Source organism: Schistocerca serialis, chromosome 5, assembly GCF_023864345.2.
Source record: "Schistocerca serialis cubense isolate TAMUIC-IGC-003099 chromosome 5, iqSchSeri2.2, whole genome shotgun sequence".
NCBI classification, from domain to species: Eukaryota; Metazoa; Arthropoda; class Insecta; order Orthoptera; family Acrididae; genus Schistocerca; species Schistocerca serialis.
The window spans coordinates 311,795,191-311,867,279 of NC_064642.1; the positions used below are offsets into that span (position 1 = coordinate 311,795,191).

Below are 72,089 nucleotides of genomic sequence, written 5' to 3' on the forward strand. Positions count from 1 at the left end.
TGTAGTCCCTCATCTGCTAATAGGCACAAATGCAGTATTGTCTGTTGCTGCCATGGCATTGTTCAAATTACGGTACATGATTATACTTTGGATATGTTTGTGCAACTGGTTCTGACATTGGCAGTACGTGTTGCATTTTGTAATTAATTCCTTTCTTCTCTGTCTGAGAGGCTGGTAGCAAATGGCTGATATTACTGCTCTATTCCACCTGGATGCACCCGATTGGTTGCTACTGGCGTGTCTCTTGTGACAACTGCAACATTAGATTGCTCTTCCACAGCCTATAAGCATAGCTGAATTTTAACAATCCCTTTCCTTTACTACCTCTTCAACTGCTTTGACATAGGTCTTATGCTCTTGTACGACCTTCTGTGTGATGGTTGTACCTTTAACTAGCATTTCCGCTTCAGCTTTGTCCTTTAAATTTTTTACCCCTTTTTCGATTTTTCTTGTGCATTTTTTATGAACTTAGTGCCTAAATATAAATTAATTTTACTGACAGCTACTGTACTACTACTGGCAGATCTTTGCATAAAGACTGCAACTCATTAATAGTATCCATCTTCGTTTCTACATTTTTGCAAATTTCGAACTGAGCCTCTTGCATCCGAGTTTACCTGTCATTTCCTGTTGTGCCTCATCTATAAATGACTTATGTAGGTTGTTATCTCATGAAACAAATCAGTGAATAATTCCACTTCTTCCCCAAGTTTGCATGTTAAATCATTGGGAAGGTCAGTGCGTAGATTTTGACTTACATTATCAAACCTCTTATAAGTCATTCTTGATGATGATGATGATGATGATGATGATGATGATGATGACCCATACTCCGAGGAGCATAGGGGATGAGGCGGGAGACCCGCGCCGCTGAACTAGGCAAGGTCCTAGTGGAGGTGGTTTGCCATTGACTTCCTCCAACCGTGATGGGGATGGATGGATGGAAGGATGATGATGATGATGATGATGATGATGATGATGATGATGATGACGACGACGACAACACAACACCCAGTCATCACGAGGCAGGAAAAATCCCTGACCCCACCGGGAATCGAACCTGGGACACCATGCGCGGGAAGCGAGAACGCTACCACAAGACCACAAGCTGGTTAAGTCATTCTTAATACCGTCAAATTTTTAACTTTTGTTCATTTTTAAAAACACGAAATTTTGAATCAATATTACGCTTTGTTGTGTAGAAAAATTATTTAATAAGATTTCAAGACAAAGTTTCATAGTGGATACTACCGTAAGCACCTCGCATTGAAGCCTGCACCAATTTTCGAGCTTCTGTAAAAGATCACCAATCTTGGAGATGTAGCATCCGTTTAAAATCGGCATGATTTTTTTCGTCGTTTCTGCAACACTGTTCTGACCCGTTTTGTGTACCAAGGAAGATCAGCCCTCCGTCATTTGTTAATTTATTTGGTATGAATCTCTCAATTGCTGCTGATACAATTTTTTTTAACTCGTGCCATATCTGAACTACACTTACATCGTTAATTTGGAAGGAGTGGAGATTGTCGCTTAGGAAGGTGTCAGGGTGAATTTTTATCTGCTTTTTTGAATAGATATATTTTTTGTTTATTTTTGGAGGATTTGGAGGTTACAAAATTCAATCTCACAACGACAACCCTGTGTTCACTAATCCCTGCATCTGTTTTCATACTTGTTATTAGCTCAGGATTATTGGCTGCTAAGAGGTCAAGTGTGTTTTCACAACTATTTACTATTCATGTGGCCCATGAACTAACTGCTCGAAATAATTTTCATAGAATGCCTTTAGCACAATTTCGGATGATGTTTTATGTGTACCTCTGGATTTAAGCATGTATTTTCACCAAAATATCGAAGGTAAATTAAAGTCACCACCACCTGTAATTTGTGAGTCAGGTACACGATTGAAATTAAACTCAAGTTTACTTTAAACCCATCAGCAATTTTATCATCTGAACTGGGAGGTCGGTAAAATAATCCAATTATTATGTTATTCCGGTTGCCAAGAATGACCTCTGCCCATATTAACTCACAGGAAGTATCAACTTCAATTTAGCAACAAGGTAAACTACTTCTAACAGCAAAAAACATGCCACAGCCAACTGTGTTTAACCTATCCTTTCTGAACACAGTTAGGTTCTTCACAAAATTTTTGGCTGAACTTATCCCCGGATTTAGACAGCTTTCAGTGCCTATAACGATTTGAGCATCGATGCTTTCTATTAGTGCATGGAACACTGGTACTTTCCCAACACAGCTACAACAATTTACATCTATTATATACCAATGGTTCCTGTATCTACATCCTTCCTGTGTTTGGCCTGCACTGAAGTCCTTTGTGTGTTTTCCCAAGACCCTCTCACCTAAAAAACTGTCCAATTCATTCTGCATAGCCCCTGCTATCCATGTAGCCACCTCCTGTGTGTAGTGGACTCCTGACCTATTTAGCAGAACCCGAAATCCAACCACCCCATGGCACAAGTAGAGGAATCTACAGCCTACACCATCGCAGAACCGTCTGAGCCTCTTATTCTGATGCTCCACTCGGCCGGAGATCTGCAATCGGTCCTGACGACTATGCTGCAAATGGTGAGCTGTGCTTTCATATCGCAAGCAAGACTGACAGCCTCTCTTCCGATCCAAAGCAACACACATCATTGGTATCAACGTGAGTCACCACCTGCAGTTGGCTGCACCTTGTGCTCCTCATGGCATCCGGAAGGACCCATTCCACATTTGGAATAACTCCACTCGCTATGAACGCAGAATAAACATTAGCTTTCTTCCCCTTCTTTGCAGCCATGTCCCTAAGGGGCCACATAATCCGCCTAACAATAGTGATGCCCCATCCACTGTAGCTTCAAGCTGTGTAACCGAAGCCATCACAGCATGGATCTGAGAGCAAAGTATCACCAACTCGACTGATCCACACACAACAGTCACAGACCCTACCCATACTAAAGACCAAGGAAAACTACTAAGACAAACAGACTATCGACATGTGCTGCAGAACTCTACAGGAGACCCTGATGAAGATGCAAGAACTGTGTCTAATATCCCAGAGATTCATAAACTTAACTACCAAAGCACTAAGATGAGAATTAATTTAAATGCAGAAACTCGAGAAACTAAACTAGCTGAGCACACAGATGAAATTATACAATTTTCTCACAGTTAGGAATTCGTAAAAGTCACAAAATCAGTTACTTCCCTGTTTCGGCTGGCTGCTGCCCGACTGGTTGATTAATGCCAACAAGTGGTCACTAGCTTTTAAAACAAATGACTAATGGCTTTGCACTACAGAACTCTACTGTAGCCCTTAACAAAAACATGTACGTAATAAATGCTTACGCAATATTTTATTTTCACTGTGTGTCAATGAACGATGACTACAACCTTCTCCAAGTAAGGAGAATCAATCCTGTACATGAGATGTACATAAATTAATGTAGGATGTATATTTCCTGCATTTTTCTTCACTTTGTATATCAAACACTATGCAATTAAAACTGCCGTGAGTGCCCCTATCATTAAGTGGGTGATCTATTATTACTTCCCCAGGGTTGGCAAGCCAGTGTCCATGTCAGATAATGCATCAAATATCACTAGTAAACGCTGAAAAACATTCCTTTACAATAAGCACATCCAGCACACTGATATCAAAATTTCATCATGAGGTGAACCCTGTTGGATGTACTTTTAGGGAGCTAAACAGCTTCATTTGCACTTACTGTGCTAATAAGCAGGCACACTGGGTTGAGAACTGAGCGCCTTTTGAAGAAGCGGTAAACAATCTGCCACATTCATCTACAAAATATACACCTGCTGAAGTAGGGTTAAGAAAAGGAATGAGTGGAGAGACCCCTCTTCCTTGTTTTCCCAAGGAAATTACCTTGTGGGAAGAGAAAGTGACGCAAGCTCATAAACCTTACATAAGGGGCCCCATCAAAGGAAAAGTAGTTTGAAGATCTTTCACATGGATGAAAAAGTTCTCATAAGAAACCATATCACGTGCTCACTTATAAACAAAATGAACAAGAAATGGCAACTCAAGTTTATAGGACCATTTGAAATCGTCTGTATCCCACATCTAGGGATTTATTTGCTGACATATCCAAGAGCGCATGAAATAAAATGGTCATCCCCACATCAAGATTTATTAAAATATGTCCAATAAGATAACTACACATTTATTTAGGATATTCTCTATATAAGATAATTAAGAAATTTTGCTGCAGTGTATACATGTAAATATTTTCCACCTGATTTAAATATAGTATAGGATTTAAGTATGCCTGCGGACAGCTAAATATGCATACACTTAAGGCTGTACATAATATATGCTTATGCAATATTTTATTTTCATGTCGTGCAGTTTTTCTTCCTTGGTAAATGTCTTGTATATATGTGTATAGTTTTATATTAATAAGTGGCGTAAGAGCAGTTTCTAATCAGAAACTATATGTTTAACAGGCCTGATGAGGTAAAATATGGAAATTGTTTTCTTTTCTACACAAAGTAGCGTGCTTTTTAAGGAGCTTATGCACAGAGTTATTAATGCATGCGTGCATTAAATTTAACTGTAGCCTAGCCATAGTAACAGTTAAAAAAGGAACATAGGTACAGATCAATTGCTGTGATCACTATCTTAAATAACAAAGTAAATGTCATTCCTATGAATGTTGACTGACTTCACTTCGGAGTGAATATGGTAAATATGTTTACATATTCAGGGTCCAAGGTATAAGGAAACTATGCCTGAGTAGTCTGAACAGTCTAGGAGAGCATGGCTACCATTAGGAAATATTCCAATCTTGTTAGTTTGATTCTCTCAGCTCTCCTGATCATTAAAACGAGCAGAAATGGCCACTATCAAGAGTGTGAGAATCGACATCTGTCAAAATTATGATAACACCTATGGTAAACAAGCCAGCGTGACACAGAGTAATCCAATGAGAAAAATTCTCCACTGTACATAGAATATAATCGTCATGTGGCTCACTTCATACTGGATAACGATGGTCAGATACATTTAAGTGTGATGACATGAACAGAACTGTCCACACCAAATACACTGTATATACAAAGCCTGAAACTAGTCACCCAGGGAGAAAATAGCAGTCTCAGTACAAAGAATAAAAAATGTCTTCTTCGAGAATAACAATAATAAATAGTTCCTAACGGAAGTACACTTAGTGCATTAAAGTGTGTATTCTTAGATGCAATACATACAAGAACACCAACAATCTTGCTTTAAGACACTAAATATTTAGTAAGAGAGGGTAGACCAAAAGCAAAACTTTGTGGAATCAAAATGTGTTGTGTTAATATAACTGTGCAACAACAGTTGTTTGCATGCAGTACACACGAGATGATCTGAATTCGAAATGATGGTGAACCGATTGTCCATGGCCACAAATAAGATTGTTTCACAAATGTTTAGAACTGATTTCTGTCACTTACCCTTATGTGTAACCAATGAGTTGTGAAATGGAATCCATGTGTAGGTGTAGTACTCATTTATTCACGGACATGCATCTCAATGGTTCATGTGAACTACATTCAAAGGAGGCACGCATACTACTGTTGGATCAGGGTATGGCACACACGACAGACTGATACACAGCTGTTAACAACATGAAATTGGACAGCCAAGGGACTTTACCTATAAAAGCAAATGTGCTTCAAGTCATTGTGACAGTGTTTCGCTTTAACACATTGTTCGCCATACATTCAGTGATGGATGTTACACCAAAAGGCACACAGCGTTAGGCAAGAGGCCACACTAGTGTGCGGTTCTGCTGCTGCTACTGCCAGCCACATGAAAGTCAATGTATTAAATTACAGATCTCTTGTCACCTGACTATCAGTAAGATAAGGTTTTTCTTCCCCAATGGATCCATTTAACGTGTGTTATATATGAAATTTATTTCTCAAGTATTTTTTGAAACTGTGACCTCTGTTCCCACATACTAATAATGATTATGGTCCAGATAGTCTTAGTTATGTATCACACAGAAATGTGTCTCATATCTGATGAGACGATCAGCAGTCACTCCAGCCACTGTTAAGATGTCCAGAATATTTTAATGGTGACATCATCTGACATTCTTGACAATCAACTAATCTCTCCCACTGTTTCTGACTGCACTTCAATGACCACTGTATAAAATGAAAGAATTTGTGTGTGTGTGTGTGTGTGTTTTACGTAATGTGGTTCAGTCAATGGCAGCTGTTATTAATAACAGCTGTAATAATAAATCACCTATGCACCAACAAACAACCATTTTTTTGTCCCTTTACAACAAAGCAAGTTATGAAACTCCCTGGCAGATTAAAACTGTGGGCCAGACCGAGACTCGAACTCAGGACCTTTGCCTTTTGCAGGCAAGTGTTCTACTGGCGGAATTAAAGCTGTGCGAATGGGTTGAGAGTCGTGCTTGGGTAGCTCAGATGGTAGAGCACTTGCCCGCGAAAGGCAAGTCTAGGTCTAGCACACAGTTTTAATTTGCCAGGAAGTTTCATATCAGTGCACACACTGCTGCAGAGTGAAAAATTTCATTCTGGAAAGCGAGGTATGGTACAGGTCATGTAATTGGAACATTGAAAAAATTTGAATGATACCTTGTCACCAATTTCTTGTACTTTGGGGAAATCTGAAGATTTTGATGTAATTTTACATGAACTAATTGTGTAGTAAACGGAACTGTTCTGTTGAAACAAGTACTACAAGAGGTTGAAGATCCTATGTGTCACTCTTCTTTGTCTTCCATACACCACTGCCCAATGGTGGTGGTGGTGGTGGTGGTAGTGGTAGTAGTAGTAATAATAATAATAATAATAATAATAATGTAAAATGATCCAAAGTTGAGCAAAATCAATTCAACCTCTGGCAACAAACCATGAGTATAGTCAAGTGTGTAAAATCAACAAAGTGTGTAACTGTTGGACCCACATTAAGTTATCTACCAACTGAACATTAATGTAGTAATGTGAACACTAGCTTCTTAAAACAAAATTCAACAGATGTACATTGTGGAATGTACAAAGAAAACAGTGAATATAAGCTTTTGATTTGTACTAATTCTGGTGTGTGAAATATAAACGAAGAAGAATTCTTTGTGTGTGTCTTGGGAACAAGCGATAATTTGCTACGGGACAATGACGTTGCTAACTCCAATGTATCTCATCTGATATCAAGCTTCATTGTGTTTCACTCATTGTAATCAGATAATTTTAAATAATCGTGATGCCAACTTTACAGTGTCTTTTCTCATGGAGAAATCATGTAAGTTTGATTTGTGCATGCTCAAGTCTTACAGTGGTTTACATTGTACCATCATTCGTAACTTCAGTGTTCATAGATTTGCCTTCCTTATCTGTAACTGTTGGTTCATTTCACCATCTGCTTTGATTTAAAATATGATTTGCAGTTTACTGATGTGTTAATAACTCATTTGTTGATTTATCAGATGATGCAGTGATTGAGTGATGGTCACACTATTGCAAATGAAATCAAATCAAATCAATTTAGTATTAAAATCGGACCTGCACCTTTTGTAACGTCTGACTTTAATATTAATGCAAATAGTACATTTGGCTCAGAAAGTTAATTTTCATATTTTTAATCATTGGAAAGGTCATCTAAACAAGACTGATCAGGAATAATGATTTCACTTTCTGCATTGCAATGGCTGTAGCTTTAGACATATATGATTTTAACAAAGAATTTAAATGCTAATGCCAGACTGGCATAAGTTCAGAGTTCTGTGTTAAAAATCAATCTCTAAACACGTTTTATCAGTAAGAATCAACATGTTTTGGCAATATTACATTCTCCTGTCCAGTTAATGTTATGAGCATCACAGTTTCACTGACCATTTTTTGCTATTGTTCCTAACCCGTAAGTCGCCAGTCAATATGATGAACTAAACTTAAGGTTTATGCTGCGTCATCTGATACACCATGGATATGTTCAGTCATAGGTTACAGCGAAACACAACTGTCTCACTGATACACATAAATGCAAAACTTTGTCCATCCACAAAAGTAGTAGCAGCAGCATCAAGGTCTGCAAAGTTGACAATATGGCCAGGAGAGTGGTATGCTGACCATCTGCGTAATGTCGAATGGCTGAGGATGACATGGCGGCTGTTTGGTATTCCTTGCACCTTCACTAGCTGGACAAGGAGTTTGTCAGTGGCTATTTGTAATTCCTATGGTGATGTTCACTGGAAATCCAAGTGGACTGAACAGAATGACATTTGTCTAATTTCGAGGTAAATTGGTTTAAATCATGTTCCTTCAACCACAGAAACATTCTGACACTGGGCATTGTCATCTGTCCAGCTGGTAAAATAAACAATTTCTCATTACAGGCTTAGGTAACATGATTTACACTAGGTGGCTGTCTATTACAAGAAACAAAGAAAAAGTAATGCAAACTTTCACGGTTATGTACAGATGATCGACATCTTTTGGCTGCTACTGTTTTCAGCATTAGTCTTCTTTAGATAGGTTCAAGTAACAGCAATAAGTGAAGATCAGTTTAGCCTTGTCCATTCCTTGTTATTTTTTGTCAACTGCTTGGTCATCGAAACATACTGTTTGCCAAGGTCACTAACATATTCTCTTCTTACTCATTCTCTTTGCATCATTAAGTATGTTTTTCTCTTTCAGATTGTTTCACATGATGCAATTAAGTTCGATTCTCGTGATGGGTGGTTTCAATTTGTGTGTCGATGAATTAATGTTTCTACTGCAGAAGGATGTTTAGTGGGAAAGGACAAATTATTAAGTCCTTACTAACCAGGCCCCAAGACAATACATTAAGCAACTACAAGAGACACACAAGAAATTAAAACCAAAATATTTACCAGTTGAGAGAAATCCTTTATTTTTAAAAAATTCTTCAAAATTAATAACAATTTTCGAGGAGGAAAAGCTTTCCTAAGAAAGGGCATGATCTCCACCAACTTCGTTTACTTCCATTTCTGCTGAAGCTTCACTTGGAATATGGCGAAATACCTGCTTATCCCATCCACAGGTATAAAATGATGTGTCCCTTTGATGCCATGCAATACCACGAACAAAGTCCTTGTGACGGTCATCAGAATAGCTGAAATACAAATTAAGTCTTAATATATATTAAACAAAATTTGTGGACCAAATGAGAAGTGTGATAATCAACTGAACCTAGATTATGGAGGAAGAGGGGGGGGGGGGGGGGGGGGGAAAGCTGGCAACAAGAGGGATATGGAACAGGCAGTAAGACAGAAGGCACATCACTCAGACGCCAGGCCAAGAGGATGAGGGGAGACAAAGTTGAAAGGGGAGCAGTGATATGTAACTGATCTGCATGTCCAACCACAGCTATCTGAGAGCTGGAAAAAGAACCTCAAGCTTCAGTTTTTGCCTAACTATAAATGGCAGCCAAACAGTGTCACTATAATGCAAAGAAATTCTCCAACACATCTATAACACCAGAATTTACAGATTCTCTCCTCCTAAAGGTAATTACCAGACATTCATTGTGTCTCCTTGTAATTTTAATTTAAGATTCTACAGGTGTGGAGTAGCCATGTGAACTTACACCAAATACAAGACTAATGTAATTTACAGTGATTAAAATTGTGAACTGTGTCATTAAAACTTAGTTGTGGATCATTAAAATTACAACACGCGTGTTTAAAATAGACACACAGCTTCATCTGGGAAAAGCAAAGCCTTTCTTCACTACTCACTCCAGAAGTCTCTGAAGCATCCACTTTAATGGCAGAGCTGAAGCTAGGGAGTTGATAGATCAGTAAATCATATAGTCATTCAAAATAATCTACAATGTTATCCTCACTGTGTCAATTAGACTTAATATTGACTATGGAGAAAGGAACATTTAAATCATTCTCTTCCAAGCCCTTACTGTCATGGACCTAAGGGCTGGAGTGTTCCCTTCTGGTGATACAGACTAACTTTCAATTTGTCAATTACCCCTGATTGCACAGTAACAAGTCACTCCACTGGGAATGAGGTAGCCTCTTACAGATTTCTGTTGTCTTTTGATACAGTGTATTAGTGACATGAATAATACCCCCCAATGAACCACGGACCTTACCGTTGGTGGGGAGGCTTGCGTGCCTCAGCGATACAGATAGCCATACTGTAGGTGCAACCACAATGGAGGGGTATCTGTTAGGAGGCCAGACAAATTTGTGTTTCCTGAAGAGGGCAGCAGTCTTTTTCAGTAGTTGCAGGGGCAACAGCCTGTATGATTGACTGACCTGGCCTTGTAACACTAACCAAAATTGTGATTTGAGACTTTCTCGGCGTATTCCATTCGTGAAATCTTCTCGGGTGATCAGCCGAGTAAAGGCGTCGTCTTCTCGCAACGTTGATCTTGATGGGTACGAAACCCTTCGATACGTTGCGAGAAGACGACGCCTTTACTCGGCTGATCACCCGAGAAGATTTCACGAACTAACCAAAATTGTCTTGCTGTGCTAGTACTGCGAATGGCTGAAAGCAAGGGGAAACTACAGCCATAATTTTTCCCGAGGGCATGCAGCTTTACTGTATGGTTAAATGATGATGGCGTCCTCTTGGGTAAAATATTCCGGAGGTAAAATAGTCCCCGATTTCGATCTCCGGGTGGGGACTGCTCAGGAGGACGTCATTACCAGGAGAAAGAAAACTGGCATTCTACGGATTGGAGCGAGGAATGTCAGATCCCTTAATCGGGCAGGTAGGTTAGAAAATTTAAAAAGGGAAATGGATAGGTTAAAGTTAGGTACAGTGGGAATTAGTGAAGTTTGGTGGCAGGAAGAACAAGACTTCTGGTCAGGTGAATACAGAGTTACAAATACAAAATCAAATAGGGGTAATGGAGGAGTAGGTTTAATAATTAATAAAAAAAGTAGGAATGCGGGTAAGCTACTACAAACAGCATAGTGAACGCATTATTGTGGCCAAGAAATACGAAGCCCATGCCTACCACAGTAGTACAAGTTTATGTGTCAACTATCAAAGCTAACACTTGGTTCAAGAACCATGCAAGAAGCTTGTATTTATGGAAGAAGCCTGAGATAGGTCTCAGACAGATTATATAATGGCAAGACAGATTCAGGAACCAGGTTTTAAATTGTAAGACATTTCCAGGGACAGATGTGGAATCTGACCACAATCTAACATGAACTTTAGATTAAAACTGAAGAAACTGCAAAAAGGTGGGAATTTAAGGAGATGGGACCTGGATAAACTGACTAAACCAGAGGTTGTACAGAGTTTCAAGCAGAGCATTAGGGAACAATTAACAATAATGGGGGAAAGAAACACAGTAGAAGAGGAATGGGTAGCTTTGAGAGATGAAATAGTGAAGGCAGCAGAGGATCAAGTAGGTAGAGAGACATATTTAATTTAATTGATGAAAGGAGAAAATATAAAAATGCAGTAAATGAAGCAGGAAGAAAGGAATACTAATGTCTCAAAAATGAGATCAACAGGAAGTGCAAAATGGCTAAGCAGGGATGGCTAGAGGACAAATGTAAGGATGTAGAGGCATATATCACTAGGGGTAAGATAGATACTACCTACAGGAAAATTAGAGAGACCTTTGGAGAAAAGAGAACCACTTGTACGGATATCAAGAGCACAGATGGAAACCCAGTTGTAACCAAAGAAGGGAAAACAGAAAGGTGGAAGGAGTACATAGAGGGTCTATACAAGGGCGATGTACTTGAGGACAATATTATGGAAATGGAAGAGGATATAGATGAAGATGAAATGGGAGATATAATACTGAGTGAAGAGTGTGACAGAGCACTGAAAGACCTAAGTCAAAAGAAGGCCCCAGCAGTAGACAACATTCCATTAAAACTACTGATAGCCTTGGGAGAGCCAGCCCTGACAAAACTCTACCATCTAGTGGGCAAGATGTATGAGACAGATGAAATACCCTCAGACTTCAAGAAGAATATAATAATTCCAATCCCAAAGAAAGCAGGTGTTTAAAGATGTGAAAATTACCGAACTATCAGTTTAATAAGCCACAGCTGCAAAATACTAACACAAATTCTTTACAGACAATTGGAAAAACTGGTAGAAGCTGACCTCGAGGAAGATCAGTTTGGATTACATAGAAATATTGGAACACGTGAGGCAATATTGACCCTACAACTTATTTTAGAAGATGGATTAAGGAAAGGCAAACCTACGTTTATAGTATTTGTAGACTTAGAGAAAGCTTTTGACAATGTTGACTGGAATACTCTCTTTCAAATTCTTAAGGCGGCAGGGGTAAAATATAGAGAGCGAAAGGCAGAAACCAGATGGCAGTTATACGAGTTGAGGGGCATGAAAGGGAAGCAGAGGTTGAGAAGGGAGTGAGACAGGGTTGTAGCCTATCCCCGATGCTATTCAATCTGTATATTGAGCTAGAGTAAAGGAAACAAAAAAAAAATGGAGTAGGAATTAAAATCCATGGAGAATAAATAAAAATTTTGAGGTTTGCCAATGACACTGTAATTCTGTCAGAGACAGCAAAGGACCTGGAAGAGCAGCTGAACAGAATGGACAGTGTCTTGAAAGGAGGATATAAGATGAACATCAACAAAAGCAAAACGAGGTTAATGGAATGTAGTCGAATTAAGTCTGGTGATGCTGAGGGAATTAGATTAGGAAATGAGACACTTAAAGTAGTAAAGGAGTTTTGCTATCTGGGGAGCAAAATAACTGATGATGGTCGAAGTAAAGAGGATATAAAATGTAGACTAGCAATGGCAAGGAAAGCGTTTCTGAAGAAGAGAAGTTTGTTAATATAGAGTAGAGTGTTAAGTGTCACTAAGTCGTTTCTGAAAGTATTTGTATGGAGTGTAGCCATCTATGGAAGTGAAACATGGACGATAAATAGTTTAGACAAGAAGAGAATAGAAGCTTTCGAAATGTGGTGATACAGAAGAGTGCTGAAGATTAGATGGGTGGATCACATAACTAATGACGAGGTACTGAATAGAATTGGGGAGAAGAGAAACTCGTGGCACAACTTGAGTAGAAGAAGGGAACTGTTGGTAGGACATGTTCTGAGGCATCAAGGGATCACCAATTTAGTACTGGAGGGCAGCATGGAAGGTCAAAATCGTAGAGGGAGACCAAGAGATGAATACACTTAGTATATTCAGAAGGATGTAGGTTGCAGTAGGTGCTGGGAGATGAAGACCACAACAACAACAATGATTAATCATGTCAGAGATTGTGTTTGTGATCAAATCTAGCTAATTGGTAGTAATGTGTCCAGTTCACTCTGAAGCACCTATTCCGAATGCTCTCTTTCAGGTTATCTACCTAGTGAAAAATTTATCAACGCAGTACTATCAGCAGGGGCAGCAGGTGATATCAATGGCCACGAATGGCTCTGTACCTTCTTCAAAATGTATTGCTTGACCTCTGGAAGGTAGATTTCTTCAGACACTATGACCCCTGTGGCATTTCGTGCTACAACCTCAAAGCACAATGTGCGTATTAAAATTCCAATAAAGTACGAATGGCAGAGTGTTGCTTAATGAGGTCTTACAAAATCCTCCTCATTAAATAGATGATGATATGGGGAAAAAAACCAGTCATACAGTGATATTCAGTGAGCTATAGGTGACATCCGTACGGGTAACTTTATCCTAGTTGACAGTGAATGGAATGGAATAGGCAAGAGGCACATGTTACTTATGAGTAACATCATACAACACTTAACCTGTCACCACCAAGGTGATCTTTCCTGTTGAGTGCACCGTCTCTTAGGCCAGTTGTGTTGGTGGTTTTCCAAGTCTCCTGTAAACTCAAGCAAAGTGCTTTTAGTGTACTCAGATTTGAAGTTCCTACCTGTGAGTTCTGAACCCGTTCATGTCCCACTGAAATACACTTTCTTTTCCTCTTTCTCTCAGTCTGCGAGATGCAGCAAGTGATTGGACAAACAATGTTTCCTTCACAACCAGACAAAGAACATGCTGAGCTATCTGGGTTGTATTTTGATTCTTAGGTCTTGGTCAGATTTTTGATGAACTTTTCTCTTCACTTTTTACTGTGACAAAGATTTGTAAGAAGTCAATTACAACTTAAGAAAACCCATAAAGACTGGAGTGAACAGCATGAGGTCAAATAGTGGAGTGCCAAATATGAAGAAGACAAACAAGAGGAAAACTAACAACGGAGATGGCACAGCTTTGTCACAGCACAACTAGCTTTATAGCATGACCAAGAGCACTTGCTGTCCAGCAAGATTGGCAAGGTACTGTGGCACAGTGAGGCCATCATTGCATCACAGAGCAACACTGGCGTTTGTAGGTGCAGCAGTGCTGTCTAGTGGATGGATCAAGTTCCATACCCTCCAGCAGGCTTTCAGTATCATCGTGCTTTGATACCACCTCTGTAATGGACATGTAGGGTCGAAAGTGTCCTCCATGATGCATGGGAGAATGAACTGGTGGCATGGTTGGTATTCCATCACATTGGCCCACTGACTGGTATGAGGAACTGGGAGCTGTGGTTCCTGGGACTGTGGGACCAGGAGACTGAGAAGTTTGCAGTTGTCTCCCATGATGGAGACGTTTGCTGCTTGAACATCTGCATAATATGCTTTGCTTTGTAATTAGAGGAATGGGTGAAATGGCAACCCAAAAAGGTATTTCATGTTGTTAGAGGCATAGAATTGTTTGAAAGCTGTCACCATGAATGGTTCGGGGAAGCCCTTCAATGGACAGAACCAGGGTGCTCGAATAACTGAGCATCTGCCTTGACGCCTGTAAGAACATCAGACCGTGGGAGAGGCATGCCCAGGTCCAGATCTGTGGACTGGTGTTCTTTGAAAAGCACACAGCCCAACTGTGGAATGTGCAGTGCACGACTTGCCACAAGAGACTGTCACACACACACACACACACACACACACACACACACACACACACACACACACACACACACAGAGAGAGAGAGAGGGAGAGAGAGGGAGAGGGAGAGAGAGGGAGAGGGAGAGAGAGTGTGCGTGTGCAGTGCGATTCATGGAGCCGAAATTAGAAACCAGTACAAAGTCAGTTTATTCTGTGTCTGAATGTCAAAGGTGTATACGTGGACGAGGAAAAAAATTCCACATTTTTCCCAGTTCAAAATGCACTTTTTCTATGTTAAGTGACAGTATACTTTCCCTCAGAACTGTAAAACATATAAATGCTTCGAATGGTTAAGGTTTTATACACTAGTGTAGAACTTTCCGGTGCTGAAAAGAATGTTTTGGAAAAATTTTTGATGTACAGCAAGAGGTACACTGGATATTTTCATATTATGAAAATATAAATTCGAATCACTACTGACAGCCTTGGGAGAGCCAGTCCTGACAAAAATATACCATCTGGTGAGCAAGATGTATGAGACAGGCGAAATGCCCTCAGACTTCAAGAAGAATATAATAATATCAATCCCAAAGAAAGCAGGTGTTGACAGATGTGAAAATTACCACACTATCAGTTTAATAAGTCACAGCTGCAAAATACAAATGCAAATTCTTTACAGACGAATGGAAAAACTGGTAGAAGCTGACCTCGGGAAAGATCAGTTTGGATTCCGTAGAAATATTGGAACATGTGAGGCAATACTGACCCTACGACTTATCTTAGAAAATAGATTAAGGAAAGGCAAACCTATGTTTCTAGCATTTGTAGACATAGAGAAAGTTTTTGACAATGTTGACTGGAACACTCTCTTTCAAATACTGAAGGTGGCAGGGGCAAAATACAGGGAGCGAAAGGCTATTTACAATTTGTACAGAAAGCAGATGGCAGTTATAAGAGTCGAGGGGTATGAAAGGGAAGCATTGGTTGGGAAGGGAGTGAGACAGGGTTGTAGCCTATCCCCTATGTTATTCAATCTGTATATTGCGCAAGCAATAAAGGAAACAAAAGAAAAGTTCGGAGTAGGTATTAAAGTCCATGGAGAAGAAATAAAAACTTTGAGGTTTGCCGATGACATTCTAATTCTGTCAGAGACAGCAAAGGACTTTGAAGAGCAGTTGAACGGAATGGACAATGTCTTGAAAGGAGGATATAAGATGAACATCAACAAAAGCAAAATGAGGTTAATGGAATGTAGTTTAATTAAGTTGGGTGATGCTGTGATTTCACCAACCGACGATAGCACATATTCAGAGCACATGATGTAGTCAGCCAATAGCAACATCATTGTTAAGTCGTGCAAACACAGAGATAGGAAAAGTTAATGGTTGAAATTAATACACATAGTGTAGCTACAAGAAAAGCTAAGCTTTCTTATATAATATTGGTCTTTTTGAAGGTTTTACACTTTACGATATATCACACAGATGTGCCAGTAAAATTTTAAATAATAACATATATGTATGATCTGATCTGGTTTCTGAATTATTCTAAGTGGCTGGTCCTCAAAGCGTTAAGTTTTAAACGAGAGTCAAAACTGTGCAAATTAGGAAATTCATTGTACATTCTCACAGGTAACGCAATTCATCTTGCGTAAAAGGAAATTTATTTTTAAAGTAATGCGCTTTGAACCACCATTCACAATATTTTGTTTCAGCAGTTGCCAGAGTGTGCCAGAAAACGGGCACTACAGCACATGTGTAGCTACAATGATGCAGGAAGCCCATGTGTTTGTACATATGTACATATGTATGTATGTATGTATGTATGTATGTTGCATGAAGAGCTCTTACATTATGGTGTAACAGAAATGAAACACCAGAGCATACGCCAAGATCATTGGAATTTTATAAACCATATTAAAATACGAATTGCACTTTAAGCTGAATTACGCATGTCCAGATTCACAATGAAGTAGGCCCCAACCTGATACTAAGCTTTTCAGTGTGGTTTTTTGGATGCAAATTTTCTTGGAGTACCACTACTATATTATCTCAGGTTTAGTTCTTTACTATGGCATAATGCCATGCGTGCGAGAAGATGAAAACATGCACTTTAAATTCAGCAGACAATTGAAACCAGCCAATAGCGTGGAATGAAATACTTTGTTTCAAATAGATTAACTGTCTCTGCAGAAGAAATTAATAAAAGCTAAATTTCTTTAGCAAACTGAGAAAATATCTTCTTTGTTCTGCAAAGAGATTAATGCTAGACTCCCAAAAACACAGAAACACAATAAAATCCAAAAACTGAAACTAAAAACATGTTTTAACCTTCTGTAATTAGGTGACTATTTTATTCACTTAATAGCCCACAGCCACAGAAATCTCTTTTGTTTTCATTTGTCATGAAAGCTGTAAACGAAGAGGTAACAGCAAAAACACTAAATGTAAACACAGGCCACGTGGAGACTACTCCCCTTCTCATTACAACTCAGATTGTTCTGCACCTGCACAAATCTGGCAACATGGGCTCACCAGAAAAATTTCTCAGGTACCATCTGACTGCTTGTTGCTACTGCTGGTACAACTAAAAGCCACACTTCAAGCAGCCATAAATAGGAGAAGGTACTGCTCATACATGACTCAACAGCGCATGCGCCCACTGGCAACTGCTCAAACGAACATAATGTACACAGTTGTAATATCAGCTCATCGGAAGCAGTTTACTGATATGAAGTATTGTACAGTCTTCGTCCTGAAGCCATTGACATGTTCTTGTTAGCAGACACCTGTGTGTGCACTGTGTTTTGCTGTCTTAAATGACATTTCCTTTGCAACTTAAGTTCCCCCCCCCCCCCCTCATTTATGTTTTACTGCTGTAGTCATATTCTGCAGTAGCAGAGTATAATAAAATTCTTTGTTAGGGTATCAGTTCTTACCAATCAAATAAATAAAAAAATAAAAAAAGAGAAGAAAAAAAGAAAAATCCCTGAAATTCTAGAAACTTTCCAGGTTTCTCTATTTTCTCCCAGATGAAACAATTCCCAGATTTCCCAGTTGTCCAGGGACAAACACCCTACTATGTGGAAACATGAGATTTCCTGTGGGTCAAAGGCCAGATTGGGTCCCGCAGCTTAGTGAGTTGGAGTGTCAGTATGTTGTGAAGTGGGTTTGTATTTTATGATTTAATTGTAAGAGCTGTGGAAAAGCACTCATCACAGATCGTTGACTGTCAATTCTGGAACAATGGCGTGCTATCCAAATAGCCAACCAGTGGCGTGTGGTCTGTAATTAATATAAACTTAGCCCCGAATAGGTCAACATGGAACTTCCTAATGGTAAAGACAACCACTAACGCTTCCTTTTCTATCTGCAAGGAGATCTTTCGAGTGGGGTGTCAGCGCCTTTGACGCACAGGCAACTGGTTGCTCAGTAATGCAACACTGCACCAATGCCATATGGGGAGGCATCCGCAGTCAAAACGAGTGGGTGCTGGTGTTATGGTGGAAAGGGCATAAGGCATGGTGCTAGGTGCAGCACCCATTTCAACTATAGCCATCCACCTGTACTGAACACCTTTTTCCACAACTGGTTTAGCAGATGCACGATTTAGTCCACTTCTCAAGGTAAAAATGTGACCAAATAAGAAGACGTCTATTAGTTGCCTCTTAAGACAGGTAAGACGGCCACGGGTCTATTCTAGCCACCACCCACCCTCACCCCTGACAATGCATGGGGGATAGTGACTGGTATGTCTCCCATTTTAACCTATTTCTGGATTAAATTAGTGAGGTTCAAGCTCAAATGGAAAATTACCAACAATCTTTCTTCCTTTAGACTGTATGTGATTGGAACAGGAAAGCGGGCAGGGTAAAGGGGGTTGGGTGTATGCGTGTAGTGATACACAAAATACTCTCCTCCACACAGGATAAGGTAGTTTGCAAAGTACAGATGTTATCTAGTATTTTCTAATGTTACTACTTCTTGAAAACTGGCCTCAATTTGTTCCGTAAAGAATTATAGTTTTGTTAATGTAAGGCTATCACCACCTTTTCTATGTCATAGTAGACATTGAGAAAACAGTTTAGGTCAAATTCCTCACACTTTCACCTTATTATTCCATGTAGTGGTCAGAGACGACAATGTCAAAGGGCTATAAATCTCTGAATCACAATTACTAGCTATGTCTGCTGAGGTCAGGTCAGTACAGCCATTTGTTTGTAAAACTTTTATCTGTTTCATTAGTAATCGTCTTCTCTGGTGTCACTATGATCAAAGGCTTTCCCCAAAGGAGCACCCAGCCACAGCTACAGTCATCCAGCCAAGTAGTCATTCCCTAGAGTCCCAGGAATTACGAGCATCAACTCCACACAGCTCAATCATTATAAGTAGATACCTGCATCATCATCATGGGGTACACTAAGACCTCTCCACATCAGACTGGCTACAGAGTTGCCTCTCTCTCTCTCTCTCTCTCTCTCTCTCTCTCTCTCTCTCTCTCTGCATGCAAGCGTGCCCACACGAACGAGATGTGCTGGACTGAAAGTGTCCTTCCAGATGACATACTGCTGTAAAATTTAGATAAATAATGGGTCAAACCCTAGAGTGGGAAAAAAAGAAGTTGCAATGACAAAATTTAACGAAAATGACGTCCTGATACTAGTTGTATTGTCAATATGGGAGCCAGCCTAAGGTGAGCCTCTGTATCATTCTCTCTTATATCAAGCAGGTGGTAACACGAGCTTGTTCTAACCCTCGTCTCATGAGGGAAGCATGTGCAGGATAGTAAGAGATTAAACTTGCAGTATGGAAATAGCAATTGAACTGTTAAGTGTTCTGGGTTTCGTGTTTATCACATCTATGCTCAAAACATGATTTCTGAACGAACTGTGTGGGGGTGAGGGAGGAGGGAGGGATAGACAGGGGGAAAGAAAGGGTGGAGAGGGGATTGTGGCATGAGAAAAGAAGAAATGCCAACATGTCTTAGAAAAACAGTCCCACAAATGAGTTTTGAGCACCCTGGGGGAGGGGGGAATCAGTTCAATTATCCATACGAAAACACACAAATGTCACAGAACAGTCCACAGGGTAATCGCAAGTTCTTATTTAACACAGGGCTCAATACTTAAGCATTCCCAATGGGTACCAAGAATCAGCATTACAATAATTGACTTATCTGTCAACAAATATGATGGGGTAGGTAAGATATTACATAGCATACCATACTTATTTCCAGTTCTTATGTGTGGTTCTTATGGAAGTCTAAATAAACTACACAGCTCCTCACAGAACCATTATATATGTATATTGCACCTCCAAGGGACAATGGTTCTGAATATTTTAAAAACATCTTAATTTTTATAATCTCTTCCTTTCACAGCCAAAAATCATTTTTAAATAACTCGTCAAAATTAGATACAGATAATCATTTCCATCATTTGTAGACGAAATACAGATTTCACAATTCTTATCCCTGAATTATAATCACATGTTCATACTTCCCAATACAAACAGGAGAACTAAATGGTAAGAAATGCTGCTTATAAAGCTATGTTCACCGAAAAAAGCTACAAATAACTATGCCAAAGAGATACAATTACTTTGTGGAAGAATTCTTATAAGAAACTAATCAGCTAGAAAATCTATCATTAACTTCATTTAAAGCTAAAATACTCCTCCCTAATTTGTAGTTTGCACTGAATTAAGAAATCTCAACTGATCAAACTCGTCATAAATTTAATAAAACAGAACACCAAAATTCCGTGAAGATACTTACATTTCTGTTGCTGTGTCGCTCTTAAAGTCGAATACTTTTACTTCTGTACTTTCAGCACAGGCTGCCAACAGATCATGGCTGTTATGAAAAAAAGAAAATCTGAATTTTTGATCAGAGGCAACTTATGATTACATAAAAAGAAATCTTCACTAATGGGGCATTGTGAATAAAACTGAAAAGATTGGTGAATTCTGATATGTTTTTACTTCTATGTATTCACTATTTTGAATATTATAAGATACAACAAACACAGATTAAACTATATAAGCTACTGCATTGCTGTCTTTGTATAAAAGACACACACACACACACACACACACACACACACACACACACACACACACACACACACACACACACACAAGGTAACTCACATTCAGCTTCTTATTCTGTGCAGCAAACACTATTTCCCCCAGCTCTTCGACAAATCCATTACCACACACCTGGTTTGTTTCAGTAAATCTAGTCTTAAGTTTTAGATTTTAGTTAACCTCAAACCGGGTAGCTCTTACAAGAGCTAGGGTCTTTGTGTGTTTCATTTCTTTGGTGCATTCTGTTGCTGAAATGTATTTTTCTTCAGTTGATGAATTAACCATTTTACACTGCTTCTTGAAACACCAACTAACGGGAGCACCGTTCTAGACAATGCATACATTTCGCCTCTTTCCGTCTCTTCAGTCTTGGGCATTATCAGAAACAACAGTAGATATATAGATGAATAGTGCCATCTTCACCTTCTTTCTTATTGTAGAAAGGGCATAACTCATGGAATCTTTTAGATATCTCAGAGTTCTTTTGAGAATTTGGCATTTTTTGGGGTAGCGGTAGGGGATGGTCTTCCGTGAAACAACTCCCACAGATTGCTGCCCACTCTGTCTACCAAATCATTTATGTAAATCATTTATGTATATAGAGACAACAGTGGTCCTATCACATTTCCCCCTCCCCCCCCCCCCCCCCAGGCACTCCAACAATCCCGTTGTGTTCATCAGAGACAAGGGTATAATCAGGAGTGCCCCAGGGAAGTGTGATTAGACTGCTGCTGTTCTCTAATACATAAATGATTTGGCAGGCAGGGTGGGCAGCAATCTGCAGATGTTTGCTGACGATGCTGTGGTGTACTGTATGTTGAAGTTTAGTGACTGTAGGAAGATACAAGACAGACAAAATTTTTAGTTGGTGTGGTGAATGGCAGCTAGCTCTAAATGTGGAAAACTTTAGTTAATGTGGATGAGTAGGGATACAGTATTACCGGTGTTCTGCTTGACACAGTCAAGTCATTTAAATATCTGGGCATAATGTTACAAAGTGATATGAAATGGAACAAGCACGTGAGAACTGGGTACGGAAGGCGAATGATCGACTTCGATCTACTGGAAGGACTTTAGAAAACAGTGGTTCACCTGTAAGGGAGACAGTGTGAGTGTGAGTGTGTGAGACACTGGTCTAACCTATTCTTAAGTGCTGCTCAAGTGTTTGGGATCCATACCAGGTGGGACTGAAGGAAGAGATTGAAGCAATCCAATTCAGAGGCGGGCTGCTAGATTTCTTAGCGGTGGGTTCAAAAAATATGTATGTGTTATGGAGATGCCTCAGGAACTCAAATGGTAATCCCTGGAGGGAAAGCAATGTCCTTTTTGAGAATCACTATTGAGAAAATTTAGAGAATCGGCATTTGAAGTTGACTGCCAAACGATTCTACTGCAGCCTACATACACTGTGCATAAGGACCACAAAGATAAGAGAAATTAGGGCCTGTGAAGAGGCATACAGACACTGTTTTTCATACCGCTCTATTTGCGAGTGGAACAGGAAAGGAAATGAGTAACAGATGTACAGGGGACCCCTGTCACGCACTGTATGGTGGCTTGGAGTCTCTATGCAGATGTCTGGTTTTACTTTCAAAATGCAACAGGTAAGGAAATTAAATATTTTCATCCTCTTGATTTTCTTTGCTATTATTCCGCTTTGGAACTAAAGGAGTCTTGTGACCTTGCAGTCAGTTATACCAATTTCCTCCTCCACACGCTGTTCTTGATACAGAAATATTCCATCCTCTGTCTTCACTATTTGTATCTCTATGTATGCATCTATATTTTCTACCACAGACACTTAAATTTTTCTTCAGTATGTTTTCAGTTTTCTTCAATTCTTTTGCTATTATGATTCTCAACATGCTTAGCTACACAAATTTCTTTTGTTAAATATTTAAATATGTGCTGATCTGATTGATTGAATCTGTCCAGCACCTAGGAAATCTTCCAGTTTTATTCCATCTAAATGGAGTTCATGTACAGAGGTATATTCAAAACAATTTTTCCAACTTCTTTGTCTTCTTCTGGTATCTTCATGAAAAACACTACATCAAACACTCCTACGGAAATTTTTCTCCACTCCAGAGAAAAAAAAAAACAGTCTTCATCAACAGATATCTATTACTGGCCTGAATAATTCCTTGAAATCCACATCTCTTCTTATTGACAACCTGACAACCAGCCTCGCCTTACATCAATCACCATCTCTGATTTTAAAGGCCATTTGCTTGTCATTCTCTCTTTCCTATTGCCTCCTTTGGATTTGCCAGCCTCCACACTTTTATCCCGTTTTCTTTATATGGACCATTACCACATTCTCATATTGAAGTAATGATGTTCCATAATCATATTTTAAAGGTTTCTTCAAATTTGATCTATCCCTAAAATTGTATTTTCTTTCTTTATTGCATCCTCTGCCTTATTAACTTATTTCTCCTGTTTCTTTATTTTCATTTTCATTTACTTGATTGTAGTATCGTTTGATACTTCAGCAATAACAAAATTTTTCTGTACAGTTTCTTTGTCACACTCTTCAAATTCAACATCTCCACCTGCTTTCTTCTTTCCGCATCAAACAGTCTGCAACCATTTAGAACATAATCAACAACAATGTACGATTTACTTCTTTCATCTACATGGAAGATGATAAAGAAACTAGTACACCTGCCTAATATCGTGTAAGATCTCCACATGCATGCAGAAGTGTTGCAACACGACGTGGCATGGTTCTACTGTCTCAAGTAGTGCTGAGGGGACTTTACACCACGAATCCTGCAGGGTTGTCCATAAATCCGTAGGAGTATGAGAGAGTGGACATCTCTTCTAAACAGCACATTGCAAGGCATCCCAGATATGTTCAATAATGTTCATGTCTGAGGAGTTTGATTGCCAGTGGAAAGGTTTAAACTTAGTGTTCCTGAAGCCACTCTGTTGCAACTCTGGACACGTGGGGAGTCACATTCTCCTGCTGGAATTGTCCAAGCCTGTCAGAATCCAAAATGGACATGAATGGGTGCAGTTGATCACACAGGATGTTTGCGTACGTGTCACCCGTCAGAGTCTTATCTAGACTTACCAGGTGTTCCATATCTCTCCAACTGCACACGCCCCTCACCATTAGGGGATATAAGCTCAGCTGCAATTTTTGCGAAGAACCTTTTACCAACCTCCCAATAAAGATGATACAGTTGCTGAAAGGTTAAAAAAAGAAACTTGAGTCTGATTTCAAACACGTACCCGACTCATACAATAATAGTTGGTGGTGACTAATTTACCATCAATATGTCGGCGAAAATACATGTTTAATTCCAGAGTTAATGGATAAAATATCATCTGAAACTGTGCTAAACACGTTCTATGAAAATTATTTCGGAGCAGTTAGTTCATGAGCCCACGCGAATAGTAAAGGGTTGTGGAAACACACTTCACAACAAATAATCCTGAGTTAATAACGAGCATCAAAACTGATTCAGGGATTAGTGAACGCAGGGTTGTCGTAGCGAGACTGAATATTGTAATCCCCAAATCCTTGAAAAATAAGCGAAAAATATACTATTCAAAAAAGCAGATAAAAATTCACTTGACGCCTTCCTGAGTGACAATCTCCACTCATTCCAAATTAATAATATAAGTGGCTTAAATTCAATGAAATAGCATCGGCAGCAATTGAGATTTATACCAAATAAATTAACAAATGATGGAGCTGATCCTCCTTTGTACACAAAACAAGTTAGAACACTGTTGCAGAAACAACGAAACAAACGCGCGAAATTTAAACAGACGTAAAATCCCCAAGACTGGCGATCTTTTACAGAAGCTCGAAATTAGGGCGGACTTCAATGCGAGATGCTTATCACAGTTTTCACAATGAAACTGTCTCGAAACCTGGCAGAAAATCCAAAGAGATTCTGATCGTATGTGAAGTATGTTAGCGGCAAGAAACAATCAATGTCTTCTCTGCGCGATAGCAATGGAGATACTATCGAAGAGTGCTGCCAAAGCACAGTTACTAAACACCGCCTTCCGAAATGCCTTCACAAAATTCCAGAATCCAAATCAAGAACAGCTGCCAACATGAGTAACGCAGAAGTAAATATCCTCGCAGTAGTGAAGCAACTCAAGTCACTTAATAAAAGCAAGTCTTCTGGTCCAGACTAAAAACCAATTAGGTTCCTTTCGTAGTATGCTGATGCATTAGCTCCACACTTATCATATGCAACCATTCGCCCGACGAAAGATCCGTACCCAAAGACTGGAAAGTTGCACAGGTCACACCAATATCCAGGAAAGGTAGTAGGAGTAATCCACTAAATTACAGACCCATATGGTTAACATCAATATCCAGCAGGATTTTGAACATATACTGTGTTCAAACATTATGAATTACCTCGAAGAAAACGGTCTACTGACACACAGTCAACATGGGTTTAGAAAACAACATTCCTGTGAAACACAACTAGCTTTTTATTCACATGAAGTGTTGAGTGCCATTGACAAGGGATTTCAGATCGATTCCGTATTTCTGGATTTCCGGAAGGCTTTTGACACTGTACCACACAAGCGGCTCATAGTGAAATTGTGTGCTTATGGAATATCATCTCAGTTATGTGACTGGATTTCTGTCAGAGAGGTCACAGTTCGTAGTAACTGACAAAGTCATCGAGTGAAACAGAAGTGATTTCTGGTGTTCCCCAAGGTAGTGTTATAGGCCCTTTGCTGTTCCTTATATTTGGGAGACAATCTGAGCAGCAGTCTTCGGTTGTTTGCAGATTACGCTGTCATTTATCGACTAATAAAGTCATCAGAAGATCAAGACAAACTGAAAAACTATTTAGAAAAGACATCTGAATGGTGTAAAAAGGAACTTGTTGAACTTCAGTTACATGATAAATCAGTCTAATCTAAAAGCCGTAAATTCAACTAAATACCTAGGTATTACAATTACAGACAACTTAAATTGGAAGGAACACACAGAAAGTGTTGTGGGGAAGGCTAACCAAAGACTGCGTCTTATTGGGACACTTATAAAGGCGTTTTTTGTTGCGATGGAATCTTCTCACGAATTTCCAATCATCAACTTTCTCCTCTGAATGTGAAAATATTTTGTTGACACTGACCTACACAGGGAGGAATGATCACCACAATAAAATAAGGGAAATCAGAGCACGTACGAGAAGATACAGGTATTCATTCTTTCCACGTGCTATATGAGATTGGAATAATAGAGAATTATTAAGGTTGTTCGATGAACCCTCTGCCAGGCACTTAAATGTGATTTGCAGAGTATCCATGTAGATGTAGATTAAAGAGTCTCCACCAGCTTGAATAGTCCCCTGCTGACATTCAGGTCCACTGATTCATTAGGTTGTCTCCATACCCATACCCGTCAATTCGCTTGAAATAACTTAAAATGAAACTTGTCCGACCAGGCAACGTGTTTCCAGTCAACAACACTTCAATGTTGGTGTTGACGAGCCCACACGAGGCATCAAACATTGTGTCTTGCAGTGATCGAAGGTACATCGGTGGGCCTTCGGCTCCGAAACCCCCCATCGATGATGTTTCGTTGAATGGTTCACACGTTGACATTTGTTAATGGCCCAGAATTTAAATCTGCAGCAATTTGTGGAAGGGTTGCACTTCTGTCATGTTGAACGATTCTTCAGTTGTTTGTCCCATTCCTGTATGATCTTTTTCCGGCCACATCGATGTCCGAGATGTGACTTTTTACCGGATTCGTGATAATCACGGTACACTCGTAAATGGTCAAATGGGAAAATCCCCACTTTATCACTACCTCGGAGATGCTATGTCCCAACACTCGTGCACCGACTATAACACCAAGTTCAAACTCACTCAAATCTTGATAACCTGCCATTGTAGCAGCAGAACCAATCTAACAACTGCACCAGGAACTTTTCTTACATAAGCGTTGCCGGCCGCAATGCTGTATCCTGCCTGTTCACAAATCTCTGTATTTGAATATGAATGCCTATTCCAGTTCCTTTGGCGCTTGTGTAGTTTCTGGAAATGTTCTTTCATCTAGTTTCTAGAAGTGGTCTAAATTTTTGGCAAAAACTCAAGACACAACAGTTTTAATTCTTGACAGACCTGGCCTCCCACTGTTCTGTAGGTTTACTTTGATAGCTGAGCTATCGAATAAATGTGTAGCTGTGTGCACTACTTCTCCCCGTAGCTCTCTGGTCAGTTTGCTGACCACAATCATAGCTCTGGCCTTGTTCATTATCAGATTTAGTCTACTTTCTTTTTTAGTTTAAGAACTATAGTACATTCCCTTTCCTTCACAACTATTCTTAAACTCATGACTTGTGTATTCACCACCTACATCATCATCATGTCTTCTTTTTGACACAGTGATTTTTCCACTTTCTAACACTTTCTTATGAACACTATAGCCACTGACATACATCTTACAAGATTTGCTACACAAAAATGAATGAAATCATTTAATACTGTCGTGTAGAATCTGCATCCACTAAATGTTAGGGGGATCTCCCCACAGATATCACCATCTATTATTTCAAGTGGTCTTGTTGCTCTTTCTCTCACAGCAGGAAATGGCTCTCTTGAAAGCTTAGCTCTCACACAAGTTTCACACAGTGTTTCTGTCGAACTTAAACTATTTGGATCTCCATCACACATTCTCTTGGTGGAGCACAGTTTGTGCCATTCTCATCCTTCACTTGTCAGTAGTGATTGCACTCCTGGTTTAATTTTCACATTTTATCCTTTTAAAATGTCGTATATTTATAGACGTGAAAGGAATATTTACTAAAAACAATTATGCAATATTTTTCAATAATGTCTGTGTAAGACATCAGATTTTTACTTAGTTAAGCAACAAACATTACACCCTTGAGAACACAGTTTTCACTTGCGAAATTTCCTGTTGTCACTATTTTCACTGATTTTCCTTGCTCGGCAACTTTCATGACATTATCATAGTCCTTCATATTTGTTAACTTGCCCACTTCTTTTCCGAATTCTATTTCATTCATATCCAATAAATGTAGTGACTCCCCTCTTGTCCCATTCGGTGACAGGATTTTGTTTGGCGCTTTCTAATGCTTCACTAAGAGTGCTAATTTTGGGTTGTCTCTGTCATTAAAATAACAAATTTATTCATGGTTTGTCCTTTTGAAGAGAGGACAGTGTTTGAAAGGCCTTTGTTTTGATACCTGAATTTTATTTTTAAAGTACCACATCTTCTGTGGTCATTTTTATTGTACACATAGCAAATTCTTCCTTCTCATGCTTCTAGCAAAATTTCGACATCCATTCACAATTAGGTCCTTTCTTTTATTTTTATTAGAATGGACATCAAAGGCAATATTCTCTTGCTGATTATTACTTTTTAATTGTTTCTCTTCTCCAACGAGCCCTGCAATTAAATTTTCAATAGTCTTCTCACTACTGGGTGACTAATTCTATGCAGGAGAAAAATATTTGAATTCGTTAAAACAGACCATGTATTTTTGGCTCAACTTGGCTGGCCTGCTTTTGCCTTTATGTTCTGTTAACATAAACGGGTATTGTTCAGGGGGAGGGGAGGGGGGAGGATGGGGAAGTATATTGGACATGAATTATTTACTGCCTTGAAACTCACGACAACAGATTTGATCATCACAGCAATTCTGAACCAAAACTTGAAAAGTCTGTGGCAGAAAATAAGTATGTGGGTACGTGTGAATGTCTCATAAGGAATCAAGTGTCTGAATAAAACATGGAGTGTCTATAATAAAACAAAAACCAAAGAACAGCACAGCTGCACCAAGACAACACAGTACTCTTAGCAGTCTAACATCACACTAATTAGCTTCCGTGCTGCACTTGCTCTGTGCACAACCCAGAACATAAGCTTGTCCATATGTGCTGCAAAACGGCTGGCCACTGGGATAGCAGATATTGCTGAAGTAGTCATTATGTCAGCCCCTCAGTGGAAGTGGAGCGTCGGTGTCCAGGATGTGTGGGGAAGCATACTCTGTGTCCAGAGTGAGTCATCTGTGCTGGTAGTTGAGGTTGTGCTTGCAGCAACAAACTGGTTGTCTGTACTGGAGGCAACAGCTGCCCCAGATTGGCTGTGGAAGGTCCTGCACTGTGGAGCAGGAATGCTGGCTTCACCTGTGATGAAGCAAGCTGGGATAATTTTAATTTCTATCTTGTTTTGCCATCTGCCTCTAAATTCATTCTCTTCTTCTTCTTCAATTTTAACTAATCACCACTAACATATGTGAATATAATCTGCATTTTCATAATAGAGAAAGGTTGACCCTCAGTTTTAAAGATTATAAAAACACATCTAATTTTTTGCTTAGTTTTATGTATGTAATTGATTTTCTAATTTATTTTGACTATTCCTAGTCAGTAACTTTTGTTATAGGGTGAAATCAGTAATTTTTTGCAACAAATTCTCTTGTTGACATATAAACAAATATAAATTCTGTAATAATTCTAAACATTTAGAAGATGAAATGCTAATATTGTTAAAGTACCTATTTGGCTCTATTCGAAAATATGTTAGCAAAACCAGCCTTGAATTAATTCCAAAGTAATTAACAGTTTTGTCAAAAGTATTGTTTGTGTAATGATATTTGCTAATTTCACGATTTAAACAAATAATTTGGCCCAACTCTTGCAGTAGAAGAAACTGTTAAAAAGACGTAATTTTTCAACGTATTCAGTTGATTTAATGAGTTAAATTTTAGTTGTAACTCCTGTAAATTAAACTCTGAACATTGTGTAGTTTCAGCACCTATTATTGTGATTATATAATAGAGGGAAACATTCCACGTGGCAACCCACAGTTGCTTCATCAGGAAAGAGGGAGGGAGAGGGAGAGGGAGAGGGAGAGGGAGAGGGAAAGGGAAAGGGAAAGACGAGGTTGCGAAAGCTTGAATTTGGTGCACACGCGCGCGCGCGTCCTTATGCACACAGTTTTAATATGCCAGGAAGTTTCATATCAGCGCACACTCCGCTGCAGAGTGAAAAATCTCATTCTACCTGTAAGGTGTCTAATGTTGCCTTCACTCCTGCCATGCATAGCATGAGATGTGTGCACATTTCCAAGTCATGGAGTATGCAAAAATAAGGTGTATCATGTTGAGAAGCTTGCAATGGATGAGCTCATGCTATATGTTCATGAAGCTGGCACAAGAGTTCCATTTGGTCCTGTTGGATACAGAGAGTGTTTGTATCAACAAATTTACTCTACGTCTGTTCTGTACGCTGTCCTTATGCCCAAGAGAATGAATGACAAGGCAGTTGTCCTAGACATGTCAATACATAATTGCTGCTTCAAAAAATGGTGCCAAGGTTCCAGCATCCCATTACTGGCCAGGTGGCAGTTCATAGCCTTGTGATGCTCATACCCGCAAAACTTGGCAAGATAACTGGACGGTTCTGATTCAAATTGTCATCTCCAATCAATAGTGATATACTGAGGACAACTGAACCTAGCTAACAAGGTAGAGGCAGAAGCAGAGGCTAGTTCAGCTGTAATATTATCTAGGGGAACTGCTTCTGGCCAGTATGTATACCAACCAATAATTGTGGATAGATATCTGTTGCCGTTTAAGGGCAGCAGTGAACCACAACAACAAAGATGAGAGACTGAAGGTCGGTCATACTCCTGGATGACATAAATCGTGATTGTGATCAAATGCTTGCTTGGGGAATGCTAGTAAAGGGAACGGACGAGGTCATCCTTTGGAGACGCCGTAGTATAGTTTCACCTCTGTCCCAGGAATGTCAAACAACTGCAGCTGATGAACTGGCATCATCTACGAGTGCATGAAGTTCATCACCAGCTTGCTGTGCCTGCATCAGTACTGTGAAATCTATATGGCTTGTCACACAGCTGACGCACGATAAGCAGTCTGCTACAGTATTGTCTAAGGCAGATACGTGATTAATATCTCTGCAAAACTGGGTGACAAACTCCAGTCAGTTGAACAAGAGTGAGGGGTCAAGTTGTGCTGTTCCATCTGAATGCATGGATCAAGGGCTTACAATGAGTAAATATAGTAAACACCCAAGCCTTAATCTGTGGGCGGAAGTGTTTAACAGCTTCATATACTGCCAACAACTTTCATGGATGAAGTGCTCCATTTCGATAGTGATAGCTTCCTTGAAAAGAAAGCTAACACCTGCCAGGCACTTCACTTCATGTACTGTTGACACGCTGTGGCAGTAAGTTTGACTCATATCAACAACCAAAGCTAAGAGCTATGTAGATTCAGATGTGCAAGCAGTGTTTCATTAGCAATATTCTGTTTGATTTTGTCAAAGATGGTGTTCATCTCCTCTGTCCACTGTATCAGACAACTGTCTTTCCTCTTTGCTCCTGCGAGCGCTGGTGTCAGCAGTTCCTGCAATTCGGCAGTGAGCAGCAAGTGACAGCCATAGATATTTAACATACCTAAGAATCTGCATAATTCTTTCATGGAAGAGGACTATGACATGTGCATTATGGCACCTACTATTGCTATTCGAGGCAGGGAACCGGCTGACGTGATCTAGTGCCCCAAGAAAGGTGATTTCCGGCAGTCTGAAAACTGCCCTTGGCAGTGTTAAAGACAACACTGTAGTTTTCCAGGTGACTAATACCCTCTTGCCAGTGTTTGTAGTGTTGCTCCTTGTCAGCTCAGAACACTAGCACATCATATAGATACGTGAAGCATAATGGAAGGTCTTTGAGGATCAAATCTACAAAACTGTCAAGTCTGTGCCACAGTACTCAGCCAAAATGTCACTAACATGGCCTTAAAAAGTCCAAAAGGCCTGAAGGAAGTGTGATCAGTAGCACAAGGTCAACGACATAAAGTCAGTTCGCAATAAAAATATTTCTCTTACTGATAAATCAGATATATGTACAGTATTTAACAAGCATTTTCTGAGCATTGCTGGTGAATTAAATAAAAATTTAGTTTCTACAGGGAATGATATAACTTTCTTGGCAAATGCCTTTCCGAGATGTCTGAAATACTCCTCTGTGATACATAAAAGAGGGAGATTGAGTCAATAATTAAATCACTAAGACTAAGAACTCTCATGGTTATAATGGAGTGTCTAGCAGAATATTAAAGTACTGTGCTGAACACATTAGCCCTGTATTTAGCAATATCTGTAATTTTTTCCTTTAGGAATGGTCAGTTTCCTGAACAATTAAAGTACTCAGTAGTAAATCCACTTTATAAAAAGGGAGAAAGGGACAATGTTGACAATTTTAGACCTATTTCTATGCAATCAGTGTTTGCAAAAGTTATTCAAAAGGCTGTGTATGTAAGGATAATTGATCATTTTATATCACGTGATTTGCTATCAAATGTACAGTTCGGCTTTTGAAGTTGTCAAACACCTGAAAATGCTCTATCCTCTTCTTTGTGAGGTACTGGCTGGGTTAAACAAAAAGTTTCGATCACTTGGTATATTTTTTGATTTAACTAAGGCATTTGGTTTTGTTGATCACAAAATATTGCTCCAGAAGTTGGACCATTACAGAATACAGGGAGTAGCTCACAATTGGTTCACCTCTTACTTTAGCAACAGCCAGCAGGTCATTATTCACAATGGTGCGAACAGCTGTGATGTTGGGTCTGAGTTGGGTACTGCCAAGTGGGGGCTGCTCCAGGGATCAGTGTTGGGGCCACTCCTATTCCTTATTCATATAAATGATATGCCCTCTAATATTATGCGCAACTCTAAAATATTTCTATAGTAAAGGATGTTGTGTGCAACATTGGCTCAGTTTCAAATCGTGCAGTTTATGACTTAAGTTAATGGCTAGCAGAAAATAAACTAATGCTAAATCACAGTAAGACTCAGTTTTTACAGTTTCTAATACAATTCAACAAAACCTGACATTTTAATTTCACAGAACGGGCAATTGATTAGTGAAACAAGAGTTCAAATTTCTAGGTGTTCAGATAGACAGTAAGCTGTCATGGAAAGGATCTTGTTTAAAGACTTAATACTACCATTTTTACTACTCTAACTGTATCTGAAGTGAGTGAGTGTTCACCACAAAAATTAGTCTACTTTGCTTATTTTCATTCGTTTATGTCATACAGTATTTTATTTTGGGGTAACTCTTCCCATTCTAAAAGGATACTTTTGGCTCAAACAGGCTGTTCAGGCAATAAGTGGTGCAAGTTCGCGAACCTCTGGTCGATCCCTGTTCATGAGTCTGGGTATTTTGACATTGGCCACTCAATATATATATATTCCTTATTGTCATTTCTTGTTAACAATATTGGCTTATTCCCAAGAATAAGCAGCTTACACTCAGTTAACACACTGCAGAAAAACCCGCATTTGGATCAACTTCCTTAACTCTTGTGCAGAAAAGCATGCAACATATTGCTGCATCCATTTTCAATGAGCTACCACTTTAATTCAAATATCTTAGCAGTAATCCATGCACTTTCAAATCTAAACTAAGAGTTTCCTCATGGGTCACTCCTACTCTGTGAAGGGGTTCCTTGAAAAATTAAGCTGATTCTTATTTTATTGTTGACTGCGTTTACTTAATCCTATGGACTGACTTTTTTCGGGTTCATAGACATTAATTTTTATCCGTTATTACTTTTATGTCGTAATTTTATGTACTGACATGTTCCATGACCTTTGAGGTTTGCTCCTCAATTTGATCCCACGGAACTTGACGTGTAAAAAGAAAACTACAGAGGGTTGTGCCATGCAGAGTGTGGTTGTAATCTTGCAGCAGTGGCACGAGATATCAGATCAGGTACCATTCTTGCATTTAGTGCATGGTACTCTCCGCAAGGGCACCAAACCCCATTCTTTTCAGGCACAAGGTGCAAAGCTGAGGACCATGAACTGCTGATGGTCTGATAATGCCTTCATGCACCAAGGTGCTAAATTCTACTTCTGCTATGGCCAAGCCTATCGGGCACCAGAAGTCTCATCCTGCACGAGACGGGCAGTCCACGTGTTGTATGTGCAATATCTGTTTCGGAAGTGCTTGGCGGCCTGGTTATGTTTGGGTAAAGGGTAAGCAGGATGATGTACTCACCCTTGTGCACAGACTACCTTCACACCTTGTCAAGTGGTACTGCGGTGGAATCTGGTAGCAGCAAGTCTGGTGATACTGTCAACCAGCCGAGCATTTACCACATCAGGCAGAAGGTTGTAGTGAGCCAAAAGATAAGAGCCGATGGACTTCCATGCGCTTGTAGTCCTAGATTCATTTCCAAACTCCACCCCATTCGTAGCTATGGCTGAGCTGTTTGCTGCCATTAAGAGTGCAGTGGATGGTCCGCAGCAATGTCTCTGAAATCGTGGGAGAATGCTCAAGTCAGATTCAGTATCAATGAGAAACTTCAAATTTCCATGCTTGCTCTCTGAACCACTAATGGTACCAACACACCAGCTATTCTCAACAAGATGATTCGGTACTGCTGGTAGGCCGACTCCTAGAAGTCGGCTACAGTGCCTGCAGCAGTAGTCTTCTGAACTGTTTGGTGACAATAACTTGCTGAGCTGGGCACACAGTAGCTTGACTTTGGTCACAAGGGAATCATAATCGGCATGTGCTACAGGCATCTGTGGTGCCGTGGTACTATAGCGCTGCACTATCCTGTGCTGGAACAATTACTTCTTGCATGCTATCAGCCAGTTCCTATACTACATCCAATGAGATATCATTCCGAGTTGCTATTATTGCCTTAACTTGCAGCAGTAGCCTGCAGCTTCACAGAGTGCACAGAAAAATCTGAAACCATGATTAGTATCCACCTTACTGTGAAGGTACTGTAAATACCGTGAGGGTTTTAGATGATCTAGGTCCTCTTTTAATGAGGACCTGAAATGTCTGGTGCTCTTGTCAAGCTGCAACTTGCTGTATCAGCTCCTATTTTAGCTTAGCATATGATTTTTCCTGTGGTAGCACAGTGATAATGTCCTACACTTCAGCTGCATAGTGATTATCCAATTGGCTCACTGCAAGTGTAAATTGTCGTGCCTGCAGTAACTCCTGCACAAACCATAGGACTAGGTTACAAGGCCAGAATGGAGGTTGGCCGACAGCCAGACAGGAAACATTCGGTTCTTCAGACATTTCACTGTATGTTAAACGAATAAACTGATCTTGTACTCTTTTCATAGTTTTCCACTCAAGAATGCACCTGGGTCATCACTTGTCAATTTTAGGCTCCACCTGGATGGCTGACATTTGCCTTTACATGCTCTATTACCATAAAACAGGTAATGTTCTGGAGGGAACAATTTCGTTGGATGCTGAAATTATTCGCTGCCTTTGAAAATCACAATACAACCAATTTGATTACCACAGCAATTGTGAACAAAAACTCGAAAAATTTGACAAAGTAAGTGTGTGGGTAAGTGCAAATTTCTCATAAGGAACCTATATAATACAGAAACAAAAAACAGCACAGTTGCACTGACAAGGGAATGGTCAAATAAGATATGCCGAAACCTACCCTGAATTTTTTTACACAGGAAGAAGACAATCAAAGAAATGCACTGCCAAAATTTTAGCTGCTAAGAGGCACAGCAAGTATTTTGTAAAAAATGTTGAAGTTACACATTTTTACCATGCGAAGAACAGCAGTTTGTACAGCCCTGCCCACTTAGGGTGCAAATTGGCAAATCATTCACGCAGCACCGGAGTTCACGGACACCATTTTCAATAACCTAAAGCCGGTTTACAATGGAGCGAATGGAAGTGAACACGTGCATGAGCATTTGCAGAAAATTCACTATCATGCGTTTATATATGGGTAGAATTGTTTATACTAGCAGGAACGGAAGAGAACACGAGGTAGCGAACATTGCCTATGAACGCTGTTTTGTGGAATTCTCTTTTGCTTATGCTCGTTTGCTCCTGTGAAAATCTGGCTTCAACCATACAAACATTTAATAACTTCATATCGACAGCACAATTCTTGTGCATGTAATTCTGATGAAGGTGGCTAGCAGAGAAAATAAAATCATGGCTATGTTTAATGTCACAGATGACTTCCATCCATGAGGACTTAATTTGTTGAAATTAAATTCGTCTTGCAGTACTACATTTTATAACAATTCCTGTACGACATTCCTTATAATGATGTTTGAATGTTGTACATTTGACTATCCTGTAGTCATCACAAAAATGGGAAGTGTCTATTAAATGACAAAAACAAACAGTTTTCTTCCACCAGGCACATTGGACAAAGGAAAAACTGATGCAGTCAGACACTTCGCAGTAACCACTAGTTTTACTTATACAGAACTGGGATGGAGTCAGAAATGATCCCAACCATTGTTCTGCATATTGTGCTGCATACTAGGCATACTTGATCAAATAAATTCGTTAGGCGTGGTGAAGAAAACTGGTAATGTGCAAATGACTGGAGATTAAGAATACTGTTCCACTGATAAACATGAAATGAGAGAGACATGTCAGAAAATATGTTGCCCGAATTTCCTGAAAAATGCTTTCCACTGTCAAAAAAGTGCTTTATCGCACTAGTAGTTCCAGGCAGAATCCACATTACACCTACAGATTTTTCATTGTCCTCCACAAAAACAGACGTGTCATGTCCAGACCACGATTCCAACAAAAGAAATGAATTAGATTCTGCAGCTGGTAGGAATACGTTCCAACCGAAATGTTGGAAATTATTCCTTCCCACTTTTCCAGATTTTGATAAGTTGATTACAATATATTTGCAACTAAACAGTCCATTTTTTAAAAATTTTTGGCCGTAATTTGCCCTGCAGTTCTTGCAGACAGACATTTGCGGAAACTGAAAACCACTCATACTTATCACTGCATTCTTTGATTGGACAACCGACTGTCTTTTCACCCTGAAATGATAAAAGTACGGTGTGCACACAGTTCTTTCATGACAGTTGACTGATCAGCATTGTAAACAGCAGTTGGGGGGGGGGGGGGGGGGGGGGGGGGTGGTAACAGTAAGTTTCGTCTTAATATCGGCTATGAATTTATCTATAGGATTGTCTGTCACTGACAGCTATTCTACATGTTTACATGACAAACTTGGTAATTTTGTTGCTTCCTATTCTGTACAATTTCTTGAACCTGCGAAGCCAGGTCAATGAAGCCCGAAAATTAGCAATGTTCATGCCACAAGCAATTCTGAGGGCCCAGTCTTATATCTACATTGGCAACAGTCCATAGCCTCTCACGAACAGTTCTAAATCTTTCAAACAGTTTTTCATTCATATTGTTTTTGGGTTTCCGTTTGGCACATATTTCTTATTTCATGTAATTCATTCTTCCATTTTTATCCATGCGCCGATTTTACAAAACAAAAACGCCTTTGCACACTGCGTAACATCAAGCGCTTTTTCCCTCCTTCGTTTAACCAATATTTCACTGCCTTTTCTTTGTCGCTGAAAGCTGTTACTGTATTTTTTTAAGGCTTGGAAGGTATTTTTATTCAGAAATGTTACTGGCACAGCTGACATCTGAGCCACAATTATTGGAATCTTCACAGTTATTTGCCATTTCTTCTACCGTATACACAATTTCAAACAAAATGTCGATATCATTCGAATGAATGTCAAGGAAATCGACTAACAAATGACACATATCATATGTACGTCCTCAAAAGAAGTAGGCGATTTCAGTTGGAAACCATGTTTTTCATATTTCACCACTCCTAAATTGAGAACATTAATTTGATTCCACACTACGGTGAAATTGGAAGGGAAAATAAAGAGGTACTATTAGCAGGCACGCCTTATGAAAGCGCAATAAATTTTAATTCAACTTTATCTGTATGGTCAATACTTACCAATGCTGATAATTCGTAATAGATGTTATACAAATGTACTGCCGACCTCGAGAGAGAGAGAGAGAGAGAGAGAGAGAGAGAGAGAGAGAGAGAGAGAGAGAGAGAGAGAGTGCTGCAGCACCAGCAGGGGTGTACATTTCTACCACCGCCCGGCACACTACAAATTTGGAAATTTTCAGATATTTTTTAGTACTTGCAGTGCCTCTTAGCAACTAAAATTTTGTAAAAGATTTCAGGGTAGGTTTCAACATGTGTTATTAGACCATTCCCTTGTGAGACCCAACACTGTGTTCCTAGCATTTGAGCACCATACCAATTTCTGCACTGCACTTGCTATGCACAACACACAACGTAACACTGCCAACACATACCGGGGAACTGCTGGCCGAGGTTATAGCAGACACTGCCGAATTTGTCACAACAGTACTCCGAGTAGGATTATAGTTTCCAACATCTTTTCTGCCTTGCAGACAATTCAGTTCAAATGTCCTATTCTGCAATGCCATTATAGTACTAGTCTAGTTTTATCATGTTTACAACTATAAAATTATTTAAGTAACAGCCAAGATCTTTGAGAAAAATTGCTTAAAGTTTATTGGACATAACCTTTGAAGTTTCACAAGACATGTGGCCTGATGTTTTTGTCAATTGTCCTCAGCATATAATGCTATGCCTTTGTATTTTTATGCTGTTTCGCATTTTTCAAGAAATTCAGTTCCATCCACAATATCAGAGAGATCTCAAATTTTCTAATTTCAACACCCACATGACATAACCAGCTGTATTTCCACATTTCTGCACACTGGCAACTTCTTCAGGGATCACTGTCACCGCCTGGTTGCAGTGGGATACCAGCAGTCATGGCTGCTACGCCTCCCCTACTCTTTCTTTCTTTTGGTCACTGGTACGTTTCTTCTGTTTTCGTTGTCACCAGCTGAGGTTAGCCCTCTTTGAAATTTTGGCTTCTATACTGACTGAGGCAGTCAGCTGTCATGGGCACTCGAGAGGCCCAGGCTTAAATACTTCAGGCACGGACAACGCTGTGAGCAGCTTAGGCTGTGTTTGCATTGCAGTCAGCGTGGCCACGGTTGGCAGCAGGGCCTCAAATACTCTCTGCAGTGTCTCAGCCAGACGTGTCACCTTTTTTGAGCACTGCAGAGTGTGAGACGACAACTGCAGCTAGGTCACTTGTTCGCACTGGGTGCTGCATAGCTGGGTGCAGCTGAGGTGTGGTCATAGTGTTGCCACTCCTCCTGCTTTCCACCATGTTGTCTGCTTCTGCTCTGCATGCCGTCCTTCTTGGTGGGTCGGCTCACTGATCTGGTGTGCCCTCCCAGACACTTCATGACACAGATGCGCCTTCTCCGATTGCCATTTGCTTATGGGCCACAGGCGTTGTTCTCGCTGGTCAGTGTCATCTTTACATGGGCCTGCCTTGTCATTGCCTGCATGCCTGGACACAAACAGCGGAAAGACTATCCGGCTGTCTGCTTGGGCGGCAGCTTGCTGCGTTGGCGTGTTACTGCGGCTATTTTAACTTCACAGCCTCTGTAACTCACCGTGTGCGGACCGCTGCAGTTTGCACTCTTGGGTGTGCGCGTCTGGATATGAGCAGTGCCCGCTGGCATGGTTCTTGGCACATTTTGCACATGCCCCTGGAAAGGAGCAGTGGCAGCACCTATTGGCAGCAGAAACACTTCACCATCCCCTTCTGCTTCAATGATCCACTGACCTTTGTGTTGGCCACCCACTTGAGCTTTAAGAGTTGTCTTTCTCAAGTGTTTCGGCTGTGATGACCGACAGCAATAACATCCCCTCATATGTGACACAGGATTTGATGCATGTTACTTTACACACATCAAATTTCATGTCAGTCAGCTCCTTCTTCAGGAATTCAGGGTTTGTTGAATTGGGGAAGCCCTTGCATATGACCTTCAAAAGTTTTTTCTGGAAGTGAGGCACCCAAGTACCAGTGGATCACTCACACTGATGCCTCTGCCAGCACATCCGGTAGTCTGCTGAATTTACAACCTGAAGTTGCACCAGGTTTTCTCGCGCAGCCCTTACTATGTCGTCAGCACAGTCCACTTATTCAGGAGCTGCAGGAATCCTCAGTAGTCCTCCTCCACTTGTAGTACAATGAGAAGCAACCACCTCTCTGTCCGGCTGACTTGTTGCTGGGTGGGAGTTGGCAGAATCTTCTTGTGTAGGGTGGCCGCCTTGGGCATCGGTATCACTCCCCTGCTGCTCTGCCATATCTTCTTCCATCAACATGTTGAAACGGTTGGCAGTTTATGTAGACCATGGGGAGGGGGAGTAGCTGGCCTTGCTGCTCGCTTTGACTAGAAAAGGCAAGCCCCGCCATGCTGTTGTCAGATATGGTGCCCTTTTTGCTGCCTGTAGTTGAGACAGTGGGCTATCTCTTCTTTTTGGATGCCTTCTTTTGGATGCCTGTCTGCACCACATCTGACCTCTTGCGCCGCTCGCCATCGAGGCGGAACAGCACGCTGGCAGTTTTGCGATGCTTGCACTCTGCAGTTGGAAGTGTGCTTAGTGCTGGGTTGTGCACCAGTGGGTCTTCATCACTGGACAAGTCTTCCATCTGTTAAGTCCAATGCAGGCAGTGTCAGTGTAGCAGGCGAGAGAGAAAGCTCCACCTGACAATGGTCTGCCACATCCAACTCTTCTGTCATCATATGTGAATGGCCAGATAAAGCCTGTTCGGAAGCAGGCTCAACCAAGCAGTGACCCACCACCCCATCCTTCGGAAGATGTGTGCCAGGTCGCATCCATGAGTCATCACAGTGGAGCGACAGCATTAGTACATCTGTTCTCTACTGCACCGAGCGCGCAACTCTTGATACCTATTTTGCATTCATTTCACTTTGTATATTATGAGACACTGACTAAACTAAGTAAGTTGTTATATTGCCGTCTTCATAAAACACAGACCAAGAATATTATCCACACACACACACACACACACACACACACACACACACACACACACACACACACCTTATTCTGGCTTCCAAATTAAAGAACTGTGTTTTACCAACTCTTCAACATTTTCCGCAGATTACCATGAAAGCATGAAAGTTTAAGCATCAACTCTTAGTGAGAACAACATGAAAAGAATAGATTGCTACTCACAACAGAGGCATTGAGTCACAGACAGGCACAATGACTTTCCATTGTGCCTGTCTGCGACAGCTGAACTTTTAAGCTTTTGAAAAGCTTACATGTTTAGCAGTCTCTTCATTGTGCTTGTCTGTAACTTGATAGTTCCTCTATGTGGTAAGTAGCCATCTATCCTTTTCACATTGTTATTCCATCCTGGACTTTCAACTGTTGATGAGATTTCTTTGTTCAAACTATCAAGCAACGCAACTTCAGTGTCAGCTACTTTAAGATAGCAGAAGCACATTTCACAGAAATTCTGAAACATCACACATTGTAAACAAATTTTAGAAGGGGAGTAGGGGGCGGGGGGCGTCAACACGCAGAGGGCTTAGCTAAGATTGAGATAACATAGTTGAGACTTCACACAGTCAAAAAAGCCTTGCAGATTTACCGCATTCCCTATATCCTATACAGATACCTCATGACAAAAGAAATACAAAGATTCATTTCACAATGCTATTACATTAACTGTTATGTATAGCAATATGCCATAACTTCAGACAACAGTACAGTGTAGAATACATTACTGTTCACACGTAGATTTGAACATAGTAAAATATATTTATTGTGAAAGAGGCAAATATATAAAACTAGCAAATAAAGATTCTAGAGATCTTTTAAATATTAAATCTATTACATAAAAATGTGAATGTTCATTTGCTCAAAACTGTAGCTCCGAAAGTTCTTCATCAATTCCTTCGAAATTTTAACAAGTTGCATTCTAATATTCACGAGGTCTCCGACACCTACTGGAGCACCATATAATATAAATAAAATACAAGAATAAAATTGTTATACATACAGAGTGATTCACGAAGATATGCAAATTTTTAATACGTTACTCTGCAGATAAAACTAAAGAAAAAAGTTCATATAAACGTAGGTCCACAAATTTTTAGTTACAGGGTTATGGCCAACAAAAGATTTTGCCTGAAAATTATCAACTTCATTAATATGAAACCATCGCAAAAGTGTAAGAGGTTAAAGAAAAACAATTTCAATTTATTTAGTTGTTATTGGTCTGGTGAATCTAATAAAACATGCCCCAGACGTGTATTTGCAGTAGTTTTCCAGAATATCCAGAAAAGCAAAGAAGTAATTTCATAAAATTTTTAATTTATTAATTACTTGGCCCAATTTGTTTTTAATTCCCGACAATTACACAAAGTTTTCAACAGAAGTTTTAGAGAATTTTGGAAAATTGATGGTAATAACGTTGACTGAAACTGTACGATAGATAGTCTGCTTTTATTAATTTATGTTAAACTACATCAGATACTATGTGGTTTCACTTAAATACACTGTTGTGTTATGTTCCTTCCCTGAGCAATACAGAAAACTACCTCGTTTCAAGGTTAGGTAATGACTAACAACTCTCTAACTGTTGCCAACAATGACAAATGTTTGCACATTCTTAATGGAAAATAAACTAATTTACTTGTACAATAATCTTTGCTTCTCTGGATGTTCTGGAAAACTACTGCAGATACATATCTGGGACATGTTTCATTTGATTCACCAGACCAATAACAACAAAATAAATGGAAATCGTGCTTTACTTTAACCTCTTACAGTTTTGCGAGGGCTTCATATTAGCGAAGTTGCTAAATTTCAGGCAAAATCTTTTATTAGCCGTAACTAAACATTTGTGGACCTATGTTTGTATGAACGTTTTTGTTTAGTTTTCCTTGTAGAATAACATATTAAAACATTTGTGTATCTTCATGAATCACCCTGCATATGGCGCTCCTGTAGGTATATAAAAAACACTCGCATATTCAAATGCAACATTATGCCAAAATTTCACAGGAAGCTGAAGAACTTTGGAGATTGAAGACTGAGTAAATAAAAATATTTACAGCTACATAAATAAAAATGCTATTGTTCATCTGTTTAAAATCTTAACTCCCCAAAAGTCTGCCTGTGTGTGTGTGTGTGTGTGTGTGTGTGTGTGTGTGTGTGTGTGTGTGTGTGGAGAGGGGGAGGGGGGGGGGGGGGAGAGCGAGTATACACCTGTCCTTTTTTCCCCCTAAGGTAAGTCTTTCCATTCCCAGGATTGGAATGACTCCTTACCCTCTCCCTTAAAACCCACATCCTTTCATCTTTCCCTCTCCTTCTCTCTTTCCTGATGAAGCAACCTTGGGTTGCGAAAGCTTGAAATTTGTGCGCGCGCGTTTTTTTTTTTAAAATTGTGTATCTACCAGCGCTTTCTCGTTTGGTAAGTTACAGCATCTTTGCAGAGAGAGAGAGAGAGAGAGAGAGAGAGAGAGAGAGAGAGAGAGAGAGAGAGAGTAAATAAATATGTAGTTCATAAAGTAAAACAGTGTTAGCAAAACCTCAAAAGTACTCTCTCGATTTATTTCAAATTTCTACAAATTACTGTAATAAATGTACGGACGTGTGTATAACATTGCTTGCAAAAAGGGAAACTGTATGTATGGCTTTATAGGTTTATGACAAGAATTTATGAGAATATTACTACAGAATCTGAATTTGCAAAACAATAAAGAACGTTCAAGGTCAGAGAGAAGGGCAATATGTGATGGACAGAGGGGGTGGGACAAAATAGGCACAGAAAGCGGTAAGGAGGAAATGGATAAAGAGGGGCAGGAGGAGATTAGGACATATATCTCCAATTCCCATACATCAAACAATGAAAATCCAGGATGGAATAATGACAATATTATGAGAAGGATAGACTGCTACTCATCATATAGTGGAGCATGCTAAGTCACAGACAAGCACAACAGAAAGACTGCCAAATAAGTAGGCTTACACACACACCCACACACACACACACACACACACACACACACACACACACACCCACACACACACACACACACACACACACCTCAATGCAAAAAACTGTCCAATGGGAGGAGAAATCTTGGGGGTGGGGAGGGGTGATGGGGTGGGGAGGTGGGAGGGACAGAAGAGGACAGAAGTGCTGCTTGAGGGAGTATACAAGAACAAGGTGCAGAGAGGGTAGGGCAGCTAGGTGCAGCCAGGAGGTTAGATGGAGGGCAGGATGGGGTAGGTGAGAGTGGGAAAGGAGAGAAGTTAAAAGGCTGTGGGTGTGAGATGTTGTCTAAACTCAGCAGCAACTGAATCAATTGCCTCGTTATGCCCGAAGATGAAAATGTTCTACCCTCTATCCTTCCCACCCTTCCCCCCAGAATGGTATTCTGCCACCTACCAAACCTACACAATATACTCGCACATCCCTACAGAACCCCTGCTCCCAAACCCTTGCCTCATGGCTCATGTCCCTGTAATAGACTTTGAAGCAAGACCTGTCCCATACATCCTTCCACCACCACCACCACCACCACCACCACCACCACCACCACCACACCTGTCCCGTAATAGGCAGAGTTGACTGTGAAACCATTCATGCAATCTTAAGGCCAAGCTGCATTCTACATGGGCGTGACAACCAACAAGCTGTCTGCATGAATGGCCACTGAAACTGTGGCCTCAACTTTTGTTGGTCATTGTCCTCCACCCACCAATCCCCATTGTGTTCCCATTAAACACCCTTCTTTTCCACCAATGCACCCACATCCACAGTCTAATTCTTTCCTTTTTCAATCACCCCCATCCCCACTCCTCCCCACCGTCTAACCTTCTGACGGAACCTGGCTGTGTATCTCTCCACCTTATCCCTGTATGCTCCCACAAACAGGACTTTACTGTCCTCACCCCTACCCTCCTAACCCTCCCCCCTTACCCCTACCTTCCAGATTACTTCTCCCACCATGCACAGTTGTTTGCAGTGGTCATGTGTTTGACTTGCATTTGCACGAGTGTGTGTGGGGTCTAATTCAGAAGGCCTTTTTTTGGCAGAAAGCTTACTTATTTAGGAGTCTCTTCGTTGTGCCTATCTGCAACTCAGCATTCTCCACTATACTGTTAGTAGCAATCTATCCTTTCCATAATAACTTCCTATACATATTATGCTTTCCCTTTTGCATATATGCTTTCACTTTTCTGTTTAACCAGACTGAGCCACAGCAACACAAGGGTGGGGACAGCTGGCATACAGCAAATACAACCTGTCAAATACTGTGAGCAAAGTTCTGCACATGAAGAAGAGTGCATGGTAAGTGCTTACTGCAAGTAAAAAATACTCATGCAATATCATTTTGGGACATTTAGGGTAAAGGTCGAATAACAACAATGTGAAAATCAGTCACTGGGGGAAAATAGTGAATTTTTAGTGCTCAATTTGGAAAAGGGTGAAACTGTAAGAAGTCCTCATAATGCCACTGCAAAATTTTCAAGGGTACTTGAAATGGAAATGTGTAAGACCACATCAAACAACTGCATTTACAACAGTCCAATGCATCTGTTCATCCATTTGGCTGTTGCAATGGGTGAAGTGCAAGTGATCAGATTCTTTGCCAATTCCCTCCCTACCTTCCCTCCTTTTTTCCAGGTGTGGCCACAAGTCAGCTTTTCTTCATGCTAATCTTAAAATAACAGTGGAATTTTTGTCACCTGAAGATTATTTTTGCTGTAAATAATTTTTTTGCAAAGCTGTAATTAATTTCTTATTTGAACAAATAAGAATTAGAAACACTGAGATCAAATTTTTATTTTGCAATTATTTGCTATATGGCTTACTATCTTATCAATTCACCCTTGCAAATAAAAGATGCAGCCTTAAATGAAAATATAGTATATCTTCATTACAGGAACATGACGACAGGAGAAGAAATATCAAGCATTAATGTAATGAAATTAGTTATGACAATAGCCACCACATGACAAAGTACTCAGGTAAATAAATTTGATATGAATATATGCACTATCCTCACATAATCCTATCTTACTGTGTGTGTGTGTGTGTGTGTGTGTGTGTGTGTGTTTCCAACTTGTTCACTCCTTTTACCACCCTGTAGGCAGCAGTCAGCCAGACAGAACAGACACGAGGCCTAATCCTCAAGTGGTGTTTACATATCTGACACTGTTGTGCTGAATGGTGTGAGGATGTGAAACAAGACAACATCTCTCTTACCACCTCACCGTCTACAACTCTGAAAACATTTCATGCTAAATATTTTCTGACGTCTTATGTTATTTCAACCATGTCTGTCTTCAGAAGGCTATTCCCACTAACACGCGTAATCTACTTCCCTCTATATAACGAGTACTGACTTGACAAAAATTTTCAGCAGCCGTTCTGCAAACTACAGACTACTATATACTTCTATAAACCAGGTTAAAGCTCAAAGTGAAAGTGCTGCCTCTGTTAAATGTGAGATAGACCTACGAGCCCTATCTGTGTTGCTTCATTGTCAAAAATGCTTATTCACTTTTTAATTTTGCAGTAGAAGTTCTGTTAGTATATTTTTAACTGGGCTAGAGAGTGAGTGTTCCCGCCCCTTTCGCAAAATCTTGGTTGTAGTGACACCGTTCAGTAGCATGGCCTGGAATCTATACTAGGGTGGAAAGTGATAATTTGGTTGAGAGTTTGCAAAGCCATCAAATGTGAATGCAAAACAGACGTTACACACTGACTTTTAAAAATCTGAAGTCAGTGTTCACAGGAAATAAAATGCATTTTTCCATTATAAAAACAAACTGCACAGTAAATTCAGAAAATATACATTATATACTGACCAGCACAAAAAAAAAAAAACACCACCCAATAAACGACACCTAATCTTCACGTAATGATCTGTTTAATCAAAGCAAATTACTTCAACAAATTTTTTGAGACAGAGTATATTACTGGCATTGCTTTGCAAGCAAATGATGAAGTGTTGATTGTTTATTGCACTAGCCTTAATTGTTTCCTGCGCAACCTGGAAGACTTTACTGAAAGTAAGCGAATAGTGCATTCCCACTCTTACTGCACACTGAACTGTTCCCCTTTCAGTCACACATTTTTGTAGGATCTTTCTGCGATTGTCATAATTAGCTTTCTGGAGTAAACGTGCCATTAATAGCCCCGTACAAGCTGCAAAAGATGTTTTGGTGGAAGATCTCAGTGTTACACTGCAGAAGTGTTGAGAACTACACCTTCCACAATTTCCATAAAAGTGTCAAATTTAAAATAAATTTGTTTTTGTAAAAAAGTGAAGTGCTGCATTTTTCATGCCAGTCAATGTATCAAGTGCAAACCTCCAATATTATGAACACATATCACATATAAACTACACAAAAATGAAATGGGATCTGCTATGCGAGATTTAGCTGAGCATGCTTCAGAAAACGGTCATTGGATCAGATCTGATGAAACATCTGTACAGGCTCACACTAACAACTGCCGATATAGTAATTATAGAAGCTGTCAAAATAAAACTCACTGATAACACCCTTAATAGAGAGTGGCCTGTAACTCAGCATGGTGTGCAATCCAGTGATTGTGAAGTTGAAGCAGACACATCGAACACCAAGTCATTGTGTGTCCACATATCGCAATCCCACGAGCACATCACAGCTGACAGCTAACGTATAAAAGGGCAGAGTAGTATCAAACTGGCAGTCTTATCACTTGACAATAGCCACAGAGCACCTGTCAAAAGCTTGTAGAATTTTAATGACTATGTGGCTGGAAGGCTGAGAATATTTTATTCCATGTTACCAAACCAAGACTCTCGCATTCTTACATGACTGCCGAAGTTTTAGTTGGACATCGGGCAAAATATGGTTCGTTTGTTACTGGTCTGAACTCCTGTGACAAAAGGCAGGTAGAATAATTTAACAGAAAGGTACATCCCTATACCACTCCAAATCCAACCCCCTGCCACATTTATCACATCCCTGTGGAACACCCAGGTGCAGCTCAATCCACCCACCCTGCACTTCCTATTCCAGTCCTATCACAAGTTTATCCTATCCCATCAGGGGCCTGAGCACCTGCAATAGTGGCCCTGTCATTCACCAGCCTCGCTACAATCACTGCACAGCTTTTTTTATTCATATGATTACCAACCAGCTGTCTACCAGGATGAACAGCCACTGCCAAACTGGCCAAGAGCAAAGTAGACTACCCTGTGGCACAGCAAGCAGCTGATCATCACACACTTAATTTCAACTGCTATTTCACTACCCGAGCCATCTGGATCCTTCCCTCCACCACCGGCTTTTCTGAACTTTGCAATGGGATTTATCCTTAAAATACATTCTCCACTCCTGTTATTATACCGGCCTCGACCTACAGTAACATACTGTTACCACACCCTACAACAACTTCCACCCCATTTGTCCTATTGTCTCCTCCCCACTCACCTCAGACTATATTTGCAGCCATCTGCCAACACATCTGCCCATCTTTCCCCGTTCCTCTCCTCCTTTTCCCATCTCCATGCCCCACAACCTCCTGATGCGCATGTTGGCAGTCTAGTCCCTGCACACTCCACCAGACAGTGTTCATCTCTCTCCGCACCCATACACTACTACCCTTTCCCGCCCCTCCAGATTGCGCTTGAATCCCACGTTGCATTCTGGCCCGAGATGGAGTTGGCGGTCATGTGTGCATTACATGAGTCTTCTTGTGTGTGAACTGTGTGTCTCTTTACTAATGACGGCTGGGGCCGAAAGCTTTATGTAAGTGTCTTACTTGCGCTTGTCCAACTTTGTGTGTCTTTTACAGTAAGTAGCGATCTTTCTTTTCCTATATGGTTGATACTTCTACCTGGAGTTTCCATTGTCGGATACCTACGAATATCATTGACAAAACTGTTGGTTACACAAAACGTGTGTGTTTCAGAATGGAGATGTACAATTCAATATACAAGGGAGAGAGATTCTTTGTTTATTTCCTCTTCAGAAATGAAAGCTCTTTTTGGAGTTCCATTCCTTATCGCTCTAAACCAAAGTAACTGCACCAATTCCTGAAGAGCTTGGAAACATAATGGTGCAGGGATGATGGTTTGCCGAGTTGTGTTTCCTATAACAGATGTATGTTTCTAATGGGAAGACTCAGGTCTGATGAGAGGGCAACCAAAAAAAAAGAAGAAGATAAATTAGCAGCCATTAGGGAGGTGTACAGGGACTTTTAAAGAAGTAACTGCAAAATCAATTACTCGCTATCAGAATTTGTGAGGACTGATGAAATTCTGCTTCCCTTTCAAGGTCAGTGTAGTGTCAGCCAATAGATGTCTGCCAAGCACGCAAAGTATAGCCTGAAATTGTATGCCATGTGCGATAGTAGAAGATTTTATGCGCACAGCTTTGAGATATACTGTAACAAACAAAGGGAATGTTCTTGCTTTACATCAAACAAACCATTCAACATAGTTAAGCAACAGGTTCAGCTTATCTTGAGTGTCTCAGAAATGTAACTATCGCCAACTACTATACTAGCTATCCATTGGCACAGTTTCTTCTGGGCAATGGTGTAACGTTTCTCAGTACAATGAATATCCCAAATAAGAAGAAAAATGTGTCTGCCTGTTATCTACAATGCACAATAGTGAGGAAACAGACACAGAAACGGGAAAACCTACCCCAATAACGGATTATAACCATAGCGAGGGAGGGCGTGGATAAAGTTTACACAAAGCGTTCATTTTACTAGACTTCAAGAAAAACGCAACATTCTTCAGATATTTTAACACAGTAGAAATAAATGCACACACATTGTGGATGTGCAGTAATGTACATCAAACATGTAGCAAACAGGACTTCCTGGCTTCCTGGAAAATATGGCTTTCAGACTCCTTGAACACTACATATATGTGCGTGCGTGCGCATGCTGCCACCTCACATACTACCGAGAACCAACTAATACCAAATCGACAAAACAGTTTATTGAAAAAAAAGAAAAAAGATAGGTCCGTGCCAGTAATGGGGCCCCACACAAGAATAAAGACTACTGTACATTACTCAACATGAAAACATTTTGTATGCTAGAATCAACATGCCAAGTAGTTTTCGACTGTTGTTATCAAAGTGGAGCTGGGGAAATTGAAGTGGACAGCATTTGATATTCAGCGTTTTCATTTTTATGTACGTTGTACCTTGTAATTAGTTTCAGTTAATATGAGAAATACATGTATACGTTTTATACTGTAATTATTCAATATTATACATTATAATTAAGCAATACTTTTGCTTTCAATAAAGTGCATAGCTACATATTAATTTATCTTTATCCTTTAAATTGGCAAGAAAGTTAAAATAAGTACTATTTTTCTGTGACTTTTAATGTCCTTAGATTGTAGTGACATTATACGCGTATTTATACTTACAAAAATGTACCATTTTGGATATGCAGCACCAAGTCCATGCACAGTACCTTATGAGAATGTGATACACGCAGTATTTAGAGGATTAAACTCATCCAAAAATATTGTCAAGGTACAAGATACTACAGTATTAAACAATTAAACACAGAGAGAGCAATCTCTAGCACTGTGCGTACTCAGATTCTCAGTTTACAGGAGATACTGATATTTGGCCGAGTTACGTCACCACATTAAACAGAGGACCTATTACCCAGATGTATTGCAGACCAAAAAAAAAAAAATATGTTGTCGTATCTACAACAGAAGAGTATGTTGCTGTATCTAATGCAGCTGCTGAAATAATGTGGCTTTGCACATTCTGGCAGGAGCTCTGTATCAATGTGGAACAGCCACCTCAACTCTTTATTGAATACCAGGGCACAATGCCATTGTTAAAAAATAATGATCGCCACAAAAGAACTAACTAACCACAGAGAAAGTGGTGAAAAGCTCAACAATCATTTATTCTTGTATCCTGTACCAAGTCGGATCACTCGGCAGACATGTTTAAAAAAGCACTTACCTACCAAATTCAAGTTACAAACTAACTAGATCATTATCAACTGTCTCTCTAAAATCAGCAAACAAGATAGGGAGTGTTAAGTGGTATGGCTTCTTGTGCCGATTATCTTATGTCGGTGTGTCAGTGGATAGTATCTTATTAGGGCATCTGATATTTCTATATCTTCACTTCTTCAGATTGCTTTGTGTACCTGTTAATAAAACTTGTTCATCCCGAACTGTAAAAATTTGATCACCAACACAGCGCAACTAAACTATTACCTATTGCACACTACAAGATGAGTACACCGCACTTTAATTATTGCTACTTAAGTCACTGATGAAATATGTAGAATATGCCAAAAATAAAAATTGTAACTGAAGTGTTTACTTACCAATTGGAAAACCTAAGTTTATAGACAGGTCTGCTAAATACAGCCAATGTATCCAGAGGTTGCTTCGGGTGCCGGACATCGACAGTAAAAATATCACCAGTTATGGAACCAACAACAACAAACTCAGATTTTTGTGGCCTCCAGTCTACTGAAGTGAACCCTATATCCCTCAATAAAACTGCAACATTAAACATACATTAGTCTAAACTGAAGCAAGAATAATTTACATCTCATTTAACAGTATATTTCTACCTGAAGATGGTTGGGATTTCCTTGTGTCCCACAATAGTGCTGTACCATCAAGAGAAGTTGATGCCAGAAGGCATCTGTCCATAGGACTAGTTGTCACTGACGTCACATGATGTGCGTGAGCAGGTCTGTACGTATGTTCTGGAGCTAGTGCCTCTATATCCCATACCTTTACACTACATATGATAAACATTTTAAAATTAAAATTTACCCACAGTAATAATGCATTCTTATAATTAACTGTGGCAAAACATGTGAGATATATTACCTGCAATCAAAACTTCCTGAAACAACCTTCTTCTTATCGTTAAATGTTGAAAGGGAGCTAACACTATCATCATGCTCGCAAGCAGACCCGAGGCATGTAAAATGAAATGAATCTTTATCCTCAGATTCAATCAAGGCGAGTACTTGAATAACACCAGAGTCTTCGCCAACAACAATCTAAGACAAGAAATGTTAAATCAACATTTGTTGAAATGTAGAAGCATATACACTTACTGAGTACATGCAAAAACCACTGACAATATTGTTTAGTATTACAAATCAGGCCGCATCATATATCAATAAACCTAACAAAAGCTCCTTCAAAGCGCAGAACTGTGCAAACTTCGGCCCAACATGGGTGAATGTCACTCGTTTGCCGAAAAATTAAAGACTTCTGCTGAATACTTACTTTATACTTATCTTGCAGGAACTTCCCATCGCATACACCTGTCTCACGATCCACGCCTGCTAGACATTTATACACATCTGGCGTAAGTTCTGCATCCTCAAAATACCACAGCGAGCCACACCAAAACCGCCCCGTTAATTCTGAACATCCAAGTAACGTAGATCCATCTGCAGAACAAACAAATCAGTAACTAAAACACACACACACACACACACACACACACACACACACACATACATCACTGAAATAAACATACCTTCAGCAATTTCGATGACATCTAAATATTTTGCAATGCCTGTAACAGGTTCTTGCTGCAAGTTGCGATAAGCTTCAGCATTCCGATTAGGCTCTACTTCGTACAGTCCTACGTCCGTCTCCATTTCTAAGACGTTCTCTACCTAGTACCTACCTAAACTTAACAATCCCTCTTCTTCTGCTACAAAATTCGAAACATGCTCTTTCCGCTTGTAACAAATGCCCTCGACCAGTATTGCCAACATACCGATTAACGACTTCGAGTATACCCATTCATATTTAGTTACCAACCACTGACCATACACGTGATATAGGTGTCGTCACTATACATTAAAAAGCAAATAGAATTAAATGCATAATAAAGTCACAGCTATTCATAAAATGATAACAACATTAATATGGGACAGAGAAACCAACAGAATAAAATACGACAGTACGGCAGACTATACTATGATATGTACTACTTATACTGTTAGATAATAAGTAAATACATTTAGATATATACATACACGACAAGTATATATAACGTAATAAACTATTTTAATAACTGGGTAGAGAAATCAAGGGAAGAAAAATATATGGCACAATATGCTCCTACTAATAATACAGCGAACAATTTAACAACAACAACAACAACAAAATGAACACTTAAATCTTTATTTCACTTCATTTATTTGGCCCATTGGTTCATTACATAATTAAATAGTATACTGAATGTAGGACAAGTCAAATTAAGAAGCAGACAGAGAGAGAGAACAACAAAAAATTCAGCCTACAAATGTTGTTGTTGTTGTTGTGGTCTTCAGTCCTGAGACTGGTTTGATGCAGCTCTCCATGCTACTCTATCCTGTGCAAGCTTTTTCATCTCCCAGTACCTACTGCAACCTACATCCTTCTGAATCTGCTTAGTGTATTCATCTCTTGGTCTCCCTCTACGATTTTTACCCTCCACGCTGCCCTCCAATACTAAATTGGTGATCCCTTGATGCCTCAGAACATGTCCTACCAACCGATCCCTTCTTCTGGTCAAGTTGTGCCACAAACTTCTCTTCTCCCCAATCCTGTTCAATACTTCCTCATTAGTTATGTGATCTACCCATCTAATCTTCAGCATTCTTCTGTAGCACCACATTTCGAAAGCTTCTGTTCTCTTCTTGTCCAAACTATTTATCGTCCATGTTTCACTTCCATACATGGCTACACTCCATACAAATACTTTCAGAAATGACTTCCTGACACTTAAATCTATACTCGATGTTAACAAATTTCTCTTCTTCAGAAACGCTTTCCTTGCCATTGCCAGCCTACATTTTATATCCTCTCTACTTCGACCATCATCAGTTATTTTGCTCCCAAAATAGCAAAACTCTTTTACTACTTTAAGTGCCTCATTTCCAAATCTAATTCCCTCAGCATCACCCGACTTAATTAGACTACATTCCATTATCCTTGTTTTGCTTTTGTTGATGTTCATCTTATATCCTCCTTTCAAGACACTGTCCATTCCGTTCAACTGCTCTTCCAAGTCCTTTGCTGTCTCTGACAGAATTACAATGTCATCGGCGAACCTCAAAATTTTTATTTCTTCTCCATGAATTTTAATACCTACTCCGAATTTTTCTTTTGTTTCCTTTACTGCTTGCTCAATATACAGATTGAACAACATCGGGGAGAGGCTACAACCCTGTCTTACTCCCTTCCCAACCACTGCTTCCCTTTCATGTCCCTCGACTCTTATAACTGCCATCTGGTTTCTGTACAAATTGTAAATAGCCTTTCGCTCCCTGTATTTTACCCCTGCCACCTTTAAAATTTGAAAGAGAGTATTCCAGTCAACATTGTCAAAAGCTTTCTCTAAGTCTACAAATGCTAGAAACGTAGGTTTACCTTTCCTTAATCTTTCTTCTAAGATAAGTCGTAAGGTCAGTATTGACTCACGTGTTCCAGTGTTTCTACGGAATCCAAACTGATCTTCCCCGAGGTTGGCTTCTACTAGTTTTTCCATTCGTCTGTAAAGAATTCGTGTTAGTATTTTGCAGCTGTGACTTATTAAGCTGATAGTTCGGTAATTTTCACATCTGTCAACACCTGCTTTCTTTGGGATTGGAATTATTATATTCTTCTTGAAGTCTGAGGGTATTTCGCCTGTTTCATACATCTTGCTCACCAGATGGTAGAGTTTTGTCAGGACTGGCTCTCCCACGGCCGTCAGTAGTTCCAATGGAATATTGTCTACTGCGGGGGCCTTGTTTCGACTCAGGTCTTTCAGTGCTCTGTCAAACTCTTCACGCAGTATCATATCTCCCATTTCATCTTCATCTACATCCTCTTCCATTTCCATAATATTGTCCTCAAGTACATCGCCCTTGTATAGACCCTCTATATACTCCTTCCACCTTTCTGCTTTCCCTTCTTTGCTTAGAACTGGGTTTCCATCTGAGCTCTTGATATTCATACAAGTCGTTCTCTTATCTCCAAAGGTCTCTTTAATTTTCCTGTAGGCGGTATCTATCTTACCCCTAGTGAGATAGGCCTCTACATCCTTACATTTGTCCTCTAGCCATCCCTGCTTAGCCATTTTGCACTTCCTGTCGATCTCATTTTTGAGACGTTTGTATTCCTTTTTGCCTGTTTCACTTACTGCATTTTTATATTTTCTCCTTTCATCAATTAAATTCAATATTTCTTCTGTTACCCAAGGATTTCTACTAGCCCTCGTCTTTTTACCTACTTGATCCTCTGCTGCCTTCACTACTTCATCCCTGAAAGCTACCCATTCTTCTTCTACTGTATTTATTTCCCCCATTCCTGTCAATTGCTTCCTTATGCTCTCCCTGAATCTCTGTACAACCTCTGGTTCTTTTAGTTTATCCAGGTCCCATCTCCTTAAATTACCACCTTTTTGCAGTTTCTTCAGTTTTAATCTACAGGTCATAACCAATAGATTGTGGTCAGAGTCCACATCTGCCCCTGGAAACGTCTTACAATTTAAAACCTGGTTCCTAAATCTCTGTCTTACCATTATATAATCTATCTGATACCTTTTAGTATCTCCAGGGTTCTTCCATGTATACAACCTTCTTTCATGATTCTTAAACCAAGTGTTAGTTATGATTATGTTGTGCTCTGTGCAAAATTCGACCAGGCGGCTTCCTCTTTCATTTCTGTCCCCCAATCCATATTCACCTAATATGTTTCCTTCTCTCCCTTTTCCTACACTCGAATTCCAGTCACCCATGACTATTAAATTTTCGTCTCCCTTCACAATCTGAATAATTTCTTTTATTTCATCATACATTTCTTCAATTTCTTCGTCATCTGCAGAGCTAGTTGGCATATAAACTTGTACTACTGTAGTAGGCGTGGGCTTCGTATCTATCTTGGCCACAATAATGCGTTCACTATGCTGTTTGTAGTAGCTTACCCGCATTCCTATTTTCCTATTCATTATTAAACCTACTCCTGCATTACCCCTATTTGATTTTGTGTTTATAACCCTGTAGTCACCTGACCAGAAGTCTTGTTCCTCCTGCCACCGAACTTCACTAATTCCCACTATATCTAACTTCAACCTATCCATTTCCCTTTTTAAATTTTCTAACCTACCTGCTCGATTAAGGGATCTGACATTCCACGCTCCGATCCGTAGAACGCCAGTTTTCTTTCTCCTGATAACGACATCCTCTTGAGTAGTCCCCGCCCGGAGATCCGAATGGGGGACTATTTTACCTCCGGAATATTTTACCCAAGAGGACGCCATCATCATGTAATCATACAGTAAAGCTGCATGCCCTCGGGAAAAATTACGGCTGTAGTTTCCCCTTGCTTTCAGCCGTTCGCAGTACCAGCACAGCAAGGTCTACAAATAACAATCATAAATTACAAGAAACATAAACCAACACAATTTGAATTTAGCCATAATTACATGTTCAGTTAACAAGGAGGCTTTTCATAATTTAACAATTTTTTCTGAGTGATAACACTGTTCCATCAAATATCACTTAAAGCTTTAACTAACTAGGTAGGCTGCTGAACGATTAATGACTCAACAATTGGAAATTTCAGAGATAATCATCAGCAATTACACTGGGATGAGGTGTACAAGGAACCTGATGCTAATTAAAAATATAGCTTTTTTCATGATACACTTGTAAGAGAATTTCAGAACTGTTTCCCCAAGAAAGCAGTTAAATCAAATTATAAGAAACCATGTAGAAAACCTTGGCTTACTAAAGGAATAAGATATCTTGTAACCACAAAAGAGAACTGTATCTAATAACAAGAAAGCGTAATGACCCGGAAACAGCCAAATATTATAAAAACTTCTGTGCTAAATTAAGAAAGGTTATTAAAAAGTCCAGAAGCATGTGCGTAATGTCCGAGATTAAAACCTATGATAACAAAATCAAAACAATTTGGAATATTATTACAAGGGAGACAGGGCAACCAAGAGTACAGGATGATGGCATTACCATCAAAGAGAATGCAAACTTGACAAACAACAAGCCATTCTATATTCACAAAGATGGAAAGCTGGTACTTTTTGCCGATGATACAAGTATAGCTATCACACCCAACAGACAAGAATTAACTGGTGAAATTGTACATGATGTTTTTCAGAAAATCATTAAGTGGTTCTCTGCAAATGGGCTCTCATTAAACTTTGACAAAACACAACATATACAGTTCCACACAGTAAATGGAATGACAGGATTGATAAATATAGACTTCGATCAGAAATCGGTAGGCCTAGCTAAGGAGAATATTCAAAATTTCTAAGTTTCTGCATTGATGAGGGCTTGAACTGGACAAAATACACTGAAGATTTGCTGAAACGTTTGAGTTCAGCTATTTAAGCTATTAGGGTTATTGCAAATTTAGGCGATATACATCTCAGTAAATTAGATTACCATGACTATTTTCATTCTCTGCTTTTGTATGGCATCATATTCTGGGGTAACTCATCATTGAATAAAAGAATGTTCATTGCACAAAAGTGTGTAATCAGAATAATTGCTGGAGCTCATCCAAGATCAGCCTGCAGACAATTATTTAAAGAGCTTGGGATCTCCACTGTAGCCTTCAATTATGAAATTTGTTATTAACAGTCCAAACGAATTTGAAAAGTAATAGTTGTGTACATGGCTACAACACTAGGAGAAAGGATTGTCTTCACTACTCAAGGTTGAATCTAATTTGGCTCAGAAGGGGGTAAATTATGCTGCCACAAAAGTCTTTGGTCACTTACCTAATAGCATCAAACGTCTGACAGATGGCCATATAGCATTTAAAAGGAAATTAAAAGAATTTCTGAATGGCAACTCCTTCTACTCATTAGGTGAATTTTTGGATATAGTAAGTGGGTAATTTCCCCAACCCCCCCCCCAAAAAAAAATTAAGTGTCATGTAATATTTTGTGTAATGTAATATCTTGTATTGACACCTTTTATTAACCTGACACATTCCACATCATTACGAAGTGTCGTATTCGTGATCTATGGAACAAGTGCTAGTCTAATCTAATCTAATCTATTTAACTCTTATCGGTGAAACACTTCAGTGATACAATACTGTTCTATACTGAAACATGGGGATATTACTTATGTTTCTTGTGCTGTGACTGTGGATTATGCGTATTTTGTCACAGATGTTCAGTTCTGGTTAAAAGATACTCATTCGCAAACAGAATACATTCATATACATAAGGACTTGGCAGGCTCATTGTTTCCTATTTTCTGAAATGTGGTCTGCATGTTTCCAGTTTCTTTAGGTTTCAGACAGCTGGTGGCTGGTGGCTGAATTCTCCGAAAAAATTAGCCCATACTGGAGTAATAAATGAAAGTCTCCATATCATACAAGATTCACTGTTGACTTGCTTGCATTGTGGCATAAGATGCGAAGACCATAACAAGCCTTTGAAAGCTTTTTTTCATGTTCTTTCCCATGACAATTTCGATTTAAAGTTGTCTATCCCTGGAACTTTGGGTTCAGTAACTGATTTCAGTGATTTGTTGTCAAGATACAGTATTCTATCAAATTCCTGTACCAGTGAAGACGTGTGGAAACTCATTAACACAGTTTTTTCCTTTTGTGTTACTGTGATTTTTCTTTTTTTAAAAAATCAGCTAGTAGCTATGGACACTGAAGGATCTATTGCTACTTTCATAGAAATTTTCTCAGCAGCTGTTATTAAAATTTGATGTTGTCAACAAATAAGATTTGTTTCTTCACCTTAATAAAGTCATTAAAATCATTAATAAAAGGAGGAACAGTAGAGGTCCTAGGATAAATGTGGTGTTGTTGTAAGGACATTTCCTTTAATGTTACCATGCTTCAGAAGCACTAGATATTTGTTGGCTATCTTCTAGGTAATTTCTTATCCACTGATTCTAGATCCTTCTGATATCTTTTTGAGCTAATCTGTGAATAAGAAATTCATGGTCAGTTATGTCAAATGCTATTGAGAGATCTAGAAAAATACCAGTAGCACGTTCTGTGATACAGTGATTTACAAAGAGCTTCTAAACACTCATAGATATCCATTAATGTAGGCTTCAATTTGCCTTTTCTGAAAAGCAGTCTTACTTTAGCTGTTTTTAAGTTGCTGGGAAAGGTTCCATTGATAACGATGTGTTTTATAAATATGTCAGTGGTTTTATTAAATAATCAGAAGACTTTTTAAATACATAATCTGACACACAATCTAGCCCACATGAATATTTGTTTTTGAGCAACCTTATTATTTCTTTCATCTCTGTCTCGTGAGTGCTTGAAGGAACATGTATCTAAGACTGGCATTTAATTAATTTGGTAAGCACATCTACATACTTATTTTGGATTAACTGATTTGCTGTATTAGTTAAATACACATTAAACTTATCAGTTACCTCTTTGGGATCTGAAAGGCAGTATCTTTCCAATTTCCAGAGAGATATTCTTAGATGAAAACGGTTCTGTGCCAGTTTATTCTCTAATAACACCCCAGATAGCTTTCAATTTATTTTTTTCACTTGAAATGTAATTATTGCTTTTACTTCTAAAATCCCAGACCTCATAACATCTAAAAACTTCTATCCTTGTCCTGTAACTTTACTTACTTCATAAATAGCCAAATTTCCAATAGAAATTCTTTCATCCTCATTGAGCTAATTTATTTATTTCCACTTGTTTACAATTGACACATAAAGGAAACGACAGTTTGTCACTTTTATTAACATTTACTTGTATTGATAAAACTGGATGATACAATTATACTAATGTCTCTTCTTTTCTTGTTTCTTGATCCCAGGTTCTTGAAATCTCCTGTGGAGAGTCACAATACAAGTTTAGTAGTGGTGTGAGAAAGTCTATTGTGGGTGAATTCATTTCCAACTAATAATCTGCCCAGTTAATGTGAAATAATAATGTATGAGTGAAGTGTTCAGATATATGTTATTACACTTCCACAAGATTTTAATAATTCCACCTGGTACAGTTTATCCTAGAATCAGAAGCTGATTGCTTTGTTTTAATGCAGTAATGCCCATTCAGTTATATTGGCATTTATTACTGGTTGTGATGTGAACTGCTGCTTGGCAGTGCTGGTGAGTATTCAAAACCTAATTGCAATTAATGTTCATTTATCAATAAGAATAGTGTTTGTCAGTGAAATGCAATGTCAATTAAGTTACACAACAGTTGGTAATTTAACATTTGAAACCGCTGGTTTACTGGCATTCTGGAAAAGAACACTCTTATACTCTCATTCGATCAGCAAATTCCGTGTAACAATTGGTATGTGTAATGGGAGTTATTACATTGCAAATCGTTCTATTGAATGAATTGATTTGCATTACAGTGTTGCTAAGCACCACAATCAACAAGATGATATGTGTCCCAATTAAAACATAAACTCGATATTCTGAACCAATTTTCGGTTCGTTTTTACCAAAAATCAATACTTGTCTTGAAAAGTAATTTCAAAATTTGTCCATTAAGTCCAAGCACATTTGCAGTTATTATCACGATTCAATGGAAAGCTCAATCATGTGCCAGTGTGCAACGTGGTTTAAATCGAGCGTGGAGGTTTCAATTTTCCCTGATGGGCTAAACTACTTTTTGCAATAACATGATGTGTCTGTCTCACGTAAAGTCTAAATGAAACAGGATTTGTCGGTATTTGGCTCAAAATCAGAAAATGAAATTCACCGCACAGGTCAGCAAATGGTACACGTGCACTTTTATCAGTCTAAGTGATAACTCGTTCAAGAATAAAAGCCGCACATACATTCACAATTTTTACATGCATACAAAAATCAAAGCACCTTTATATTAAACAGATAAATTACGGCATACAATTACTAATTAAACATTTCCTATACTAAATAAACATCAAGAACGTGTATTTCATAATCAATAAAATTTTATCCTGTGAAAGAAACTATTAGTCTGTTAAAACGGATTCAGATTACTGTCAACTCATGTCTGGACAATGACTTCATGAATTGATACTTGCTTGGAATGAACGAAATACCTGTACTGAAAAATACTATCAGCTGAGTAATTTACGGACTTTTCTGACAAATTTGGTACTCCTTGTATGGCTACACTGCCCCTCAATCTATAACATTGCGATAAGATCGAATCCGGATAAGATCGAAGACAGATTCACTGGAGTTTGTGTACTGTGCTGTTATACCTTAGTCCAGCAATCCCAAGATTCAGACCACAAGTTGTAACATACACTTTACGTCAAGTTTTACATGAGTAATTGTAAATGGGGGTCTAACAGTTATTGCCCATTTAAATGAATCTACAAAAGTCAATGAATTTGTTCGAATTTCTTTTTGACATGATACACTTTATACTCACTACACAACACACACACAACACTTCACTATTTGGTGCGAAGCCCTTTCAACTGGCTGCACAAAGCAGGGATTGCAGCCAGTTCCGATAGAAAATGGATATAACTACGACCTCCACCCAACTGTATACGCAGCCATAATCAGCTTGGTCATCTTCTTCTTTTGTGCTTTTCAAGTGAGCCGTGTACAGTGTCAGGTTGGATGACGTATCAGCTGGTAATATCATCTCTGCTTCTCTACCATGTGTGTTGTGATTATCTCTGGAGTAGATGTTGTGTCTCCACCTGGTATTGTTTTGTCAACAGAAAAACGAAGTGAATGCGTAATTCTGGACCACTCAATTCTTCCAGTTATTTGGCGAATGTCTTTCATAATTTGTTTAATAAAGATCATTTCCTTGAAATTTGTATTACAGCATTTTTTGTCTGTTTTGCAGCTTGAAGTTGCTTACTACAGCTTGGCAATACCCTTGTCGATGCGTGTATCGTGATATACCGATATATAAGGTTTCATTCGTCACACATCAGGTTCTAGTTAATTGTCATAGAAAACATGCTACAGATCTGCTTATGCATTTTTCCCTTATTGTGCAGATTTGTGTCTTCATCATAAATACTGTCAGTATTGATCACCTGTGCTTGTTTTGGTGCATTTTTTTCGTTGTATATATCATTATCCAATATTGAAGTTTGTTCCATCACATAACTGCCCTCAGTTTATATCAGACAATAGTTTTTTCATCTTCTTACCGCTGTACCTTCAAGCGATTTGTATTCAATTCCATTACTATAATGGTTATCGGTTTATCATGAAACTCAAGTATCTATTTTCGTATGTTTTGTATAATGCCTCCATTGTCTTTAACACATGGTTTGCTTCTTATTGTGTTTTCCTGATTATAATGTCGATTAGACAATTACATCAGCTTCGTTTTCATTCCTTTCTCATATTTCCTTTAGCTCTGATCGTGCCCATTACATATACGTGAAATATACTTTCTACTATTAATGCATATAAGATTTCTTCAGCAATTCATAAACATAAAATACTTATGCATCTAGGGTACCATTCTTTTAAACTTAACTAATCAACCTGGAATCAGTTAATCCTGCTTTCTGTTGTTGTTCAATCTAGTAACTGCTTCTTTCTCTTTCCAGAAATTATTTTTTCTGTGAACTTTTTCATTTTAATCTTCTCTTTGATTATTTTTCTCATCAGAATCAGAGTCAGCAAGTACATAACTTCCCTCATGGGGAATTTGTGTTATTATCTATGGTCCAGTATATAAATACTGTAATTCTGTATTTAACGTTTTTTTATCGAGGCCTTTGGATGGTTTCTCAACAATATTTCGTCTCCAGCAGCACATTTTTATCGAATTTTGCCTTTCGTAATTGAGCTTGATGTAGCAGATTTAAGTAAGATGTCCTCTTTAGTTTGTCTTCTTTAATTTGTGGTAATTTGTGGCCATCCCTTTAGCCAGTCTTGGCTTGGTTGGGTGAATATCCTGTAGAAGTATGAGGCAAGTCGTTATAAATCTTTTCAAATTCTGATAACCACTCTATCTATTTGTAATGTTGGTGTCTGGTATACGTACATGGGAATCGATTTAATTCGCAGAATAATCTTCCTATTGGATTCCCACAGGGATAAAAACGTAACATATATATATATATTGTATTCCTTCATAGTCTCTCTCCAGATTCTGCTGGTGTTAGGCAGCATTGTCTGTCAATATTATCTTCGGTTTTCCAAATTCTGTTATGAAATCATTGACAAATTTCCTTAACATAGGCTGCCCATGTGGATTCCTCAAATGACACAATTTCACATACTTCGAAAAATTATCATAGAATACCAGAATATACTTAAATCTTCCACAAGTAGTGGGACATGGGCCACACACATCACAAGATATTAATGTCAAAGGTTGGTGTGGTATGATTGGATGCAATTCAATTTCTTGGCAATAGTTGATGGGTTTAGTTTTCTGGCAAATCTAATTTTCTTTAGAATGTTACTAGCCAAGTGTTCTAAATTCGGATGGTAGCAATATTGGGCTAATGTGGCTTTGCATTTTATAGATCCAAAGTGTCCCCAATTCAGATGTGTATAAAACGGTAAAGATTGCAGATGGTCCTTTGGAATGCATAGTTTCCATGGTTTGGCATGCGTTTTTCTTCGAAATAATATATTAGATTGTAAAGTATATAGACTACTCGAATGATTTGTAGCTCCTTGGCTGATTAAATCTCGAATAGGTTTCCAATAAGGGTCTTGTTCTTGCAATTGCGACATATTGTGACACAACTTTGAAATTGCCTCTCACAAAATGCAATAGACAGATTTGTTACTTTGAAATCTAAAGTCTGTTCCTAAAGTTCTTCATTATCCTGCCTTCTAGGCAAACGAGTTAGAGCATCAGATAAAACGTTGTATTTCCCTTTTATATATTGCACTGAAATGTAATATTCTTGAAGTAACAAGGCCCATCTGGTTAACCTTAAATTAAACAACCTTCCCATTAAAATATAACACAAACTTTCATGGTCACAAAATATTGTTATTCTTTTTCCATACGCAAAATATCTAAACTTTTTAAGCGCCCATACCACAGCTAGTACCTCTAACTCTGTATTACAGAATACCCTTTCATTTTAGAGAGCATTCTGCTTGTGAATCCTATAATCTTAACGGTATTCATATCTTGTGGACCATCCATTTGGAAAAGGGTAGTGCCTAGGCCTTTTTCGGAAGCATCAGTGGCAATGTAAAAACCCTGTTCAAGTTTTGAATGATGTAATGGCTGAGTGTTAACTAAAGCGTCTCGGATTTTGTCAAACGTTTGACTACACTCAGGGGTCGATTTCAACATGATGTTCTTTCGTAATTACTGTAATAAACATTCTTGGATGATTAATTGATTAGGCAGAAATCGGCGGGAAAATTAGACTAATCCCATGAAAAATTTTAATTCTTTTTTACATTAAGATAGGAACAATCTTTGATAGCACTCATTTTCTTAGGACTTGGTATAATACCATGCGGCGTAATTATGTGTCCTATGAATTTCAGCTGACTTTTGGCGAATTTCGATTTCATTAAATTTACTGTTACTCCATATTCTAAGAATTTCGTAAATACTTTTTCAAGCAGATCGAGATGATCCTCCCATGTTCGGTAGCGATCAATGTGTCTTCCACATACAAGGTAACTCTATCGAGCAAATCTCGTCCAAGGACAGTGTCTAGCACCGATATTAATATACCTCCACTAATATTTAGTCCAAATGGCATAACAGTGAATTGGTAACTTCTCCCCAGAAAAATAAAGCAGTATATTTTCGATATTCAATCGATATTTTCGTTTGATAGTTCGAACTCCTCATATCAAGGGATGTCAGGAAGTGGGGACCACAGAATTTCTGAATTAACTCATCTTTTTAGACAGATCCTCAATCTGTACATTAGTCTTCAAGTAACTGCGAGGGTATTTCGGAAAGTAAAGATACACCGTATGCCAGAGGAACAGAAGAGTTTTGGCGAGCAAGTTGGCAACACTGTTGAAAACCTTGAACCGTTAGCTTTCTCCTTGCGGTCGTTCGGCAGTTGAACGTTGCTTCTGGTTGGAGCAGGTCGTGTTTAAAATGGCTGCGCCGATTCGGAATCCCGCCAAATGCGAAGTGAGCTGCGTCATACGTTTTCTTCATGCAAAAGGTCAGCGACCAGCGAATATTCACAAAGAAAGTGTTTCTGTTTATGGGATCATTATGAATCGACAAAATGTAACGAAATGGTATCGTCATTTCTCTGAAGGTAGGACCGATGTTCATGACCAACAATGAACAGGTCGGCCATCTGTGATCTCTGATGCCCTTCTTCAGAGAATGGAGGAAGCAATTCGTGCAGATAGACAACTCATATTGAAAGAATTGCTTCAGATCATACCGGACATGTCAATGACAACTCTTCATGACGTTGTGACTGTCAAGTTAGGGTACAGGAAATTATGTGCGCACTAGGTTCCAAAACTTTTATCAGAAGAACACAAAAATAAAAGGATGGGCTTTGCACTCGACTTCCTCACACGCTATGCTGAAGCAGGTGATGAGTTCCTTGATCACGTCGTGACACGTGATGAGACGTGGGTTAATCACCACACACCTGAATCCAAGCAACAATCAATGCAATGTCGCCATTCGAATTCACCGAAAGCCAAGAAATGCAAAACGTCGATTTCAGCGAAGAAAATCATGGCTTTCATTTTTTGGGACAGACAAGGCATTCTTCTTTTGGAATTAGTGCCTCCTGGAACAATAATTAATGCTGCTGCATATTGTCAGATTTTGAAACGTCTTTGAAGGGCAATTCAAAACAAACGCAGGGGAATGCTGACAAGTGGAGTCCGCTTGCTTCATGACAACGCTCGACCTCACACTGGTCTCATAACCAACACACTCCTCAAACAATTCAAATGGGACGTATTGGACCATCCGCCATACAGCCCAGCCCTTGCGCCCACCGACTTCCATGTCTTCCTTTACCTTAAGTCACATCTTGGTGGAAAATCACTCCACGACGATGAAGAGATCAAAGATGAAGTTGAAATGTGGTTCCGACAACAGGAGGCAACCTTCTATGACTGTGGCATACAAAAGCTTGTGCACCAACTTAACAAATGTTTGGATAACGGGTGTGATTATGTCGATAAATAACAAATAATCCAGTTAATAAGATGTAACTGACATTTTCTAAATAAATGTTCTATTTAAGGACTGCGAGCCATTGTATCTTTACTTTTCAAAATGCCCTTGTACTTTCACAGTTACAGATTTTATCTGAAAAATCACTATGCCCCTTTGAAATAGTTTCACATTTATTCTCCATCTCATTAATTTTAGTCATAAATTCGGTGTGTAGGTTAGTCACATCCATGGAAAATTTTATTTCTATTTGACTAATTTTAGTATTTAATCGTTCTTCCTACTCTACTTTTAAGTTATCGAATTTCTCGTTTAATTGTCTCTTATCATCTTTAAGTGAAACGATTTGGTTTTCAAGTGACTTGAACTTCTTGTCAAATTTTTCATTTAATGAATCCATATTTTCTTGGAGTAAACCCATTTGAGTGTTGAATTTGTGAGTTTTGGAGTTAAATTTAGTATCAAAATTATCATCTTAACGTCACATATTCTCAGTTAACTGATGTTGCATACTCGACATGAATTTAATAATAATATCATCTTTAAGCTCAGTACCATTTGATGTAAGATTGACACTTTCCTGTGCAACTATGGTATTTATAGACTCTTGCATATTCCTATATCTAATTGTACTCAGGTTTGTTTCTACTGTCACCTCCATATCAATGATATTACTATCACTTAAATTATATGACTGCTGTCCTACATTTACTACATTTGGCGCTCCTTCACCAAAATTTTCCTCACTCAAATTGTCTCACAGGAGCTGTGAGTACTTATACTTTCCAATGGGTCGAAGTTCTTGCCTTGAGCCTGAAGTTGTTAGTATATCCTTTTCGAACCCCACATTGGGCCACATATACTGAGTCTCTTCTTTTCATGTGCCGGTGTGCAACATGTTTCAAATTGAACGTGCAGGTTTCAATTTTCCCTAATGGGCTAAACTACTTTTTGTAATATTGTGATGTGTCTATCTCACGTAAAGTCTAAATGAAACAGGATTTGTCTCTATTTGGCTCAAAATCACAAAATGAAATTCACTGCACATGTCAGCAAATGGTATATGCACACTTTTAGCAGTCTAAGTGGTAACTCATCTAAGAGTAAAAGCCACACATAAATTCACAATTTTTACATGCATACAAAAATCAAATCACCCTTATATTATATAGATAAATTACGGCATGCAATTACTAATTAACATTTCCTATTCCAAATAAGCTTCAAGAACTTGTATTTCATAATCAATAAAATTTTATCCTGTGAAAGAAACTATTAGTCTGCTAAAACGGATTCGGATTACTGTCAACTCATGTCTGAACGATGACGTCACGAATTGATACTTGCCTGGAATGAACGAAGTACTTGTACTGAAAAATACTATCAATTGAGGTATTTACGGCCTTTTATGACACATTTGGTAACCCTTGCATCGATACCAATCCTCTATGTGCCAATACTTTACATTTTATAAACCCACAAAATTTTAGTATAATATCTTGTCCACATATTTCTGTTTGATATCGTTCAGGATAATAATCACAATATTGTACAGTTGGGTAAAGACAAGACACGAACATTTTTTTTATTTTTATGTTAACACCATCTGCTTTAACTGTTAATTTTATTGTACTAGTTCTAGCATGAGAAAATTGTCTTTTGGTTACAAAAGCTTAACAATTTCAGAAAACTGTTTGAATTTTTTAAGTTCTTTATATATCGCATTCCTACATCTCTACAAAATTGTATCCAGCAGTTTGTATTTTTGAACTTCTTGTTAATGTCTTTTGATACATGTTGTCCATTGATTCTCTTTTTTTGTTTTTCAGCATTAAAACATTTTACAAACATTCCAAAAACAGTGATGGTAAGCAGTATCGGTTTCTTTATCAAAACCATCTACTTTCGCTCCAGCTATGCCTACTTCACCACCATTAAGAACGTGTTGAATATTTTTGTAATTGTTTAAACTGTTCTGCCAAGCGATAGACACTTTGCTAAATTTTTATTTATATTCTGTATCAAATACAGCAGTTTTTCTATCAGGCCAATATTTAGATCTGCATATAGCAATATAAACTCCAGCAATTGTTAGATAATTGAAACAATCTGTTTTAGCTATGTCTAGGAATTCTTAGTCCTAAACAACATCTCAATATATTGACATCAGAATTACAGTATTCATTACCTTCTTTCCTCATGCTGAATACACAATTTTATTAATCTTTTTGACTATGCTATGTGAGAATTATTTCTCTGTCTTTTGGTATCATAGTTTCAACACAATAACATTGCGCTTCAGGAATTGGTACTATGTAGTTATCATTTTCTTGTGTTCTTAACAAATGTGGGATGTAACCTTTCTTCAGTCCTTTCAAGTAAAATGTTTTTGGGAAGCTAGTAGGAGAAGCTTGTATATGATTGCAGCTAGCTTTGATTTTTAGTCTAAATGCTTCATCCCAACATCCAACTGTAGTTCCTGTATAGATAGCATATGGTTGTGTTATATTTCCAAAATTACCTCTGGAAAAGCATAGACTATATATATAGTTCAAAAATATCGAATACTTTCAGAGGTTATAGTACTCACCAAAACAAGAAAAATAACTATAATAAACATGAGTCTGGAAATGGATACTATCTGAGATGAGTCCAGTAAACACAGATCCAGAAATGCATACTTTCTGGGATAATTTCATGTTTGCAGGAGGTGTTCAACATGGCGTCCATTCATGGCAATGCACCCCTCTGCCCTCCAGTGTAAGGAATGACACAACCTTTGAACTACACCCAGTTGTTGTTGGTTTACCTGTTGGCATACAATGAAGATGCGACATTGTAGTGTCCCAAACATCATTGATTGGCGTCGCTTAGATAGTTCCTTCAACCAAATGTCTAGGGGACTGAAGTCTGGGATATGAGCAGGTCAAGGTGTCCCTTCCCCCCTCCCCCAACCAATCCAGAGGTCCTGAAATGTCTGCAATTGGTGTTCATGCACATTGTGATGAAAGTGTGCTGATGCACCATCATGCATGAACCGCATTTGTAGTCGTTGCTGTAATGGCAGAGCCTCCAACAATGTAGACAATATCTTAATAAGAAAGTCCAGACAATGTGCACCAACTAACCTTTCTGGTATCACATATGCCCCTATTAATCTATTCCCAGTATGCATGTCCATAGGTTGATTGAGAATTGGTGCTGATGTCATCTTTCCTGAAATGCTCAGGCACTTACATCTGCTCACATACACTAAATATGGAAATTCACAAAACTATCTCTTGTGAACCCTGCCTCATTGGTACATGAAATTTTAGTTGTGAATAGTGAATCTGCGGCACACTTCTGCAACAGCCATTGACAGAACAGCCATCTGCCACAATGGTCCAGTGGACTTGGGACCAGAATGTGTTCTAGATTATATGGGTACAGCAAATCTTCATGAACTTAACTCCCCCTCCACCCCCCCCCCCCCCCACCCCAGCCAGATAAGAGAGTGAGATGCCTTCTGCTGCTGTTGATCGTCAGACACTAGTCTGAGGCGTTTCTTCTACTGAATGTAGCATCCACACCACAATGTCAGGTGTGTGACTCAGTGGGACCTTCCACTGTCAGTCTTCTGAGGAGCAAGGGATCCTCTGTCCCTCAGATGCTGGAAAAGTCAGCTGAACAGCTTATCAGAGGGCACTCTAAGCTGTGGGTACTTTTCAGTATACAGGGCACAGGCTACATCCATTTGGTAAACCACAGCAGAATATCATATCTGCCATTTCATTTGTGGAGTAGTTGGCTTCCAGTGGCAAGAAGCTGTGGAACAGAGAAAATGTAAATGTGGTACACCATTTGTACGTACAAAGAGCGCAATAACAATAAACATATAAGTGAATCTGTGTTTGGAAGAAGATAAAACACGATGAGATGACCCTAGGGTTGACAACACAGCATGTGTATTGGAGTTATTCTCAATGTATTCGACACTTTTTTTGAACATCCTGTATATGGGCAACATTATTAACAAATATCTCAAAATGTTCTTGACTGACTTACTTCAAATTTTACTGGATACTCTAATAAACATTCAGACTGGCTAGGCTAAATATTTTTTTAAAACAACAATGTACAGGTTTTCTGCAAAAAAGAAAATACTCCGCTATCTATGCTGTACAAATGTACAGTCTCATTTTCTATCTTGCAGTCAATTTTAACTATGACAGTGGGGAATCTAAAGCGTTAGACAAATTGGTTTTCACATATATATTCCTTCTCCTTGTATGTAACTTCGAATAAAAATTGTTTGTGAAAATATGTGCACTTTTGTTTTCATGCTCACAGGCATTTTTAACAAGAAACAGGAAATTTGTATTTATGGCTGTGGACGTAAGATTAGAATGCTACTATGACATCAGAATCGTTCCAAACATTATAATTCTACCCACTTGCAGATTAAAACTATGTGCAATACTATCATTGAAGCTACTACCCTCACAGATGAAGCAGCTAGAGAGATTTTTCATTCCCTATGTACCAATGATCACAACCGATTTAGCCATTTATTTTACGCAATTTCAATTCCTTATCAAGATTTTGTTGGCTATGACAATAAACGAGTCACAAGGGCAGCGAGAGTTAGAAGAGGAAATGGTCAGAGAGTGGTGGGTGGTGATGGTAAATCGACTTAGAGAAGAGGAAAATGGAGATGGGCAGAGAGAGGAGGGAAGAGCATGTGGAGACAGATAAGGGAAGAGTGGTATAGACAGAGAATGGGGAGGAGGTAAGGGACAGATAGAGAAGAGGAGGAGGAGATAAAGAGAGAGGAGAGGAGGATAAGAACATAGAGGGGGAGGCGAAGAAAATCAGCATGTGTATCCTGTTTCCATACATATTTAACAATTGTGAAGAACTGTCGACATTGCTGGTTGAATATATGACCAACTTTCTGGTAAGAGAGAAAAATTCTCATAAGTAGACTTACAGTCTATCAAGTATAATTCAGCCATCTTACTGAAAGAATGATTATTCTCAACACACCAACAGGCCATTGCTACTTTCCACTTCATATTTGGAGCATGAGCTGGAATTGTGGGTATATCAATAAGACTACACATCCAATTCCTTAGGATGACCCAGATCTCTAACTGGAGACAACCAGTAATAATGTTATCATTACAGCCCCAACAGATGTAATAATCATTTCTATAGTAATACCCATTATATTCGGTGGATTTGACAATTGATTTGTACCATTAATAATTTGAGCACAAGATATAGAATTCCCTTGGAAACATTTTATAAGTTTATTACTTCTATTTCAATTTCTTCGTACATTCTCTACAGTAGATAATGGTGCTGCATAGAATGAACAGTTTAGCACCACTTGCAGCAGCTACTCCTCATGGTGGACTCTCTCTAGATGTAGCTATTTTCTCATTACAGACAGCAGGAGTCTCTTCTATTCTAGGAGCAACACACCTCAATACACCAGCAACTGATGTATGCTTAGAAAGAAAATGTTAGAGCAAACACCATAATTTGTATCATCATCTGCCATTACATTCCTTCTTCTTGTGTTGTGACTTCCAGTTTTAGCAGGCGCTATTACTATACTAATAACTGACCAAAACCTAAGTACTCCATTCTTTGACCATGCAGAAGGAGGCAATCCCATCCTACACCAATAATTATTCTTATTCAGTGGTCAGTCAAAAGTCTGAATTTAAATTCTAATTGGATTTGGTATTATTTCACATATTGTATATAAAGAAAGTACAAGTGTCATGTAATTCAGAGCATTAGGTATAATCTATAGTATACTATCAACTGGAGTAATAGGATTAATTGTATGTACATGTCATATATTCATATTACTTCTAGGTATAGATACACAAGCATACTTCACACCAGCAACAATAATTATTCCTGTACCAAAAGGAGTGAAGGTATTTAAATGATTACCAACATCATAGGGAATGAAATTCAAGTTTAATTCTACATTATTTTGAATTCTTGGTTTTATTTTTTATCCACAGTATGAGGGCAACAGAATTAGTATTAGCAAATTCATCTCTTGATATTTTCCTCTGTATTCTTAAATGACATTGGACATTTGCATTATTTTGTATCTACACAAGCAGTATTTGCAATTATAGGAGGCGTTGTCCAACGATACCCTTTACTTAGAGGATCAAATGTAAGTAACATTTTTGGAGAAAATTAACTTTCTTTCTTCAACACTTCCTAGGCTTTGCAGACATGCCATGACAATACTCTGATTACCCAGAT

At 39.0% G+C, this 72,089-nt stretch overlaps 1 protein-coding gene across 1 annotated transcript; it reads right to left on the minus strand.

Moving 5' to 3' along the window:
* Nucleotides 1–8,871: 8,871 nt before the first annotated feature.
* Nucleotides 8,872–52,505, minus strand: LOC126481505 (methylosome protein 50-like). The gene is made up of 7 exons (XM_050105299.1): nucleotides 52,264–52,505; nucleotides 52,008–52,174; nucleotides 51,600–51,775; nucleotides 51,335–51,507; nucleotides 51,083–51,260; nucleotides 20,643–20,720; nucleotides 8,872–9,118 (listed from the first exon to the last, which is right to left on the minus strand). Exons 1-7 carry the CDS (start codon nucleotides 52,385–52,387, stop codon nucleotides 8,950–8,952), a joined length of 1,065 nt encoding a protein of 354 aa, XP_049961256.1. The 5' UTR covers nucleotides 52,388–52,505; the 3' UTR covers nucleotides 8,872–8,949.
* Nucleotides 52,506–72,089: the final 19,584 nt, after the last annotated feature.

What these genes read in the sequence shown, in the direction of transcription:
- LOC126481505 (XM_050105299.1), bottom strand. Translation starts at nt 52,387, where the DNA reads ATGGAGACGGACGTAGGACTGTACGAAGTAGAGCCTAATCGGAATGCT. An exon ending in TCAGGAAGTTTTGATTGCAG is followed by an intron (nt 51,508 to 51,599) that starts GTAATATATCTC and finishes TATCATATGTAG; the next exon opens with TGTAAAGGTATGGGATATAG. An exon ending in AAACTTAGGTTTTCCAATTG is followed by an intron (nt 20,721 to 51,082) that starts GTAAGTAAACAC and finishes TTTTCATAACAG; the next exon opens with CCATGATCTGTTGGCAGCCT.